Source organism: Triticum urartu, chromosome 2A (assembly GCF_056163025.1).
Source record: "Triticum urartu cultivar PI428250 chromosome 2A, HENAU_Tu73, whole genome shotgun sequence".
Lineage (NCBI taxonomy): Eukaryota > Viridiplantae > Streptophyta > Magnoliopsida > Poales > Poaceae > Triticum > Triticum urartu.
Window position 1 is genome coordinate 492,401,180 of NC_141874.1, and position 72,089 is coordinate 492,473,268.

At 45.2% G+C, this 72,089-nt stretch overlaps 2 protein-coding genes, 1 long non-coding RNA gene and 1 pseudogene across 4 annotated transcripts; 2 read left to right on the forward strand and 2 right to left on the reverse strand.

The window, feature by feature from the left end:
* The first annotated feature begins 32,243 nt into the window (after window positions 1-32,243).
* On the forward strand, window positions 32,244-34,305 carry LOC125538017 (protein LITTLE ZIPPER 3-like). The gene is made up of 2 exons (XM_048701325.2): window positions 32,244-32,857; window positions 33,529-34,305. The coding sequence occupies exon 2, from the start codon at window positions 33,541-33,543 to the stop codon at window positions 33,811-33,813; it is 273 nt and encodes a 90-aa protein (XP_048557282.1). The 5' UTR covers window positions 32,244-32,857; window positions 33,529-33,540; the 3' UTR covers window positions 33,814-34,305.
* LOC125538018 (uncharacterized) lies at window positions 33,081-37,168 on the reverse strand. The gene is made up of 3 exons (XR_007296156.2): window positions 37,025-37,168; window positions 34,312-34,396; window positions 33,081-33,378 (listed from the first exon to the last, which is right to left on the reverse strand). It is a non-coding gene; the product is annotated as an uncharacterized LOC125538018 (long non-coding RNA).
* A 1,450-nt stretch (window positions 37,169-38,618) lies between these two features.
* Window positions 38,619-47,890, forward strand: LOC125541688 (uncharacterized; annotated as a pseudogene). The gene is made up of 4 exons (XR_015616775.1): window positions 38,619-40,107; window positions 40,193-40,252; window positions 40,331-40,388; window positions 40,621-47,890. The product of XR_015616775.1 is annotated as an uncharacterized LOC125541688 (transcript).
* Window positions 47,891-52,178: 4,288 nt separating this feature from the next.
* On the reverse strand, window positions 52,179-53,595 carry LOC125538019 (CEN-like protein 2). Its single transcript, XM_048701326.2, has 4 exons — window positions 53,257-53,595; window positions 53,102-53,163; window positions 52,769-52,809; window positions 52,179-52,680 (listed from the first exon to the last, which is right to left on the reverse strand). Exons 1-4 carry the CDS (start codon window positions 53,455-53,457, stop codon window positions 52,463-52,465), a joined length of 522 nt encoding a protein of 173 aa, XP_048557283.1. The 5' UTR covers window positions 53,458-53,595; the 3' UTR covers window positions 52,179-52,462.
* Between the last annotated feature and the right edge of the window lie 18,494 nt (window positions 53,596-72,089).

The following is a 72,089-nucleotide window of genomic DNA, read 5'->3' on the forward strand; positions in this document are numbered from 1 at the left end:
CAGGCAAAGGAGGAAGAAGGCGTAGGTAGAAAGGTGGATCCTTATCCCCTTATATGGGCGGATGCGGTTGTGCGTCCCCACCAGCCTAGTAAAACTCGCTTGCCTCCCAAGCGCCGTGATAAATGGCGCGGTTAGGGTTACCCACGTCCGTATTGATGAGAATCCCATAAAGGGGGTACACGATCTCTGCTTTGACAAGACGTGCCAAAGAAACCGCCTCGCAAAACATGCTAAGGTGGAAAAGTAAAAACGATTCGAGTAAAGGACTTGGCTGTAGTGTGATGACACACTGCGGAATACGTCAGCAGATTTGATTTGTGTTAATATTATTCTCTCTATGACAGTATGTGGAAGCTTATTTTGCAGAGCCGGACACTACTCTTGGTGTTTACAATATTCTATGAAGGACTTGGAGGAGGAACCCACCTTGCAATGTCGAAGGCAATTTGCGCGCCGGACTCGCCGTCATTGAAGCCTGGTTCAGGGGCTACTGAGGGAGTCCTGGATTAGGGGGTGTTCGGGTAGCCGGGCTATACCTTCAGCCGGACTCCTGGACTTTGAAGACACAAGATTGAAGACTTCGTCCCGTGTTTGGATGGGACTTTCCTTGGCGTGGAAGGCAAGCTTGGCGATGCGGATATTCAAGATCTCCTACCATTGTAACCGACTCCATGTAACCCTAACCCTATTCGATGTCTATATAAACCGGAGGGTTGTATTCCGTAGGCAATCAACTCCATACACAACAATCATACCATAGGCTAGCTTCTAGGGTTTAGCCTCCTTGATCTCGTGGTAGATCTACTCTTGTACTACCCATATCATCAATATTAATCAAGCAGGAGTAGGGTTACCTCCATCGAGAGGGCCCGAACCTGGGTAAAACAAAGTGTTCCCTCCCTCCTGTTACCATCCAGCCTAGACGCACAGTTCGGGACCCCCTACCCGAGATCCGCCGGTTTTGACACCGACACCCCCCCTTCCCTCTCTCTCTCCTCTTTCCCCCTTCCCGAATCCTATTCCAACTAGGAAAGGGGGGGATCCTACTCCCGGTGGGAGTAGGACTCCTCCTGGCGCGCCCTCCTCCTGGCCGGCCGCACCCCCCCTTTGATCCTTTATATACGGGGGCAAGGGGCACCCCTAGAGACACAAGTTGATCCGTGTGATCATATTCTTAACCGTGTGTGGTGCCCCCTTCCACCATAGTCCTTAATAATATTGTAGCGGTGCTTAGGCGAAGCCCTGCGACGGTAGTACATCAAGATCGTCACCACGCCGTCGTGCTGACGGAACTCTTCCCTGACACTTTGCTGGATCGGAGTCCGGGGATCGTCATCGAGCTGAACGTGTGCTAGAACTCGGAGGTGCCGTAGTTTCGGTGCTTGATCGGTCGGGCCGTGAAGACGTATGACTACATCAACCGCGTTGTGCTAACGCTTCCGCTGTCGGTCTACAAGGGTACGTAGATCACACTCTCCCCTCTTGTTGCTATGCATCACCATGATCTTGCGTGTGCGTAGGAAATTTTTTGAAATTACCACGTTCCCCAACAGAACCTGCTGTTGATCTTGATAACCCATAATCAAACAATCAATGTTATGATAAGAGAGACTTCGTTGCTAGGAAGCACGGTAAACAAAGAGAACCATGGGTTCAGAAACCCATGCCTTTTCCTCCTAAACTATCCAAGAAAAAGGATGATGAGGATTTTGAGCGCTTTGCTGAAATTATTAGACCTATCTTTTTGCGTATGCGTTTCACTCATATGCTTAAAATGAATCCTTATCCTAAGTATATGAAAGATATTGTTATAAATAAAAGAAAGATACCGGAAGCTGAAATTTCCACCATGCTTGCCAATTATACTTTTAAAGGTGGAATACCAAATAAACTAGGAGATATAGGAGTACCAACTATACCATGCTCCATTAAAAGAAACTATGTTAAAATTGCTTTATGTGAACCTGGAGCCGGTGTTAGTGTTATGCCTCTCTCTTTATATCCTTGACTTGATTTGAATAAGTTGACACCTACTGAAATATCTTTGCAAATGGCTGATGAATTAACTGCTATACCTATCGGTATTTGTAAGGATGTGCCTGTTGTGGTTGCAAACGTTACTATTTTAACGGACTTTGTTATTCTTGATATTCCCGAGGACGATAATATGTCAATTATCCTTGGTAGACCCTTTTTGAATACTGCAGGGGCTGTTATTGATTGCAACAAAGGCAATGTCACTTTTCATGTTAATGGTAATGAGCATACGGTACACTTTCCGAGGAAACAACCTCAAGTCCACAATATCAATTCTATTGGAAAAAAATTCAACGATTACTATTGGAGATTTTGAATTCCCTCTTCCTACTGTCAAGAAGAAATATGATATTCTTATTGTTGGGGACATGCATATCCCCGTTGAGGTAACCTAGTGTTATTCGAAAATTCTCCGGTTTCATGTTATTCAGAAAGAGTTCGTTAACAAGACTTAATCAACCTTGTTAGTTGATTCCTTTTGATGAGCATGAGATGGATGAAGTTAGAAAGCACAACTCTCTATACCCTCCTTCTACTTTCTATTATTTAGATTAAATAAAGCAAAAATAGTATTTTCTGTCTGTTTTCTGAATTATCCTTGCAATAAAAATATCCTGAAAATAAAAGTTCTCCAAATGTCCTGAAAATGAAATATGATTTTTTGTAGAATATTTAAGAATTTCTGGCACTGAGAACACACCAGGGGGCCCACCATTTGTCCACGAGGGCATAGGGTGCACCCACCCCCCTGGGGCGCGCCCCCTGCCTAGTGGGCCCCACATGGACCCCCTCCACTTATTCCAGCACCCACTCACTTCGTCTTCCGCCAGAAAAAATCCTCCCATAGCTCAAACCCGTGTTCTAGCTGATCTTGCTGCATTTTCGATCTCCTTGCTCAAAGCTCCATTCACAAAACTGTTTTGGGGGATTGTTCTTCGGTATGTGACTCCTCCAAAGATCCAATTAGTTTTTGTTCTAGTGCTTTATTTATTGCAAATTTTTGCTGCCAAGGTGACCCTATTCTTGAACTTTCATGTCAAATTTATATGGTCCATAGTTTATGCATGATGTAGCCTCTAGGCACCTGTGGGAGTAGTTGCTATCAATCTTGTTGAGTTTGGTTCACTTTTATTTTGAGTCACTAAAATTTCAGAAATTTTCCGGAGAAAGAAAATGATGAAGAGATTGTTGAGGAGCTCTTCCAGCCGAAGCTCGAAGGATAAGCAGAATGAGGAGAATAAAAAGCCCAAATACAATCTTCCTTGCACTGCGGAGGTTCGGTCGTGCGAATGGCCTTGTGGTGCGTTCTTGAGAGCCGCCAGAATTTATGATGACTTTTATTACTTGGCTGAGAATGCAGGCCTCACCGACTTCCTCCACGACCAGCGCGAACAGTATCTCCTACTCACTAATATTTTCGTGCAAAATTTTTATTTCCAAGCTAAGAAATCACCACCTTCAGTGGAGTTTCACTTATATGATGAGGTTAAGGAGATGTCACTCCATGATTTTTGTCGGGTCTGCAAGATACCCTTTGTGGGCAGCTTCAAGGAACCACATCGTAGTGATGTGGATGGATTTATTGATAGAATTGTTGTAGGGGAAACGAGGAAAGTTTCTAATGAAAGAATTACTAGTATACACTTTCCTATTCTACGTTACTTTGCGATATTTGCTAGTAGATGCTTAATTGGTCGCGGGAACAGTGGAAATCTTAGTGCTCCTGATCGTGTCATTTTGCGCCATGCTTTGTTTCGTGATACAACTCTCAGCTTAGGCGCTATTGTTGCTAAACGATTAAGTCTGAACCGTACAAAGGGCCCCATCTTTGGAGGCATCTTTGCTTCACGCTTTGCTAAACACTTTGAGATACCTATTAGGCATTATGAGAAAGAGGAAAAGTTGTTGCCCCTATTTTTCTAGATTATAAGAGTATGGTAGCACATGAATTTATTGTTAAAATAAGAAGAAGGTGCTTAAGTATAATTTGATATTTTATAAAACACACTGTGAGACTATTACCTTGCCTGCACCCTCTTTGTTTAACATACTTTCAGGCATGTACCTCATCTTACCCGAGGCCATTTATGCATACTGGAGGCTAACACAAGTCCCAGAGCCTGAGCCTGAGCCACCACTTGACCCTTATCGATAGTCTGTTTATCAGTGGGATCCGGAGGAGATCGCCAACCAGTGGCACCCTGAGGACCCTCCTCAGTACACCAGAGATAGTAGCTTCGATCCGTGGGCATAGACCAACTTAGGCCAAAAGCCTAAGCTTGGGGGAGTACATATTTCTCACCGACATTACATTCATGTTCACACACTCATTCTAGTTGTCGGTGCTCATACTTTTTCATTGTACTATCCATGCTAGTTTATTTTCTTTTCTAATCCTTCTTCTTGTGTGTTTGAAAAACCTTAAGAAAAAAATAGTTGTAGCTTTTAGCTAGTTTACTTTCCATGCATGTAGTAGTAGTAACTAAAAGAAAACCCAAAAAGATTTCTCGTTCTTATTTTGCTTGTTGGGAGCTTTCCCATGTAAATAGTTTTATTTCTTTTCTTATTCTTTGGGGGTCGAGAGGAGAAGACCATGATGAAAATGTTGAGTGGCTCTCATATGCATTATTGTTGATTTAACCAAGAGCCCATATTACCTTGTCTTCTCTGTTGTATTAAATGCTTACAGATTCCATCTTAGTCCAATGCATGTGCACTATTATTATTATCCACACTGTTCGGTCATGCGAGTGAAAGGCAATAATGACGATATATGATGGACCGAGTGAGATGAGAAAAGCTGGTATGAACTCGACCTATCTTGTTTTTGTAAATATGATTAGTTCATCATTGCTGATTCAGCCTATTATGAATGAAACATGTTTGCAATGACAATTAGAGATTATAGTTGCTCATGCCATGCTTAATTAGCTAGGAGTTTATAATGGTTTACCTTGCGTGCCAACATGCTATTAAAATGGTTGTGATGTGGTATGATAGGGTGGTATCCTCCTTTGAACAATTTGAGTTGCTTGACTTGGCACATGTTCACGCATGTAGTTGAAACAAAATCAACATAGCCTCCACGATATTTATGTTCACGGTGATTTATATCCTACTCATGCTTTCACTCATTGTTGATTAATCTTAATGCATGTTCATGACTGTTGTTTCTCTCTAGTTGGTCGCTTCCCAATCTCTTTCTAGCCTTCACTTGTACTAAGCGGGAATACTGCTTGTGCATCCACTTCCATAAACCCCAAAGTTATTCCATATGAGTCCACCATGCCTTCCTATATGCGGTATTTACCTGTCGTTCCAAGTAAATTTTTATGTGCCAAACTCTAAACCTGCAAATGAATTTTTTTGTATGCTCAAATAGCTCATGTATCAACTAGGGCTGTCTATATCTTCCATGCTAGGTGGGTTATTCTCACGATGAGCGGACTCGGCTCATCACTCACGAGAAAATGGTCAGTAACCGGGATGCCCAGTCCCATGCTCAAATCAAATCAAAATAATTGCAAAAAAACTCCCCCAGAATTGTTGTTAGTTGGACGGCACCCGTTGTTTCGGACAAGCCATGTATTGATGTTTGTTGGTGGTGGGGAAGTATAAACTTTACCATTCTGTTTGGGAACCGCCTATAATGTGTGTAGCATGGAAGATATCGAGATCTCTTGGTTGTTATGTTGACAATGAAAGTATGCCACTCAAAATATTATTTATCTCTGTTTCAAAACTCGAGCTCTGGCACCTCTACAAATCCCTGCTTCCCTCTGCGAAGGGCCTATCTATTTACTTTTATGTTGAGTCATCATCCTCTTATTAAAAAGCACTAGCTGGAGAGAACAACTGTCATTTGCATTCATTACTGTTAGTTTACATTGAGTATGACTTGACTGGATCTCTTTTACCATGAATTACAATGTCTAGTCAGTCCTTGATCTTTAAAGGTGCTCCACATTTATGTTTTGCGGTCTAAGAAAGGGCTAGCAAGATACCATCTTGTTATATCATGTTATGATTGTTTTGAGAAAGTGTTGTCATCCGAGATTTATTATTATTGCTCGCTAGTTGATTATGCCATTGATATGAGTAAACATGAGACCTAAATGTTATTGTGAATATGGTTAGTTCATAATCTTTGCTGAAAACTTGAATGCTGGCTTTACATATTTGCAACAGCAAGATCAAACAGAGTTTGTAAAAGTTTTTCTTTATCACTTTCATTTTGTCAAATGAATTGCTTGAGAACAAGCAAAGGTTTAAGCTTGGGGCAGTTGATACGTCTCCAACGTATCTACTTTTCCAAACACTTTTACCCTTGTTTTGGACTCTAACTTGCATTATTTGAATGGAACTAACCCGGACTGACGATGTTTTAGCAGAACTGCCATGGTGTTATTTTTGTGCAGAAATAAAAGTTCTCGGAATGACCTGAAAATCCAAGGAGACACGTTTTGGAATTAATGAAAAATATTGGCGAAAGAATCAACATCAGGGGGGCCACACCCTATCCACGAGGGTGCAGGGCGCCCCCCTGGGACGCGCCCCCTGCCTCGTGGGCCCCCTGGGACTCCACCGACCTCAACCCCAACTCCATATATTCACTTTCGGGGATAAAAAATCAGAGAGAAGGATTCATCGTGTTTTACGATACGGAGCCACCGCCAAGACCTAATCTTCCTCGGGAAGGCTGATCTGGAGTCCGTTCAGGGCTCCGGAGAGGGGAATATGTCACCATCGTCATCATCAACCATCCTCCATCACCAATTTCAATATGCTCACCGCCATGCGTGAGTAATCTCATTGTAGGCTTGCTGGACGGTGATGAGTTGGATGAGATTTACCATGTAATCGAGTTAGTTTTGTTAGGGTTTGATCCCTAGTATCCATTATGTTCTAAGATTGATGTTGCTATGATTTTGCTATGCTTAATGCTTGTCACTAGGGCCCGAGTGCCATGATTTTAGATATGAACCTATTATGTTTTCATGAATATATGTGAGTTCTTGATCCTATCTTGCAAGTCAATAGTCACCTACTATGTGTTATGATCCGGCAACCCCGAAGTGACAATAATCGGGACCACTCCCGGTGATGACCGTAGTTTGAGGAGTTCATGTATTCACTACGTGCTAATGCTTTGGTCTGGTACTCTATTAAGGAAATATGCCCTAGAGGCAGTAATAAAGTTGCTATTTATATTTCCTTATATCATGATAAATGTTTATTATTCATGCTAGAATTGTATTAACCGGAAACTTAGTACATGTGTGAATACATATACAAAAATAGAGTGTCCCTAGTATGCCTCTACTTGACTAACTCGTTAATCAAACATGGTTAAGTTTCTTGACCATAGACATGTGTTGTCATTTGATGAACGGGATCACATCATTAGATAATGATGTGATGGACAAGACCCATTAGTTAGCTTAGCATAAATGATCGTTTAGTTTTATTGCTATTGCTTTCATCATGACTTATACATGTTCCTATGACTATGAGAGTATGCAACTTGAAAGATCGTGGATGTCGCCTAGAGGGGGGGTGAATAGGCGCTTTTAAAATAATTACAGTTTAGGCTTGAACAAATGCGGAATAAACCTAGCGGTTAATTTGTCAAGCACAAAACCTACAACAACTAGGCTCACCTATGTGCACCAACAACTTATGCTAAGCAAGATAAACTACTAGGTGATAGCAAGATATATGACAAGAACCAATATGGCTATCACAAGGTAAAGTGCATAAGTAAATAGCTCGGGTAAGAGATAACCGAGGCACGCGGAGACGACGATGTATCCCGAAGTTCACACCCTTGCGGATGCTAATCTCCGTTTGGAGCGGTGTGGAGGCACAATGCTCCCCAAGAAGCCACTAGGGCCACCGTAATCTCCTCACGCCCTCGCACAATGCAAGATGCCGTGATTCCACTAAGGGACCCTTGAGGACGGTCACCGAACCCGTACAAATGGCAACCCTTGGGGGCGGTCACCGAACCCGTACACTTTGGCAACCCTTGGGGGCGGTCACCGGTACCCGTCAAATTGCTCGGGGCGATCTCCACAACCTAATTGGAGACCCCGACGCTTTCCCGGAGCTTTACACCACAATGATTGAGCTCCGAACACCACCAACCGTCTAGGGCACCAAGGCACCCAAGAGGAACAAGCTCTAGGGTTCCCAAACACCCAAGAGTAATAAGCTTCTCAAACTTCACTTCCACGTATCACCGTGGAGAACTCAAACCGATGCACCAAATGCAATGGCAAGGGCACACGGAGTGCCCAAGTCCTTCTATCCCAAATCCCACCAAAGCAACTAATGCTAGGGAGGAAAATGAGAGGAAGAACGAAAGAAGAACACGAAGAACTCCAAGATCTAGATACAAGGGGTTCCCCTCACTTAGAGGAGAAAGTTATTGGTGGAAACGTGGATCTAGATCTCCTCTCTCTTTTCCCTCAAGAACTAGCAAGAATCATTGGAGGGATTGAGAGTTAGCAAGCTTGAAGAAGGTCAACAATGGGGGAAGAACATGAGCTAAAAATGATAAGGTTCAATGGGGAAGAAGACCCCCTTTTATAGGTGGGGAAAAATCCAACCGTTATCCTCACAGCCCGCACCGAGCGGTACTACCGCTCCAAGGAGCGGTACTACCGCTAGGGCGGTAGTAGCCCTATGAAACGCAACAGTGAGGAGGCAAAAAATCCAGAAGAACCGTTGGAGCGGTAGTACCGCTTGACATCACGGTACTACCGCTAGGGGTAGCAGTACTACTGCTAAGGGTAGCGGTACTACTACTTGCAAGCAGTACTAAAAAATTACATCCGTGCCTACCACCGCTGGACTTGTGACGAGTTTTTGGTCCCGAGCGGAAGTAGCCACGGAAGAAGCCGCGGTAGTACTGCTCCAAGCGGTAGTACCACTCCCAAGAGCGGTAGTACCACTCCCAAGAGCGATAGTAAAAAATTACATCCGCTCCTGTCCGCGGTAGTACCGCTGCATCCTTTTCAGAACACCAAAACTGACACAACTTCTGCAAACGGACTCCGAATTCGACGAAACCAAGTTTGTTGGAAAGCTAGCGACAAGGGCTAACACAATATTGATAGAAATACCAATAATAATCAAATGAGAAAAGGCCCAAAAGAAAATGGTGAGAACCCTTCCTTGGATAAGACCGGTAAAACCTCCAACACTGAAAACATCATAGAAGACGCATGCAAACTCCATTTTCGATGAAATCAAGCTTGTCATCAAGATGACCATAAGATCTAAGACTCACAAAGAGAACCAAACAAGAACCAAGAAACATGATGCAAGGATGCAATGGTTTGAGCTCTCGACGAACGATACGATCAAGCTACTCACTTGAGAGCCCCCCCTTGATAGTACGGCTATCGATCCTATAACCCGGTCTCCAAACTACCACCATGAGACCAATAAAATAGAAAACCTATCAAGGGAAAACCTTTGCCTTGCACATGATCCACTTGAGCTAGATGATGACGATCTTGTCCTCCTCAAGATAGACCACCTTTGTTGATTACGTTGGGTCGATGGAGACTAGATGATTGCTCCCCCATACTCCACTATGGGTGAGCCACTCTTCGGCACATCTTCACAAGTCCATTGACACCACAATGGATGGAAAGCTTCAAGCACTTGATCTCTTCGTGATGCTCCACTTGAACTTGCACATGGCAATCTTGATGACGATCACCACTGGATGTCATCCTTTCCATGGGTTGTATGATATCTTCCTCTTGACGCAAGCCCATGGACACGTACCTAACCCCACATAGACTCTCACATAGACCATGGGTTAGTACACAAAGTGCAATGGACAATACTTACCATACCATGGGATCACTTGATCCCTCTCGGTACATCTTCTACGCTTTGTGAGTTGATCAACTTGATTCACTCTTGACTTAGTCTTGATCAACCTTGAATCTTTCCAACTCTCTTTGTTTGGATGATGTCTTAAAGGTAAACATGAATGATCACACGATCTTCTTCTTCAAGACATGCTTGCAATAAGCTCAACACTCACATGACCAATCTTTTGATAATTCCTTAATAGCACCTTGGTCAACCCATAAACTCCTTGAAACCAACACATGGACTTCAAGAAATGCCTATGGAAAAATCCTTCAAATATAACTCAATGCAACCATTAGTCCATAGAGAATGTCATCAATTACCAAAACCACACATGGGGGCACCGCATGTCCTTTCACAACTCCCGAATACCGGAGGAACACCTTGTGTGCTATCAAACGTCACAACGTAACTGGGTGATTATAAAGATGCTCTATAGGTGTCTCCAAAGGTGTTTGTTGCGTTGACATAGATTGGGATTAGGATTTGTCACTCCGTGTATCGGAGAGGTATCTCTAGGCCCTCTCGGTAATGCGCATCACTATAAGCCTTGCAAGCAATGTGACTAATGAGTTAGTTGCGGGATGATGCATTACGGAACGAGTAAAGAGACTTGCTGGTAACGAGATTGAACTAGGTATGATGATACCGGCAATCGAATCTCGGGCAAGTAACATACCAATGACGAAGGGAATGACGTATGTTGTTATGCGGTTTGACCATTAAAGATCTTTGTAGAATATGTAGGAGCCAATATGAGCATCCAGGTTCCGCTATTGGTTATTGACCGGAGATGTGTCTCAGTCATGTCTACATAGTTCTCGAACCTGTAGGGTCCGCACGCTTAACGTTCGATGACGATTTGTATTATGAGTTATGTGATTTGATGACCGAAGTTTGTTCGGAGTCCCGGATGAGATCACGGACATGACGAGGAGTCTCAAAATGGTCGTGAGGTAAAGATTCATATATAGGACGGTGATATTTGGACACCGGAAGTGTTCCGGGAGATACCGGGTCACCGGAAGGGGTTCCGGGCAACCCCCGACAAAGATATGGGCTTAATGGGCCAAGTAAGGGAACACACTAGCCCACAAGGGGCTGGTGCGCCCCCTATAGGGCCAGCCACATGGGGAGAAAGGGAAAGGAGAGGAGGAAAAGGAAAGTATGAAGTAGGACTCCTACTTCCTTCCCCTCCCCCCTCCTTCCTTTCCCCCTTGTCCAAATATGGTAGGGGGCGAATTGGACTAGTGGCCCAAGTAGGATTCCTCCTACTTGGGTGCGCCCTAGGCTGCCTCCCTCCCTCTCCCTCCTTTATATACGTGGGGAGGGCACCCCTAGAACACACATCAATTGTTCCTAGCCGTGTGCGGCGCCCCCCTCCATAGTTAACACCTCGGTCATATCGTTGTACTACTTAGGCGAAGCCCTGCATCGGTAACTTCATCATCACCGTCGCTACGCCGTCGTGCTGACGAAACTCTCCCTCATCCTCAACTGGATCAAGAGATCGAGGGACGTCATCAAGCTGAATGTGTGCTGAACACGGAGGTGTCGTGCGTTCGGTACTTGGATCGGTTGGATCGTGAAGACGTTTGACTACATCAACTGCGTTGCTAAACGCTTCTGCTTTCTGTCTATGAGGGTATGTGGACACACTCTCCCGTCTCGTTGCTATGCTTCTTCTAGATAGATCTTGCATGATCATAGGAATTTTTTGATATACTACGTTCCCCGAAAGTGGCATCCGAGCCAGGTCTATGCGTAGATGTTATATGCATGAGTAGAACACAAAGGAGTTGTGGGCGTGGGTATATACATATTGCTTGCTGTCACTAGTTGTTTATTGATTCGGCGGTATTGTTGGATGAAGCGGCCCGGACCGACATTACATGACCGTGTTCATGAGACTGGTTCTACCGACGTGCTTTGCACACAGGTGGCTGGCGGGTGTCAGTTTGTCCAACTTTAGTTGAATCAGATTCAATGAATGGGGTTCTTTCTGAAGATCAAAAAGCAATCACTATACCGCGTTGTGGTTTCTGATGCGTAGGTAAGAACGGTTCTTGCTAAGCCCGTAGCAGCCACATAAAATTTGCAACAATAAAGTAGAGGACGTCTAACTTGTTTTTGTAGGGCATGTTGTGATGTGATATGATCAAGACGTGATTATATAAATTGTTGTATGAGATGATCATGTTTTGTAACACAGTTATCGGCAACTGGTAGGAGCCATATGGTTGTTGCTTTATTGTATGAAATGCAATCGCCATGTAATTGATTTACTTTATCACTAAGCGGTAGTAATGGTTGTAGAAGCAATAGTTGGCGAGACGACAACGATGCTACGATGGAGATCAAGGTGTCAAGCCAGTGACGATGGTGATCATGACGGTGCTTTGGACATGGAGATCAAAGGCACAAGATGATGATGGCCATATCATATCACTTATATTGATTGCATGTGATGTTTATCCTTTATGCATCTTATTTTGCTTATTACGGTGGAAGCATTATAAGATGATCCCTCACTAAATTTCAAGGTATAAGTGTTCTCCCTGAGTATGCACCATTGCTATAGTTCGTCGTGCCGAGACACCACATGATGATCGGGTGTGATAAGCTCTACGTTCACCTACATTGGGTGCAAGCCAGTTTTGCACACGCAGAATACTCGGGTTAAACTTGACGAGACTACCATATGTAGATATGGCCTCGGAACACTGAGACCAAAAGGTCGAGCGTGAATCATATAGTAGATATGATCAACATAGTGATGTTCACCATTGAAAGCTACTCCATCTCACATGATGATCGGACATGGTTTAGTTGATATGGATCACGTGATCACTTAGATGATTAGAGGGATGTCTATCTAAGTGGGAGTTCTTAAGTAATATGATTAATTGAACTTAAATTTATCATGAACTTAGTCCTAATAGTATTTGCATATCTATGTTGTAGATCAATTGCTCACGTATAGCTTCCCCGTTTTATTTATGATATGTTCCTAGAGAAAACTATGTTGAAAGATGTTAGTAGCAATGATACGTACTAGCTCCATGATATGAGAATTATCCTCATTGCTGCATAGAAGATTTATGTCCTTGATGCACCGCTAGGTGACAGAACTATTGCAGGAGAAAATCAGACGTTATGAACATTTGACAAGCTTGGTATGATAACTACTTGATAGTTTAGTGCACCATGCTTTACGACTTAGAACCGGGACTTCAAAAATATTTTGAAACGCGATGGAGCATATGAGATGTTCCAAGAGTTGAAATTGGTATTTCAGACTCATGCCCAAGTCGAGAGGTATGAGACCTCTGACAAGTATTTTTTTCCTACAAGATGGAGGAGAATAGCTCAACCAGTGAGCATGTGCTCAGAATGTCTGAGTACTATAATCGCTTGAATCAAGTGGGAGTTAATATTCTAGATAAGATAGTGATTGACAGAGTTCTCTAGTCACTATCACCAAGTTACTGGAACTTCGTGATGTACTATAATATGTAAAGAATGACGAAAACTATTCCCCGAGCTCTTCGCGATGCTAAAATCGGCGCAGGTAGAAATCAAGAAAAGCATCAAGTGTTGATGGTTGACAAGACCACTCGTTTCAAGTAAAAGGGCAAGGGAAAGAAAGGAAACTTCAAGAAGAATGACAACCAAGTTTCCACTCCCATGAAGAAGCCCAAATCTAGACCCAAACCTGAAACTGAGTGCTTCTACTACAAATAAAATGGTCACTGGAAGAGGAACTGTCCCAAATACTTGGCAGATAAGAAGGATGGCAAAGTGAACAAAAGTATATATGATATACATGTTAATGATGTGTACTTTACTAGTATTCATAGTAGCCCCTGGGTATTTGATACCGGTTCAGTTGCTATGATTAGTAACTTGAAATAGGAGTTATAAAAAGAACAGAGACTAGTTGAGGTCAAGGTGACAATGTGTGTTGGAAGTGATCCCAAGGTTGATAAGATCACCATCGCACACTCCCTTTACCTTCGGGGTTAGTGTTGAACCTAAAATAAACGTTATTTGGTGTTTGTGTTGAGAATAATATGATTGGATCATGTTTATTGCAATACAGTTATTCATTTAAGTCAAAGAATAATTGTTATTCTGTTTACATGAATAAAACCTTCTGTGGTCATACACCCAAGGTGAATGGTTTATTGAATCTCGATTGTAGTGATACACATATTCATAATATTGAAGCCAAAAGATGCAAGGTTAATAATGATAGTGCAACTTATTTGTGGCACTGGCGTTTAGGTCATATTGGTGTAAAGCGCATGAAGAAACTCCATGCTGGTGGGCTTTTGGAATCACTTGATGCTTGCGAACCATGTCTCATGGGCAAGATGACTAAGACTCCATTCTGCGGAACAATGGAGGGAGCCACTGACTTATTGGAAATAATACATACCGATGTATGCGGTCCGATGAGTGTTGAGGCTCATGGTGGGTATCGTTATTTTCTGACCTTCACAGATGATTTGAGCAGATATGGGTATATCTACTTAATGAAACATAAGTCTGAAACATTTGAAAAGTTCAAAGAATTTCAGAGTGAAGTTGAGAATCATCGTAACAAGAAAATAAAGTTTCTACGATCTGATCGCAGAGGCGGATATTTGAGTTACGAGTTTGGCCTTCATTTGAAACAATGTGGAATAGTTTCGCAACTCATGCCACCTGGAACACCATAGTGTAATGGTGTGTCCGAATGTCCTAACCGTACTTTATTAGATATGGTGCGATCTATGATGTCTCTTACTGATTTACCACTATCGTGTTGGGGTTATGCATTAGAGACAACTACATTCACGTTAAATAGGGCATCGTCTAAAAAATCCATTGAGACGACATTGTATGAACTGTGGTTTAGCAAGAAACCTAAGCTGTCGTTTCTTAAAGTTTGGGGTTGCGATGCTTATGTGAAAAGGTTTCAGCCTGATAAGCTCAAACCCAAATCAGAGAAGTGTGTCTTCATAGGATACCCAAAAGAAACTGTTGGGTACACCTTCTATCACAGATCCGAAGGCAAGATCTTTGTTGCTAAGAGTGGATCCTTTCTAGAGAAGGAGTTTCTCTCGAAATAAGTGAGTGGGAGGAAAGAAGAACTTGATGAGGTAGTTGTACCTTCTCTCGAATTGGAAAATGGTTCATCACAGAAATCAGTTCAAGTGATGCCTACACCAATTAGTGAGGAAGTTAATGATGATGATCATGAAATTTCAGATCAAGTTACTATCGAACCTCGTAGGTCAACTAGAGTACGATCTGCACCATAGTGGTATGGTAATCCTGTTCTGGAAGTCATGTTACTAGACCATGATAAACCTACGAACTATGAGGAAGCGATGATGAGCCCAGATTCCGACAGATGGCTTGAGGCCATGAAATCTGAGATAGAATCCATGTATGAGAACAAAGTGTGGACTTTGGTGGACTTGCCCGATGATCGGCAAGCCATTGAGAATAAATGGATCTTCAAGAGGAAGACTGATACGTCTCCAACGTATCTATAATTTTTTATTGTTCCATGCTATTATATTATCTGTTTTGGATGTTTAATGGGCTTTATTATACACTTTTATATTATTTTTGGGACTAACCTACTAACCCAAGGCCCAGTGCAAATTGCTTTTTTTTCCTATTTCAGTGTTTCACAGAAAAGGAATATCAAACGGAATCCAAACGGAATGAAACCTTCGGGAGAGTTATTTTTGGAACAAACGTGATCCAAGGGACTTGGAGTAGACGTCAAGAAAGGAGCGAGGAGGCCACGAGGCAGGGAGGCGCGCCCCCACCCTCATGGCCCCCTCGCAGCTCCACCGACCTACTTCTTCCTCCTATATATATCCATATACCCCCAAAACATCCAGGAGCACCACGAAACCCTATTTCCACCGCCGCAACCTTCTGTACCCAAGAGATCCCATCTTGGGGCCTTTTCCGGAGCTCCGTTGGAGGGGGAATCGATCACGGAGGGCTTCTACATCAACACCATAGCCTCTCCGATGATGTGTGAGTAGTTTACCGCAGACCTTCGGGTCCATAGTTATTAGCTAGATGGCTTCTTCTCTCTCTTTGGATCTCAATACAAAGTTCTCCTCGATCTTCTTGGAGATCTATTCGATGTAATCCTTTTTGCGGTGTGTTTGTCGAGATTCGATGAACTGTGGGTTTATGATCAAGTTTATCTATGAACAATATTTGATTCTCTCTGAAATCTTTTATGTATGATTTGTTATCTTTGCAATTCTCTTCGAATTATCAGTTTGGTTTGGCCTACTAGATTGATCTTTCTTGCAATGGGAGAAGTGCTTAGCTTTGGGTTCAATCTTGCGGTGTCCTTTCCCAGCGACAGCAGGGGAAGCAAGGCACGTATTGTATTGTTGCCATCGAGGATAAAAATATGGGGTTTATATCATATTGCTTGAGTTTATCCCTCTACATCATGTCATCTTGCCTAATGTGTTACTCTGTTCTTATGAACTTAATACTCTAGATGCATGCTGGATAGCGGTCGATGTGTGGAGTAATAGTAGTAGATGCAGAATCGTTTCGGTCTACTTGTCGTGGACGTGATGCCTATATACATGATCATGCCTAGATATTCTCATAATTATGCACTTTTCTATCAATTGCTCAATAGTAATTTGTTCACCCACCGTAATACTTATGCTATCTTGAGAGAAGCCACTAGTGAAACCTATGGCCCCCGGGTCTATCTTCTATCATATAAGTTTCCAATCTATTTTACTTTGCAATCTTTACTTTCAATCTATATCATAAAAATACCAAAAATATTTATCTTATTATCTCTATCAGATCTCACTCTTGTAAGCGACCGTGAAGGGATTGACAACCCCTTTATCGTGCTGGTTGCGAGGTCCTTATTTGTTTGTGCAGGTGCGAGGTGACTTGCGTGTAGTCTCCTACTGGATTGATACCTTGGTTCTCAAAAACTGAGGGAAATACTTACGCTACTTTGCTGCATCACCCTTTCCTCTTCAAGGAAAAACCAATGCAGTGCTCAAGAGGTAGCAAGAAGGATTTCTGGCGCCGTTGCCGGGGAGATCTACGCACAAGTCAAGACATACCAAGTACCCATCACAAACTCTTATCCCTCGCATTACATTATTTTCCATTTGCCTCTCGTTTTCCTCTCCCCCACTTCACCCTTACCGTTTTATTCGCCCTCTTTTTCCGTTCGCCTCTTTTTTGCTCGCTTCTTGTGTGCTTGTGTGTTGGATTGTTTGTCACGATGGCTCAAGATAATACTAAATTGTGTGATTTTTCCAATACCAACAATAATGATTTTATTAGCACTCCGATTGCTCCTCTTACCGATGCTGAATCGTGTGAGATTAATACTGCTTTGCTGAATCTTGTCATGAAAGATCTGTTTTCTTGCCTTCCTAGTGAAGATGCCACTACCCATCTAAACAGCTTTGTTGATTTGTGTGATATGCAAAATAAGAAAGATGTGGATAATGATATTGTTAAATTGAAGCTATTTCTGTTTTCGCTTAGAGATCGTGCTAAAACTTGGTTTTCGTCTTTGCCTAAAAATAGTATTGATTCTTGGAACAAGTGCAAAGATGCTTCTATCTCTAGGTATTTTCCTCCTGCTAAAATCATCTCTCTTAGAAACGATATTATGAACTTTAAGCAACTAGATCATGAGCATGTTGCACAATCTTGGGAGAGGATGAAATTAATTATTCGTAATTGCCCTACTCATGGTTTGAACTTACGGATGATCATACAAAAATTTTATGTTGGATTGAATTTTGCTTCTAGAAATCTTTTAGATTCGGCCGCGGGAGGCACTTTTATGGAAATCACTTTAGGAGAAGCTACCAAACTCCTAGATAATATTATGGTTAATTATTCTCAATGGCACACCGAAAGATCTACTAGTAAAAAGTTTCATGCTATAGAAGAAATTAATGTTTTGAGTGGAAAGATGGATGAACTTATGAAATTGTTTGCTAATAAGAGTGTTTCTTCTGATCCTAATGATATGCCTTTGTCTACTTTGATTGAGAATAATAATGAATCTATGGATGTAAATTTTGTTGGTAGGAACAATTTTGGTAATAGCGCGTATAGAGGAAACTTTAATCCTATGTCGTATACTAGTAATTCCTCTAATAATTATGGTAATTCCTACAACAATTCTTATGAAAATTATAATAAGATGCCCTCTGATTTTGAATCTAGTATTAAAGAAGTTATTAGTTCACAAAAGAGTTTCAATACTTTGATTGAAGAAAAATTGTCTAAGATTGATGAGTTGGCTAGGAACGTGGATAGAATTTCTCTTGATGTTGATTCTTTGAAACTTAGATCTATTCCACCTAAGCATGATATCAATGAGTCTCTCAAAGCCATGAGAATTTCCATTGATGAGTGCAAATAAAGAACCGCTAGGATGCGTGCAAAAAAGGATTGCTTTTATAAAAGCATGTTCTTCTAGTTTTGATGATAATAAGGACGAAGATCTAAAAGTGATTGATGTGTCTCCTATTAAATCTTTGTTTTGCAATATGAATCTTGATAATGATGGGACTGGAGATGAGTCAACTTTAGTTAAAAGGCGTCCCAATGATTCAGAGTTTCTAGATCTTGATGCAAAAATTGGTAAAAGTGGGATTGGAGAGGTCAAAACTTTACATAGCAATGAACCCACTATTTTGGATTCAAGGAATTTAATTGTGATTATTGCTCTTTGATAGATTGTATTTCCTTGTTGTAATCCGTGCTAAATTCTCCGCATACTTATAGTCAAAATAAAGCTTTTACCAAACATATCGTTGATGCTTTAATGCAATCTTATGAAGAAAAGCTTGAATTAGAAGTTTCTATCCCTAGAAAACTTCATGATGAGTGGGAACCTAATATTAAAATTAAAATTAAAGATCATGAATGCTATGCTTTATGTGATTTGGGTGCTAGCGTTTCCACGATTCCAAAAACTTTGTGTGATGTGTTAGGTTTCCGTGAATTTGATGATTATTCTTTAAATTTGCACCTCGCCGATTCCACTATTAAGAAACCTATGGGAAGGATTAATGATGTTCTTATTGTTGCAAATAGGAATTATGTGCCCGTAGATTTCATTGTTCTTCACATTGATTGCAATCCTACATGTCCCATTATTCTTGGTAGACCTTTCCTTAGAACGATTGGTGCAATTATTGATATGAAAGAAGGGAATATTAGATTCCAATTTCCGTTAAGGAAAGGCATGGAACACTTTCCTAGAAATAAAATTAAATTACCTTATGAATCTATTACGAGAGCCACTTATGGATTGCATACCAAATATGATAATACCTACATCTATTCTTGCTTTTATGCCTAGCTAGGGGCGTTAAATGATAGCGCTTGTTGGGAGGCAACCCAATTTTATTTTTGTTTCTTGATTTTTGGTTCTTTTTAGTAATAAATAATTCATCTAGCCTCTTATTATATGTGGTTTTATGCTTTTAATTAGTGTTTGTGCCAAGTAGAACCTTTGGGAAGATTTGGGGGAAGTTTTTGCGATCTTGCTGTAAAAAACAGAAACTTTAGTGCTCACGAGATTTGCTGCCATTTTTTACTGGAGAGTGCGATTAGGTTGATTCTTTTTGCAGATGATTAATATACAAATTCGTCACGTCCAAAAATTTATTTAATAATTTTTGGGGTTACATAAGTATTCGAAACCTACAGATTACCACAGACTGTTCTGTTTTTGACAGATTCTGTTTTTCGTGTGTTGTTTGCTTATTTTGATGAATCTATGGCTAGTATCGGAGGGTATGAACCATAAAGAAGTTGGAATACAGTAGGTTTAACACCAATATAAATAAATAATGAGTTCATTACAGTGCCTTAAGTGGTGGTTTGTTTTCTTATACTAACGAAGCTCATGAAATTTTCTGTTGAGTTTTGTGTTGTGAAGTTTTCAAGTTTTGGGTAAAGATTTGATGGATTATGGAATAAGGAGTGGCAATAGCCTAAGATTGGGGATGCCCAAGGCACCCCAAGTTAAAATTCAAGGACAACCAAAAGCCTATGCTTGGGGATGCCCCGGAAGGCATCCCCTCTTTCGTCTTCGTCCATCAGTAACTTTACTTGAGGCTATATTTTTATTCACCACATGATATGTGTTTTGCTTGGAGGTCTTGTATGATTTGAGTCTTTGCTTTTTAGTTTACCACAATCATCCTTTCTGTACACACCTTTTGAGAGAGACACGCATGAATCGGAATTTATTAGAATACTCTATATGCTTCACTTATATCCTTTGAGCTAGATAATTTTGCTCTAGTACTTCACTTATATCTTTTAGAGCATGGTGGTGGTTTTATTTTATAGAAACTATTAATCTCTCATGCTTCACTTATATTATTTTAAGAGTCCTTTAGAACATCATGGTAATTTTCTTTGGCTATAAAATTGGTCCTAATATGATAGGCATCCAAGATTGGTATAATAAAAACTTTCATAAAAAGGTGCATTGAATACTATGAGAAGTTTGATACTTGATAATTGTTTTGAGATATAAAGATGGTGATATTAGAGTTGTGCTAGTTGAGTAGTTGTGAATTTAAGAAATACTTGTGTTGAAGATTGCAAGTCCCATAGCATGCACGTATGGTAACCGTTGTGTAACAAATTTGAAACATGAGGTGTTCTTTGATTGTCTTCCTTATGAGTGGCGGTCGGGGACGAGCGATGGTCTTTTCCTACCAACCTATCCCCCTAGGAGCATGCGCATAATGCTTGGTTTTTGATGACTTGTAGATTTTTGCAATAAGTATGTGAGTTCTTTATGACTAATGTTGAGTCCATGGATTATACACACTCTCACCTTTCCATCATTGCTAGCCTCTACGGTACCGTGCATTGCCCTTTCTCACCTTGAGAGTTGGTGCAAACTTCGCCGGTGTCAAAGAAGGAGTTCTTGCCTGTGTTGCAAGGTATGAAGTTGAGTAAAGACTCAAAACCCGACCACGACAGAAAATAGAAAGAGAATGAAAAGTCATTCCCTATGCCTCAGTCATAGGTTCTATAAAGTATGCTATGTTGTGTACCAGACCTATTGTGTACCTCACCATGAGTTTTTCAAGAGGGTACAATAGTGATCCAGGAGTGGATCACTGAACAACGGTCAAAATTGTCCTTAGTGGAATAAGGAAATGTTTCTCGGTTATGGAGGTGACAAAGAGTTCGTCGTAAGGAGTTACGTCGATGCAAGCTTTGACACTGATCTGGAAGACTCTAAGTCTCGATCTAGATACATATTGAAAGTGGGAGCGATTAGCTAGAGTAGCTCCGTGCAGAGCATTGTAGACATAGAAAATTTGCAAAATACATACGGCTCTAAATGTGGCAGACCCGTTGACTAAACTTCTCTCACAAGCAAAACATGATCACTCTTTGGGTGTTAATCACATAGCGATGTGAACTAGATTATTGACTCTAGTAAACCCTTTGGGTATTAGTCACATGGAGATGTGAACTAATCACATAAAGATGTGAACTATGTAGGGTTTCGTAGTAATTTCAAAAAAATTCCTACGCACACGCAAGATCATGGTGATGCATAGCAACGAGAGGGGGAGAGTGTGATCTACGTACCCTTTTAGACCGACAATGGAAGCGTTAACTTAGTTGATGTAGTCGTACGTCTCCACGGCCCGACCGATCAAGCACCGAAACTACGGCACCTCTGAGTTTTAGCACACGTTCAGCTCGATGACGATCCCCAGACTCCGATCCAGCAAAGTGTCGGGGAAGAGTTCCGTCAGCACGACGGCGTGGTGACGATCTTGATGTACTATCGTCGCAGGGCTTCGCCTAAGCACCGCTACAATATTATCGAGGATTATGGTGGAAGGGGGCACCGCACACGGCTAAGAATATGATCACGTGGATCAACTTGTGTGTCTAGGGGTGCCCCCTGCCCCCGTATATAAAGGATCAAGGGGAGGAGGCCGGCCGGCCCCTATGGCGCGCCAAGGAGGAGTCCTCTCCTACTAGGAGGGGGAAAGAAGTCGGGAGGGAGAAGGAAAGGGGGGCGCCGCCCCCCCTCTCCTAGTCCAATTCGGACCAGGGGGGAGAGGCGCGCGGCCCACCTTTGGCTGCCCCTCTCTCTCTCCACTAAGGCCCATATGGCCCATTACTTCTCCTGGGGGGGGGGGGTTCCAGTAACCCTCCGACTCTCCGGTTTTCTCCGAAATCACCCGGAACACTTCCAGTGTCCGAATATAGCCGTCCAATATATCAATTTTTATGTCTCAACCATTTCGAGACTCCTCGTCATGTCCGTGATCACATCCGGGACTCTGAACTAACTTCGGTACATCAAAACTCATAAACTCATAATATAACTGTCATCGAAACCTTAAGCGTGCGGACCCTACGGGTTCGAGAACAATGTAGACATGATCGAGACACGTCTCCGGTCAATAACCAATAGCGGAACCTGGATGCTCATATTGGCTCCTACATATTCTACGAAGATCTTTATCGGTCAGACCGCATAACAACATACGTTGTTCCCTTTGTCATCGGTATGTTACTTGCCCGAGATTCGATCGTCGGTATCTCAATACCTAGTTCAATCTCGTTACCGGCAAGTCTCTTTACTCGTTTCGTAATACATCATCTCGCAACTAACTCATTAGTTGCAATGCTTGCAAGGCTTATGTGATGTGCATTACCGAGAGGGCCCAGAGATACCTCTCTGACAATCGGAGTGACAAATCCTAATCTTGAAATACGCCAACCCAACATGTACCTTTGGAGACACCTGTAGAGTACCTTTATAATCACCCATTTACGTTGTGACGTTTGGTAGCACACAAAGTGTTCCTCCGGCAAACGGGAGTTGCATAATCTCATAGTCATAGGAACATGTATAAGTTATGAAGAAAGCAATAGCAACATACTAAACAATCGGGTGCTAAGCTAATGGAATGGATCATGTCAATCAGATCATTCACCTAATGATGTGATCCCGTTAATCAAATAACAACTCTTTGTTCATGGTTAGGAAACATAACCATCTTTGATTAATGAGCTAGTCAAGTAGAGGCATACTAGTGACACTCCATTTGTCTATGTATTCACACATGTATTATGTTTCCGGTTAATACAATTCTAGCATGAATAATAAACATTTATCATGATATAAGGAAATAAATAATAACTTTATTATTGCCTCTAGGGCATATTTCCTTCAAACTATTGGTGTTAAATCACATGGAGATGTGAACTAGATTATTGACTCTAGTGCAAGTGGGAGACTGAAGGAAATATGCCCTAGAGCAATAATAAAGTTGTTATTTATATTTCCTTATATCATGATAAATGTTTATTATTCGTGCTAGAATTGTATTAACCAGAAACTTAGTACATGTGTGAATACATAGACAAAAACAGAGTGTCCCTAGTATGCCTCTACTTGACTAGCTCGTTAATCAAAGATGGTTAAGTTTCCTGACCACAGACATGTGTTGTCATTTGATGAACGGGATCACATCATCAGAGAATGATGTGATGGACAAGACCCATCCGTTAGCTTAGCATAAATGATCATTTAGTTTTATTGCTATTGCTTTCATCATGACTTATACATGTTCCTCTGACTATGAGATTATGCAACTCCCGAATACCGGAGGAACACCTTGTGTGCTATCAAACGTCACAACGTAACTGGGTGATTATAAATATGCTCTACAGGTGTCTCCGAAGGTGTTTGTTGGGTTGGCATAGATTGAGATTAGGATTTGTTACTCCGTGTATCGGAGAGGTATCTTTGGGCCCTCTCGGTAATGCACATCACTATAAGCCTTGCAAGCAATGTGACTAATGAGTTAGTTGAGGTATGATGCATTACGGAACGAGTAAAGAGACTTGCTGGTAATGAGATTGAACTAGGTATGATGATACTGACGATCGAATCTCGGGCAAGTAACATACCGATGACAAAGGGAATGACGTATGTTGTTATGCGGTTTGACCGATAAAGATCTCCGTAGAATATGTAGGGGCCAATATGAGCATCCAGGTTCCGCTATTGGTTATTGACCGGAGATGTGTCTCGATCATGTCTACATAGTTCTCGAACCCGTAGGGTCCGCATGCTTAACGTTCGATGACGATTTGTATTATGAGTTATGTTATTTGATGACCGAAGTTTGTTCGAAGTCCTGGATGAGATCAAGGACATGACGAGGAGTCTCAAAATGGTTGAGAGGTAAAGATTCATATTTAGGACGGTGGTATTTGGACACCGGAAGTGTTCCGGGTGATACCGGGTCACCGGAAGGGGTTCCGGGCAACCCCCGGCAAAGATATGGACTTAATGGGCCAAGTAAGGGAACACACCAGCCCACAAGGGGCTGGTGCACCCCCTATAGGGCCAGCCACGTGGGGAGAAAGGGAAGGAAGAGGAGGAAAAGGAAAGTATGAAGTAGGACTCCTACTTCCTCCCCCCTTCCTTTCTCCCTTGTTCAAATATGGTAGGGGGGCGAATTGGACTAGGGGCCCAAGTAGGATTCCTCCTACTTGGGCACGCCCTAGGCTGCCTCCCTCCCTCTCCCTCCTTTATATATGTGGGGAGGACACCCCTAGAACACACATCAATTGTTCCTATCCGTGTGTGGAGCCCCCTCCATAGTTAACACCTCGGTCATATCGTCGTAGTGCTTAGGCGAAGCCCTGCGCCGGTAACTTCATCATCACCGTCGCCACGCCGTCGTGCTGACGGAACTCTCCCTCGTCCTCAACTAGATCAAGAGATCGAGGGACGTCATCGAGCTGAACGTGTGCTGAACACGAAGGTGCCGTACGTTCGGTACTTGGATCGGTTGGATCGTGAAGATGTTCGATTACATCAACTGCGTTACTAAACGATTCCGCTTTCGGTCTACGAGGGTACGTGGACACACTCTCCCGTCTCATTGCTATGCTTCTTCTAGATAGATCTTGCGTGATCGTAGGATTTTTTTTGAAATACTATGTTCCCAACACTCTATTAAAAGGAGGCATTAATATCCCTTAGTTTCCAATAGGACCCCTATACCACGGGAGGGTAGGACAAAAGATGCCATGCAAGTTCATTTTCATAAGCACGTATGACTATATTTGGAATACATGCCTACATTACATTGATGAACTGGAGCTAGTTCTGTGTCACCCTATGTTATAACTGTTGCATGAGGAATCGCATCCGACATAATTATCCATCATTGATCCATTGCCTACGAGATTTTCACATATTGATCTTTGCTTAGTTAGTTTTCCGTTGCCACTGTTACGATTGCTACAAAAACCACTACTGTTACTTTTGCCACCGTTATCGTTACTTTCATACTACTTTGCTACTAAATATTTTGCTGCAGATATTAAGTCTTTCAGGTGTGGTTGAATCGACAACTCAACTGCTAATACTTGAGAATATTCTTTGGCTCCCCTTGTGTCGAATCAATAAATTTGGGTTGAATACTCTATTCTTGAAAACTGTTGCGATCCCCTATACTTGTGGGTTATCACAGGCCCACTCGACAGAGTAAATGGTCAAAGGCATTGACCTGACGGGAACGTCCCTTGTAACCTGTTCTGAGGGTTTCGGGTAAGGGAGTGAGGAGTTAGGAAAAGTGAGATAAAGTTAACAGAGTGGGGATGAATGTGTACAACTAACGAACCAGTGGCACAGAAATAAAAATCCCAATTCAACGATATTCAACCATCATACATTCATTTATTGATTTAACATTTATAAAAAATGAAATACGCATATGCATAATTCACCAAAATCCATCATATTCAAACATCGTACTATATGTATATGATTCATTCATTCAACAACATCCATCATATGTAGCCAACTAGTTACAATCCCTCCAACATCAATCATATGACCATTCATTCAAAAAAATTGAATCTCCACCTAATTTGGTGATGAACTAGGTTTCATATGGAAAACACATAGAATCTCTCCAATTAGTTACTAGAGTTCATATTCAACCCCATAAATCATATAGAATCAAGCTAAGCAAAACTAGAATCAACCAAAACTGAAATCTAGTAGGAAAATAGGGTTTATTTGCACCAAATAATGCAACAAATCGAAAGCGTTTTGACTAAAACTAATTGGAGGGATTGATAGAGCTTACTTTTCTCTTTTAGGAGCCATCTCGATCCACAAAAACGATGATAAAGGAAGAAGATCGGACGAGGGAGTGGAGGGGATGAGAGAGGTGCCTCCCTCTCTGTTCTTGCGGCGGCGCGAGGGAGGAGATAGGGCTGTTCGTGGGTGGGCCCCGCGCCTCCCCCCGGTTTAGAACTGTTGAGCATCTACCACTAGGGTCTCCGGTGGCATGGGCGGTGGCCTGGGGTGTGTGGCCCATCCCCTTCGTGCACTGTAACAAATAACGTAGATTGGAACGAAGGCGGCCTGGGGCCTGGCCTAATTCGCCTAGGGTGTGAGGCACTGAGGCCCATCTCCTTCATTCGCTTTGATTCGTTGTGTCCGTTGTGCTCGACTTGGACGAACGAACTGGCTGCCCGCCGCCCCTTCCCCGACTTGGATGGACGCTAGGCATGGCTGCGTGATATGCATTCTGGCGCCGCCCGCCGTCGCCTACCGTCGTGCGTGCCTACCCAGCCGCCCCCCTTTCGATCCCCTTATGAGGCATCAGGTTGCGGCACTGCGGGATGCTGCCCTGTCCGACGAGGCGACAGCTGCCTGGCGTCCGACAAGGCGGCCGTTGTTTGTTAAGAGTAGCACAAGGGCAACCCACCCCACCGACCTTTGTCCTCAGCCGAGCCGCAGCACAAAGCAGACAGTAGAGCAAAGGTAGCTCTTCACAAATTCTATGTTAGTCATTCTTCCAAGTTTATTTAGAGATGTAGTAGAAACGGGCCAATGGGTCATTACAAGCGATCCAGCTAAGCCGCTAGCTCCAAATCTTTGCGGTAGTGATCTAGATGCCACTGTTTGATGATAAGTTTTCTGCTAGATGCCCCTGTTGATATTGGATCAGACCATGGTAAGAGAGTACCAATTGAGGATTTGAATTTCAAAATTTATCATTGAAGGTTTATCTTCTTCTACTATTGAAGATGCAATCATGTGAGGCTCAGATCAACCAATTATTTCATTTTAATCAATCTTTTGTATCATCTATATATATGCTACATATTGCCCTTTGATTTGTCTTGCTTTATTAGTTGACCTGTCATGGAACAAATGTTGCCATTGAATTATTATGTTTAGTTTCTTATTAATTATGTAACATAGATTCATTTTTCTACGCCTTCAAACTAGAGTTTTTTAGGGGTAGTTTTAGCTCTTAAGTTTTTCGCTTGGGGCGTCAGCCAACCCTGGCTCCGCCACTCTCCGACGGTAGGGTTGCACAACCTACTGCCAGTGTCGTTGGCGGTAGGGTGGACGGCAAGAGACGGCTGCCGTTGACTCGGGCTGACATGGACGAGTGGGCTATGCCCAGGGTTCTGGCAGTAGCCTGTTGTACCCTACCGAGGGCACTAGCGGCGGGCAAAAGGGTCAAATCTTGAAATTTTTTCGAACCAGTGTTAGATCTGGAAAAAGAATCATAAAAGGTCAAAACATGAACATATGAGGGCACAACGACCGGGCATCCACGCCAAGAAGAAGAGCGCGCCGGCGCAGAGGTAGATTCGGTCGTCCGGCGGTATTCGCTCGCACCCGTGTCGATGCGTGCATGGCCGACCCGCAGGTAGCTACTCCACTCTGGATGGAGTAGCTTATGTCACACACCCGACACGCATGATTCCCTCCCGCTGCGCAGGCCACTGTTGCGATGGCACACACGGCCGGAGCCGTGTCAGGCCGCAAGAGGCGACCGACCGGCCGGCCACCAGCAGCCAGCAGAGCATGAGTTCAGCAGCCGAGCCAACATACATGCGCGCGTCAACAGTGGACGCGTATCCGATTGCCTCGCCCAGGCCTGCAACACAATCAATTGACGAGGCGCACGAGCAGCAAATGCAGAGCAGGAGCTCCTGCCGCGGCCCTCAAGCAAAAACCATCGATGGCGCGCGGGCGCCCTTTCATTACTGGCTCGACATCTATGGACCGAACCGAAGCCCCAGGGTATGACGTGCCGGGCCCACAGAAGGTCGGCGGGACCCAGCCGTCAGGGAGCATGCCCACGACCGTGCCGATCCTCCACGGCGCTCTGGATCCACCGGCTGCCTGCCATGATGAGGCGCGGCGATGGTTTGACTCGCAAGTCGCAACAGGTGGGGCATACATGCATGCATACGCTTGAATGCAACGCCATGGATTGCACCCTACTGCCGCTACTGGAGTATAGCATTGGCGAAACAGCAGCTGTAGTGCTGCCGCGCTCTGGCATGGTAGAGTACGTACCCTGGGTCTGGGCGCGAGTAGTGCTCCGTCCAATCTAGATTCTGCGAGCTAGTCGGGACAAACATCCAGACCTCCTCTCTATCGAGTGCTGCGGTACACTGGTCATGATGCCACGCTAGCTAAATACTACTACCGCAGCTAGCGCATCGAGCACCCTAGCACCCATAGCTCACTCATCGCTTTCACCGCGCCAGCATGTGTAATTAGGCCGGCCAGCTGCAGGAAGAACAAGCGAGGAGGATTCATGGGGCGAACTGATGCGCGACATTGACCGGCCCGGGCGCCCCTGCTGCCCTTTCTTCCTTTCCATCTTGTCAATGCGAGGCCCATTCGTCATGCTCATGCAATATCTACTAACTTTTTCTGTCCCGCCGCTGCTCATGAGGAGTACTTCATTGCGTCGATCTGCCTCCTTCCATCATGCCTTTCTAGAAACAATGCAGGGCAGGTTATGATTACTATTTGATCCATCTGGTCAAGCAACAGCCCCTTCATGGCACACCCTCTTTTACTACTAGTACTACTCGATCGAGAAGATGTATGTATGCATGCATGGACAGGAAGTAAACACAGGGAAGGGAAGCTTCATCGTGATTATGGTTCTGAAACAAATAAATTTATGCAATCGATGTGCATTGGGCTGGGTGGTCTGTCTTCCGGCGGATGGAGACATGGAGCTAAATATCGTCTGACACCAACATCATCACCGTCGACTCTGTACACAAAGCGCAGCTAGTAGGAGTAGCTAGTTCGGCAACGGCAGCAAACATCATACTCTGGCTACGTTTGTGTTTCTTTTTTTATTTAAATAAAAATATTAGGAAGCAGAAGAAGCAATGGCAACTTTATCCAATCCGTCCAGCTCTAGGGTTTAAGATCTGCTGGCCACCTAAACCCTATTTTTTTTTTCCTTTTGGACCTTGCTCTGCGTTGCTTAATTTATACTGGTAGTATTCTCTTAATTAAGAGTAGAAGAAGAGAATGAGAAACGCCTTTAGCCAAATCGAGTAAGGCTGCCTTTTCATTTTTCCCGATCAATGATCATGATCCGGTAGATGTGCGTGGGATGCTTTGGGCGGATGCGTCGACGAAGCTTTCGTGCGGCGAGATAAAAATGATGGCAGCTAGCATGAGCACAAGAAGGGGGAATCCATGGATGCACATGATGGCTTTGCTTTTAATCGGCGATCATGGTTTTGTACGCTCGTACTCTCCTAGAATCTTAATGGCCTGTCTCCATGTGCAGCACCAGCACCAGCTGCACGTAATACTGCAAGCGAGACGAGCCCATGCCCGTCCATTGATGAAAGTTTGAAACGGTTATGATCGGCACAGCTTGTGTGGTTACTACCACCGCATTGCCACAGGAAATCAATACGCCACCAGTGGCAATGCCGTCTAGGATTGGCATCGCTGCAGTGCTACCGGGTCAATACAATCACTGGCTGCTATACTATACGAGAGCGAACTTTCAACAGCTATGATCGATCACAGATATTATTTTGTCAGTAGTATAATCGGCCAAGGTGAGGAGACAGCAACAAAAGGTCTCCCACTCACCGATCCGCTTCCCCCACCACCCCCACCCCCCTCGCGCCGCCTCCCCCCAGGCGGCGCCAGGGCCCCCCGATCCTGCTCCGCCAACCCCTCCTCACTCCTCTATCCCCAGCCGCCGTTGCCGCCACCGCCGGCAAGGGCCACGGTGGCGACGGGCCATGCATCGCAGATCTAGGGTGGATGGTCGCCGCGACAGATCCTGTGAGGCGGAGGCGGCGTCTCACATGGGGATGCCGGGGCGGCAGTCAGGGCGGCACTCTTATTGTGCGGCGGCGATGGGGACCTACAAGGCTGGTGGTGTGGCGGCCGCGAGCGCATGGGTGGCGCCGATGGCTGCGGATCTGGCGTCCTGTTCAGATCCGTCTCGATACGACGTTCGCCGACCGATGGCGCGAGAAGGACCAGTGAGGGGCAGCTGGAAGTTCCTGCCGTGCGTGCCGACGGCGGCCCTCGTCTCCACGACGAGGCTCCGTTCGGTTCCAGCCAGCTGCGAGGTTGGAGGGGGGGGGGCGCCACTTCCGGTGAAAATCGCGCCGACTTCAGTCGTGGCAGACGATGGCGGGTGTATAATGTCGTTCCCTTATCGGGGCATCGTTGTTGCAGGTCATGATGCTCCGGGAGAAACCGTAGATCTGGATCTACCAGATCGGGCGGTAATGGTACCTTTGATGTCGTTGTCCCTCCTGAGGGCATCGTTTTTGGAACAAGTGCTAGTTGGACGGGGCAAGCGGAAGAGCGAGCGGTGTCTCATCCACCGCAAGGCCAACGGCGGATCGTGGTGGCATGGTGCTGCGGAGGTTCGACGACGGGCGCGTGTGGACGGATACGTGCAGGATGGTGGAGTTGTCTAGCGTTGTGGTGGCGTCGACGGCAGGCCAGGCAAGGTTGATGGGTTAGTTTCTACTCTGAAGATGGACCGGTGAAAAATGACGGCGGCAGCATCTGAGAGTGCGTTGGTCCGGTATGGGACCCAGTCCCGGTGTGTGGCTGGGTTGAGGCACCCGGCTTTACATGTTAGGGTTTGGTGCGATGTCCGTTTGGTATTAGGCTCAAATATTCGGCATACCTTCGTCAATGGGATAGGAGTAGTAACAGGTGTTGCCTAGATGGTGGCTTCAGACTAACTAATGTATTACTTTATATGACCTCTGTGATTAATTAATAAGATGGCCGCATGCATCGTTCAGATGCAAAGGCCGAGGGTCTATTCTCCTTTTTAAAAAATAAAAATATATAAAAAATCGGCCAAGGCCAAGCGTGCAGGGTGTTTTGTTTAATCATTAGGATAGGGGTGTCTTAGCTCCACAAAATTTGGTCTCGTATCATCATGTAGGAAGGAGTACATACACAGCCTAGAGAGTGAATCCAGGCTGGCCAGCAGTGATGATTACCTCCTTTTACCTTTCGTGCCTCCACTTTTCCGGCCCTAGATCATCTCATCTCTGCTAACATGTGCATTTTCCTTCCGAGATTCTGTTGCTTGCAACAATCACATTCAGCAAAAGGCTCGCGAAAAGCTAGAGGCGAGATGGGCCACAAAGAAAAAGATGCACGGTGTAGTACAAAAGAAAAGGAGCGAGGAGGAGGTGTGTGTGTGGCACAATTGTGATGCATTCAATTGAGGGAAGAGGGGATCATCATCACCCCGCCCGAGGCTGGTATTCAAGGAAGGGAAGAGGGTGCAGTAACAATAAAAGAAGAAGAAAAAAAAAAGAGGGGAGATGGAAGGAAACAAAAGGGCGAGGAATATAGGAACAGGGATGGAGCGTGATGATGAGCGAGGACCCGGAGACGAGCCATCATTACGAATCTTGGGCCGGCCGAGGCCCATCATCATCATCATTTGAAGCCCCCTCCCATCGTCGTATCCTCTCTTGCTCTTGCACACTTGCGCTCGCTCGCTGACCATATTTGGTTTGGGTTGGCCACCTAAACCACTGTCACAAAATTACAGTGCCCCTCTCTCTCTGCCTCGTGTAGTATAAATATAATAGTAGTAGAACAAAGTGTGCAAGGGAACAGTTTACAGTGCACAAGAAGCCATGCCCATGCACATTGGTCGTTGGTTAGAAGATGCACGCTTTGTGTTAATCGTGCTTTAGATTACTCATCACAGTACAATGGTTCTCTCACTCACACAGGCCATGGCAATGCGCGGATTAGTCATCCATCCGTCCATAAACAAATCTGGCGCGGGAACGGCTGCACCGGCGCGTACACAAGGAAGGGAAGAAGAAGAAGGGAGTACCTAGAACTCATCTAAATGAGATATAATTTGGTGTCATTCACCTGGAAATCAAGAACAAAAACAACCCACGTCAACACACACATCTTATAGCATCACATCCAATGGCTATGAAAGGTGAATGAGACCAAATTATATTTTATCTGAATGAGTTCTAGCAAAACTGGAAGAAGAAAGAAGAAAATGCGGCACGTGAGGGAGGCCAAGGCCAACCTCATGATTAGGCGGCATTTAAGCCTCTGCCGCATCGTCATCGATTGGATCGTCTCCTTACGAGCATGCACGAGACACCCCTCTGCCGCTCCCGTTCAAAGGCCTCATGAGAGCCTCCCATTCGTACGTACGTGCGAACGCTAGCACGTGGACCACGGCCCATGCCGGCGGGCCCGCCTGTCAGCCACACCGCTCGAGGTTTTTGATCGATCCTGGAGGGAAAAAGGGAAGGAAGGAAGGATGAGCTAGCCTAGCTGCACTCCACCTACGATGAACTGGTATGAAACGAGATCGTGAGCCTATAAATACCGTCCCACCACCCCATAGAAGGAGCACATCACACATACAGCAGAGGAGATCGACTTGATCCTCTCCATCCCTTCTGCCTCCCTTCCTGCCCAGGCCGCCCATCGCACTCCGACTCTGCCTTTGCTTGCCGAGTTCCTCTGCTCTCTAGCACCTCCAACAAGGTAATCCCCTCAGCCTCGCCTCTGCCCGATGTGCTTTTGCATGCATGCATGCATGCACAATCATGTGTGCCAATTGCAGCTCCCCTTTCCTAGTGGTGTTGTAACATTGAGTTGGGTGCTTGCTTCCCTTTTTGTTCGTTTATACTCGTACTCCCTAGTTGCATGCAATCTGCTGCATCCCCTCCCATGCCTTTGATTTGTTTATGTCTTGAGTCTCGACATCTTTGCAAGTTGCTAGTACTACTAATATATTCTGTTAGCAGTTGCAATGGCGTTAACATGTGTTTACATCCATCATAATTTGTTTAGAACGAGTGACCCTCCCATTTCTTTATCTTGTTTACAGAAGGAACCTTCAGGGTCTCCATGCTACACTCTGCTGCTAGTGTTCCATTCTTCTTCTTCTTCTTCTTACCTCTAAGGATGTTGCCACAGCAGGGACATCCCCTGAGTATCCTGGCATTTTTGCTGGCACACGACCACAACACACTTCACTGTTTCTGCTTCCATTTCTTCTTTTCCTGCACTCATAGTAGGACACATACAAGTTAATACGAGTCGCGTGAAGCAGAGCAGGATAAAAAACGAGTATTGTAACCAAGTTCTGAAACAGGGCCCCCCACATATGGCTGCCGATTTCCTTACCCTGTTGCTTTTTTTTTTGGTGGCAGGCGCCAGGCGGGATGGACAGGCTCAACGCCAAGCTGTACATGCAGAACTGCTACATCCTCAAGGAGAACGAACGGCTGCGCAAGAAGGCCCAGCTGCTGAACCAGGAGAACCAGGCCCTGCTCACCGAGCTCAAGCACCGCCTCGCCAAGACCGCGGCCGGCAAGCCCATCGGCAACGCCGCTGCTGGCGCTCGTGCGCCCCTCCCTGACCTCAACGCGGCTCCACCGGCACACGCCGTCCACGACAAGGCGACGCCCAAGTCCAAGAAGACTGTCGCAAACTGAAGCAGCTTGCTTGCTCGGGTGCTGGAGAACATATCCAGTGCTTGCTTTCACCCATTAGATAGTACGTACTGGTACTGGATATGTTCTCCTTGGTACTTTACTACCATGCCATGCCATCATGTAGGATTTGCATTTGTAACCGCTAGAGGGTCTAGCTCTGAATGTTGGGAATGTTTGCTTCGTTTTAGCTATGGAACTGCATGCCTAGTACTGTCATGTAGCAGAGTCCTCCTCCTTCTGAATGGATAGATAGATCAGATCAACTAGGAGTATATAAAGATGGTTGGGTCAATGTGCGCGCTACATGGCTGTGGCATTGGACCAGCTTCTTCCTTTCCAGTCCTGGGTAATGTCATTTACAGCTCGTTTCATGGCAATGTATCAGCTCTAGTGCACGATGCTACCTTGAATTCTGGCTTCGATTGCTAAGTTGACTAATGGAGGTGACTCAAATTTCAAAATTCAAGTAAAGCAACCACAAGCATCGAATGTACTGACCTCCAGCATAACAGATTACTCTGCCTTCACATCGAGCATCCGCAAGGGAATCAGTCGCCACACTTCAGTCATCATGCATATTAATCTGCCAATGAGTAAAAGAGAGATATAATCTCGAGTGACTGGCCAATGAGCAAAAGAGAACATATAATCTCCACTGAAAAGTGCAATGATTTCAAGTGTTTCTGACCATCAACATATAATAACCCGCAAAAAAAAACATATAATAGGCTGACCATCTGAGGACCATTATTAAGCAATTTGGCAACATTGAAAAGGAAACATGATTGGTTCTAGTAGAAAAGGGCCAAGCTATTACTTTAGTGATATGATACATATACCGTTCAGCAATATCAGTAAGTATTACATACTAACATTCAGGATAGCATAACAATAAGGAGAAAATATGATACTTTCTGCGATGCAAGAACATAATATAATTCTGCCATTATGCTAGAGTTAGCAGAATTTATATACGAGAACATTAGACTGTCAAATTTCCCCACTAGCCACCAAATTCTGATACAACTTAAATGAGAGATAAAAAACAGAGTATGAGGTGTACACAGTAGCTTGGCCAACATCCTTGCGCTGCACATGCAAGAAGTATCACGCATTGCTCACCTATCTATCATGACCTTGTTTTGTCGCACATATCCAAGAATCCAGGAGCTATTTGACAGAACATATACATATCGACTCTTCCTCGATCACATCAACACACCATCCTGCGGAGTTGTTTCCTTGTACAGTTGTACCACCAAACATACACCTGACGACCTGAGCCCTCCTACAAACCGTCACTGTGACACTAGCACAGGGAAGACTCTGGACTTGCAAGAGCTTGTTATGTGTTAAGCGAGTCATATATTCCAGTATATATACAGAAAGAAAAATCTATGTCCTCAATGACGTTTACACAGGTTGGTTGCTGGTGTCAGTCTGAGTTTGCTTGGTATTTTTCACACTTCGGTCCAGAAAACATGGATTTGGTTTTTCCGAGCAGAGTGAAAAAACACTTCTTTGCTTTGACATAAGATGACACACATGTGAGTATTATTACGTGTTTGTGGGACCTCCTGCTTTCACGGGCCATGGTTTTAGCCTACATACAATCCCAAGAAAATACCACATGAGCATATTTAAGAGTTCAGTCAGGGACCATCTGATCCGAGCAGCCCAAGAAGAAGCCACACAAAAATCTGTACCTGACACCTGCCCATTCTATAAAAGACTTGCTCATCACTACGAATGATTGTTTTGGACGTCAAGTTGTCAATAGATGCACCGCATGAACAAAGGACAAGTAGAAATGAGTACACAAGATCATTGCAAAACAACCGTCAGTTATGAATCATGTATCCCTTGCATCATATGCATCCCAAGCTCCCAACACATAACATGTCGATAGTAAACTTGCATTTATGTTGCAGTAAATTAGTTTGACATCATCATGCACAATAAGAGGGCAAGTTGGCAAAAGTTGGGAGCATTTAGTCTTGTAGATCGCCTTGTCTGCAACATGACCAGATGCCATCTTTGCTGCAAGATTATATCTGAACCTCGTTTTTTTTTTTGCCTTGCGATATGAACATTGCTTTGATTGGGCACACTATATTCTACATCCTGTAGATGATAGTCATATAAACAGGCAGAACACTGATATAAACCAGGTTTTAGCTAGGATACAACATATGGTAATTCTTTTAATAATACTACCATGTTGTCAACAAGATTCATAGCACGAGGAAAATTACAACAGCTACTAGCTGCGCAATCATTTATGATTAGACTATCTCCAGGCTCCAGCTAATTGGTCATCATTGTTCACATGTAACAATCTCAACATGAGGTTGTCAATCATGTACTACCTCTGTAACAATCAAGTATTTTGAACTGCCAGAATGTCCTACATTTGGGAACAGAGGGTGTAACAATCAAGTATTTTGTGCGCTTCTAGCAAGGGGAATGCAATAATAACGCTGAATTAGCTAGCATCCCGTTTAAAAACTAACTAAAAAAGCGCACGCAATACCTGCACCATGGAAAGAAGAAAGACCAGGCACAACTAACCGTGTTGAACTGTACAGGGATCAAGGGTGGTCACTTATTAGCAGGTCCAAAGACACATCTCTCCTGCTGTTTACATTGGCTTGGACATAGCACGTTAAGCAAACAAGCATCATACTATCATCAATGTTGTACAGAACAATCACTTGCTTGACGCGAACCCTGATGGACAAATCAAATCTCATTTCATGATGATCACAAAGCCCTAGCATCCACCATGTGACCAATCTCTAACCCGAAGCGAGCCGACCGATTGCGAAGCCCGCACATGTGAGGCTCGCTCAACTCACACAGGGACCAGCAGCCTGGGACACACAACACAAGCGACCTACTGTATTAGGCAGGGAGATCTGTGTTGATGGCAACGGTACGAGAGCACCTGATCGAATTGCCCGAGCAATCGCCGGTTGCTGCTCCCCCCTCCACACCAAAAACACAATGATCGCCCTGATACAGGCAGGACGCGCAACAGAGAAATTTACTCAAAAATTGCTCTACAGAGTCATTCGGCACGGCGGCATCAGGGGAATCTCACTGGCAATTTCTACTACTGCCTATAGCACTGATCGCGGGAGGTAACTCCACAAAAAGGGCGGGCTACGCGAGATTCATTAGCACGAGAGGTTCGTCTCTGGGAGCTTACCAGGTCGGCTGGCGTGGTTCGCCGGCGGCCGGCAGGGGGCGGCTGACGAGAAGGGGCCGTCGGTTGGTCGTCGCCGTTTTTTCTTTTTGAGACTTTTTTTATTTTTTAGATGAGGTCGTCGCAGCCTCCTGCGCGGAAATCTCCAGCCCTGCTGACCAGACTTGCAGATAGGCCTTTAACATGGTGGGCTTGCTAAGGATGGGCTGGACTCGACAACGTTTTGCGTAGTAGTTTTGCGGCCCTATCCGGCTTTATGGCCGAGCTAAGAGCATCTCCAACCCGCGCGGCAAAAGGCGTGCCCGTGCAGTAAATTTTGGTTTTAACGCGCGCCGGCTGGTTCTACGCGCTTCAGCGGTGGCAGAAACTTACCGCGCGCGGGAAGCGTTTGCGCGCACGTGAGAGAAAGCGACACGCGGCGCAGTAGATTTGGCGCGCCGCTTCGCGCGCGTCTATAAAATTCCGCGCTCGCCACGCGCACAGAACACAACCACGCGCCCTTCCCTCGCAACCTCGCCGCTTCGCAACCCCGCCGCTTCGCCGCTTTCCGCGCCATCACCGCGCCACCATGCCGCCGCGCCGCCGGGGTTCCTCGGGCTACGCGGCGTCCGCAAGCGCCCCAACGGCTGGTACTTCGCCGAGATCCGGTCCGGCTCGGCCTCGGGTCGTTCCGGAGCGCGCACGAGGCGGCGTGGCGCTTGGACAGGCCCCGGTCGCAGATGAACTTCCGGGACGTCTTCACGCGCGAGCAGGCGCAGCGCGTCGCCCTTCCGCCGCGTCTCATCATCGACATGGACCGTATCGACCACGCTCAGCGGCATCGCCGCCTCCTCATCGCCGAGGAGGACGAGCGAGCCATGGCAGAGTGGCGCCGTCGCCACCCGGAGGACGTCGCCGACGAGCGTGCCTACTGGGCGGAGATGACGGCAAGGCGCCGTGCGAAGCGGGCGGACCGGCGTCGACGGAAGGCATTGGCGAATGCGCAGTCCGATATCGTTGCAGCAGGTGGGAGGTCGATCTTCACGTCAGACGATGGACGTTGATTGGACATATGGCTCGATACCTCGGACGACACCGACAAAGATGATGATGATGATGATGGTAGCGACTTGGAGTAGTTTCTCTATATGTGTGCCGTAGTAGTTTCTATCTAGTTGCATCGTAGTTTTATCTATCTATGCTTTCGAACTATCTATCTAGTTGCACCGATGTAAAATACCTTTGTATCGTTTTTTATCTATGCAATCTATCATTTTTATCCATGTAAAAATGTTGTTGTAGAATGAGCGCGTGCTGCATTTTTTGCGCACTGCTGGAGCAGTGCACACGCTGCATTTTAGCGCGGCTGCTGAAGCCAGCGCTACGCACCGCGCCAAACTAGGCGATGGGCGAGCCGCAAAGCAGTTTTTAGCGCGCGCCGCGTTCGGCGCCTGTTGGAGATGCTTATGGTGTGTTTGGTTCGGGAACGAAGTGTAATGAAATGTCATGGTTCCATTCCAATGTAATGGGTCCGTTCCATTCTCGTGTTTGGTGCGAATAATTCGAAGGAATGAAATGGTTACATATTGATGTTTGGTTTGATGGATGGAGTGGAATGGATTTATAAGTGGACATCTATCCATGGAGATAAACATTTTTACATTTTAAATCGGTGCCAAAGTTTCACGTAAAACAAAGTCATTGTAAATTTAAACCTTTACTTTTCTGGATAAGCAGTTCCTGCAACTGAAGTTTGCCTCGCAGAACTGAACCGGGACAACAAAACTGCAGTCTGCCTGCAACTGAAGTTTGCCTCGCAGAACTGAACCGGGACAACAAAACTGCAGTCTGCCTCGCTGAACAGGGGTGTGAGAATCACCGAAACAGACTCAAGCAATTTTTGTTTGAGCATCAACGAATAGAATTCATCCATCCACGCAACAAACAGGGGTGTGAGATACAAGAATCGAATTCAACCATAAGATAAACAGCAGCTATAAGAGAAGAAAAACAACAGCCGAGCGTGGCAACCGGCTGGATAAGCGGCTTGGCCTTGGCGTCCCCACGCGCGACCACGGACGGCTTCTCCGTCGAGCACAGCGGCGCGGCGCTTTCCGACGTGTGGCGCCGCTGTTGCCCTGCTGCAAGATCGACACAAACCCGCTCGCCCGCCGCGCGTGGTTCGGAGGAGAGGGAGACTGTGCTTCGGAGGAGGATGAGACGAGGGAGCCGGCGTTGTAGATCGAAGGAAGATGGCCAGCGGCGCAGACCGGAGAAGGAGGGCCGTCGGCGCAACTCGCGGGAGAGGAGAGACGGGGAGAGGAGCCGTACGAGAGAGATAGGGCTACACGAGCGCGAGGAGAAGAGCGGTTCCGCGTGGTCCGCTCGATTTGGAGGTTTCACCCTGTTCCGGATCTGGCCCGAATATTAGGTTCGTGGGAACAAGGGGATGATCGTTCCACCTGATAACCGAACGCGAGAACGAGACCTTAAAATGGGTTGGACCCATGACATTCCGGCCCATGACTGTAACCAAAAACACCCTTAAACTCTCGTCCGCGACCCGGATTGGGAATTTCCCACCGTTTTGGGGGTCCACCCCGCCGCAGCGCCGCGCGGCGGCGATGGCCGTCGCAATGGATGGCTCCTGCCAACCGGCCGCCGGACCATGGCTCCTCAGTCCTCGTCCACCACCGCTACCCTACCGCCTCTGCGCGCCGTCATCCACTGGTTAACCGCCGCGCGGAAACTCGAAACCGGCGACGTTTCGAATCCCCCGCTGCACCCAATCCGCACCGCCCCAAACTTTCCAGTTCCCAACGAGCTATTGCTCCGAAGCCGTATGCTAGTAGATGCGCTGAGTCACCGTGGCTTCTCCTTTCTCTGCCGCGGGAAGCCGCTCTCTGCCGGTTGGTGATCGATTGGCCCCCTACCGGGTCTCTGGTTTCTGTTCGATTGAGGTGCTAGGGAATGCTGGAGAAGGGAATCCGCCATTTTTTGTCTAGTGGTTTCTGTGGTTTATTTTTGTATTTCATCTGAATAACATGGAGCAGAGGCTTGCGATGGTATTTGATCATTGGATGAATCACATGCTTGCAACTATCGTGGTAACACGCCATTTTAGTTTATCCCCAAAAGGTACTCAAAGCTGGGAATACATTGATGCATGCCCATTGTAATTTCGATCTGTAGGTTAAGTTATTAATGGCATCCAGGGGTTCAGGACTCGAAACTGTGTTCATCATTTGTTATGTATGTTTCCGTATACTCACTAGGATGTTGCGCCCAAGGAAAAATTGCCATTATTCTGATGTTGCTTTGTTTGTGCAGCGTGGAGGTGAAATCTGGATTGCTGGCCATTCCTTTTGTTATTCCACTCGTTAACCAGGTATTTTTCAGCTACAGCTCCGCCCTTTCTTTCATCTGGACCTGTTTCTGGTTCATATGTCAGTGGATCAGTTCGATATGTTTACAGTAAATTGATGGCACTTACTGTGAATAATCCATCTAAAAATTGCGATATACTGCATATCATTTTGAAATATGTTATTTTTTATGTTTCAAATTGTAACAGTTTGTTGGAAAAGATGTATAACAATTTGTATTTGGTTACCCTGCAGTGTGTTGTCTGCAGCTATTTGGTACAATTATTTGTAAGGAAGATCATGATGGTATTTCCATGTCGTTGAATAAGCGGTAATCCTTTTTAATAACTTAACTTGTGTAGCTACCAAAGCAATGTATAGAAAATGTATGTATCTTGAAATGAGTTTGAAAAAAAGCAATGTTACTGGAGTCATTTAGTCTAGCAAGTGGATATGAACAAAACATTGCTTTACTCATCTGCACTTCAACAAGTTTTCTCTGTTAGGAAATATGCAACTTGTATTTCCTAGGGGCCAAGGGCCAGCATATATACACACCTACATGTGATAAATACGCAGGAAACCCCTCATACTACAGGGAAAATATACAGGGTATATATGGAACATAAGATAACTCTTAACACCCCCGTTAAACTCAGGTTGGATCCACAACACCGAGTTTGGACAGATAAAATCCATTCTGCGCTCTAGTCTGGTTCTTCGTAAAGAAATCCATCAAGGTAACTAGGAAGACGCATACTGAAGAGCAATAACTTGATCCTACACACCAACGCGCACAAAAGAAGCATCAACGCCAATATGCTTGGTGAGCTCATGGTTCACAGGGCCGCGCGCAAAACTGATAGCACCTGTACTAACAGATGAGAGTGTAGTAGGTGTAGTAATAGACACACCAAACTCCTAAGTAATCACCGAAGCCACTTCTGCTGTTAGAAGAGCCATAGCTTGCAAAGCCTCCGCACTCGATCGGGAAACTGCAGTCTGTTTCTTCCTCTTAGCAACGAGAGAACCACCAAGAAAAACACAGTAAGCAGAAAGTGAACGACAATTCGAGGGATCACTAGCCCACGTTGTTATGACCGACATATTAGGGGCTTAGCCCAGTGGGCTGTGGCCCAAGTTATCTTATCGTTATTAGGGGCTTAGCTCAATTATCTTATCGTTATTAGGATCGTTTTCTTAGGAGTCAAGTAAACCTCTCTATATAAGGAGAGGAGATGTATCAATCTAATCAAGCAAGAAGCAATCAGTATTTGCTCGGCTTCCCTTAGGGATCCGGGAGACCTAACCCTAGCCGCCTCTTCTCCACCACACAAGGACGGCGCCTAGCCGCTACGCCCTCGACCTCGTCTTTCTCCATCTTTCCCCTACAATATCCGCCCTAGAACCGGCAGAACCCTAGCTCCTAACATCTTGGTATCAGGTAGCTCAGTTCCAATCATGTCTTCGCCGCCGCCTATCCCGTCGCTTCCGCTGCCGACCGTCACCACCGCGCCGCTGGCCTTCTCCACCGCGCCGCTGCCCTCCTCTTCTGCATCGCTGGTCGCATCCTCCGGCGCCTCCACCACCCAGATGACGGCGCCCTCCACCGCACCACCGGCCGCCGTCTACTCCCCGGAGGAGATCATCGGGGTCCTCAACGATCTCGTCACCGCCGTCCAGGGGATACGGCTATACCTAGCCGGCCCCTATGGGCCGCCGGCCGCCGCGACCGGGCCAGCCGCCCTGCCGTGGTATTCGGCACCCGCGGCACCGACCGGGCCTCTACACCACCACTGGCCGCTTCAGCCGCCACCCGTCGCCACGCCCCAATGGTCGCAGTGGCCGGCGCTGGCCCTCGCCGCGCCACCCACGCCACCCGGGTCCTCGTCGCCACCGCCCTGGCAGCCCTCGCTACAGCCAGCCCCCGCCACCGCCCCGATCTGGCCACAATGGCCAGCCACGGCCATCGCCGCGCCCGCCGCCTCTGCCGTTTCCAGGCAGCAGCAGCTGCCGCTGCCAGCGCCTCCGCCACCCAGCACCGGGCTGACTACAAGCGCGCCGGCGGGCGTGCCGATTCAGCAAGTGCGGTTCCCGCCCTCACTGTCCCAGCTTCCGGCCTGGTTGGCTGGGACGTCACCGCCGCCAGTCTACACCATGGCCGCGGACCAGCCGGCGCCCTCCCTGCAGTATGACGGGCCCTCCAGCTCCGCGGGTTTTCACGCTGGCTTCGACGAGCCACCGCTTTCCTGCGGACCACCTGTGCACACTGGACCAACGCCATCCTCTTCGCTGCTCCGTACCGCCGAGCCGTACACTCACGGCGGTCATGCTCAGACACCGCCGCGCTTCGCCAAGCTCGCCTTCGCCACCTACGTCGGCGTCGAGGACCCCCTGAACTGGCTCAAGCAGTGCGAGCAGTTCTTCCGGGGGCAACGGACGCTCGCGTCGGACCGCACCTGGCTCGCCTCTTATCACCTCCACGGCGCCGCACAGACGTGGTACTATGCCCTCGAGCAGGACGAGGGCGACATGCCCCCATGGGAGCGTTTTCGCGAGTTCTACCTCCTTCGATTCGGACTACCGATACGTGGGAGCCGGCTGGCGGAGTTGGGCTGCCTTCCCTTCACCTCTACAGTGCAGGACTACACCGACCGCTTTCAGGCTCTGGCGTGCCACGCGTCCGGCATGACGCCTTACCAGCGGGCCGAACTCTTCGTCGGCGGTCTGCCAGATCATATCCGCGTGGATGTGGAGCTGCAGGGACCCCAGGACCTCCAGACGGCCATGTACTACGCCCGCGCGTTCGAGCGCCGTGCGGTGGCCATCCAGCAGGCATCACCGTCCCGGGCCGCTGGGCCGCCACCCTAGCCGGATGTTCCCGCGTAGGGTCGGCCTGCTCAGGCTTCCGCGGCACCCCTTGCCGTGACCGCGGCGCGCCCGTTCCGCCGGCTCACCTCGGCCGAGCTACTCGAGCATCGCCGCCAAGGGTTGTGCTTCAACTGCGACGAGACCTACATGCCCGGCCACGTCTGCCCCCAACTCTTCTACCTGGAGGCTGCAGACTACATTGAGGAGGACGCTGTCGCCGCCGGGCTCGGCGACCTGGCCGTCCCAACTGTCGCAGAGGTGTTTGACGCTGGTTGATCACCTCGAGGAGTTCAGCAAGCGCTTCCCCACCTTACAGCTCGAGGACGAGTTGTTTGTACAGGCGGGGAGAAGTGTTATGACCGACATATTAGGGGCTTAGCCCAGTGGGCTGTGGCCCAAGTTATCTTATCGTTATTAGGGGCTTAGCCCAATTATCTTATCGTTATTAGGATCGTTTGCTTAGGAGTCAAGTAAACCTCTCTATATAAGGAGAGGAGATGTATCAATCTAATCAAGCAAGAAGCACTCAGTATTTTCTCGGCTTCCCTTAGGGAGCCGGGAGACCTAACCCTAGCCGCCTCTTGCGCCGCCGCCGCCTCTTCTACACCACGCAAGGACGGCGCCCAGCCGCCGGCCGCCGCGCCCTCGACCTCGTCTTCCTCCATCTTTCCCCTACAATCTTCGCCCTAGAACCGGCAGAACCCTAGCTCCTAACACATGTAATATCTGAATAGGCTTGAAGCTGTAACGAAGTAGCATCTGAATAGACCTGAAGCTGTAACGAGCTGGAGCAGGATAAGAAAAGACGGTGAAAGATCATGCCACGAAGATATCGAACAACGCGAAGAAGGTGACTATAGTGAAGAATATAGGTAGAATAGGAGATATGCGGACGAGTGACAACTAGATAGACAAGACTCCCCACAAGATGGCGATGACGGGTCAGATCGCATAGGGGGTCACCATCAGAAGCACAAATGTGAACATTGAGCTCCATGGGAGTCTCAATAGTGAGCTCCATGGGAGTCTAAATAGTGTGCTCAACAGTAAGAGCAACACGAGCAAGAAGATCCTGGATATACTTCTCTTGGGAAATAAAGAAGCCATCAAAGGTATAAGAAACTTCAGTCATGAGAAAGTAGCGAAGAGGGCCAAGATCAGACATAAAAAACTGCTCACTAAGATGTGCCTTTACAAAGGCAATGTAGTCAGGGTCGTTACTAGTGATGATCATGTCATCGACATATATAAGAAGACGAGTCCGACCACGAGCGGAAAGATGGACAAACATTGCAGTATCATGAGAACTCGTTGTCGGTACCGTAAATAGCTAGTTCCGGGAACAACTACGCACGGGCCACGGGTGGTCCCTCCTGGTCCGGAAGCAAGGAGCTTTGACATTGAGCTCCCTGATGGCATGCAAATCTTCGTCAAGACCAGTTTCAAGACTTGTCGGCGATAAACCGCGGGCTTGAGAAGGCATGTGGGAACAGGGCTGCCCGGCAACGACCATTCAGGGGGCTCAGGCCACCGCACTTCATGCATGGCACACATGTTCTGCTTGTATAGACCTTGCCCGCCACGTTGCGAGCAGGCAGCATGGGCGATGGAATAACGGCAGTGTAGCGGGCGAGTCATTCGTCCCTCCACCGCATGGAGGACACTTGCCCCAACGCATGGCACAACAAGGCCAAGTCACCACCTTGAGTGGCAGTGAAAAGACGGGCGTTCGTTCCCGGGAGCCAGAGGATGTCGACACTTCACCAGCGCATTTAATGCGCATACCTACCTGGTCAGACCCAAGTAACTTCCTTAGTAGCGAAGCCATTGTGGTACCCCTTGAGCTATAAAAGGAGGACCGGGCTACTGAGAAAGGGGTTGGACACTTGGTAGAACACCATTAGGAGTACACTACACTTTCCGTTCCCAGAAAGAACTTGTAACTTACTGTCTGCCAAAAGGAAACACACACACACACACAAAGCAGGAATAGGGTATTACGCAACCATGTCGCTCGAACCGGGGTAAATCGTCGTGTCATCTCATGCGTTTCTTGTTGTGATAGATCCTCACCTTGCGCCCCGTTCACGGATCGGCAAGGAACGTTCGCAGTCATTGGTGTCTCGCGTGTGTTCTGCACATGTGCGATGACATTTGGTGCGCCAGGTAGGGGGGCGCTCCTGCAGATCTATATCAACAAAGCCGCTGACCCCTTCTGCGGCATCTTCACCTTCGCCGTTACCATCGACTTCTTCATCAACGAGCGGTCAAGATGGCGCTTGCGAAAACCCGCAGCGCTGTGAAGGGCAAGGGCTCCAAGGCTCGAGCTCCGTCCCATCCCCAAGCCGAAGAAGACCCTGCAGCCCACGGTTCCCGGAACCTTGGGTCCCAGGGTCAACAAGCGGCAGGGAGCAAGAGCGCGACAGCCACGAGTCACCCCTCTCATATCAGCGCTGCAGGAAATCGCCCCGCTGCTTGTGCCGACGGGCAAACCTCATGGCCCCTAGGGGCTGCGGGGGATGCTGCGCAAGACACACAAGCCCCGGGCCCAGATGGGCCCGCAACTTGCACCTCCGAGCATCCATCCATAGTGGCGGATGAGAACCAATGCCGTCTCCCTTGGCGGGACAACACCGCGTCTTAGCGTGGCGACGCGCCGCTCCGTCAGGCAACCGTACCGGGGGCGCCAGACTGTCTCAGGCCTATGACGGGGTTAACTCCCCTGCCGAAGCGTTGGCTCGCGCCCGTCTGTTGCTTGGCTTTCTCCCTCAAGCCGACCGATGGAAGTTTGGAGGGCCACCATCCAGAGTCTGGCCGAATACGCTGGCCAAAGCAAGCGCGGTGGCGTGTCTACATGTCACCACCATACTGCTCCGGTCGACGATGATATTCGGCGGGATCAGCGACATGCAACATCGGTAGTCTCCACGGCGCCAGGGTCAGACAAGGCCGTGTGGTGATCGTGAACACCCGGCGTCAATGGTGTTGTCTCTTCCCCGGCGCGAGCAAGACCATCGTTAGATGCTCAAGGATCGCCAGCGCTAGGATGCGCGTACTCGCATCGAGAGGTGCCGAGAAACTCGTCAGCAGTCCGATGCGCGTGCGGATCTCGAAGATGCAGAGTGCTTTGATGAGGACATGGACAATTTGCCTTACGGGGCAGGTTGTGCCGTGTTCACCCCGGAGTTCCGCCGCGTCAAGTGGCCGAGGCGATTCTGCCCTGATCTTTCCGTCCAGTATGATGGAAATACCAACCAGCTGAGTTCCTCAGTGTCTACACAAGAGCCATCGTGGCTGCGGGCGACAGGAAGCGAGCACTTGCTAACTGGTTCCCCATGGCGCTCAAGCCCAACATCCGCTCATGGCTCATGAATCTTCTAGAGAATTCCATTTCATCATGGGATGATCTGTGCAAGCAATTCGTGGGCGTCTTTCATGGAGGGATCAAGCGGCCAGGGATGCCCAGCCATCTGCACCTTCTTGTGCAGAAACCAGGGGAGCCGCTACGCAAGTACATTCAACGCTTCAGCCAAGTGCAACACAACATTCCTGATATTGATCCGGTGATGATCATCACCACGTTCCACTCGAACATCCGTTAGCCCAAGATCAGGGAGAAGCTCAACACTCGCAAGGTGCGCACTGTCGCCGAGCTCTTTGAGCTTGCAGATAAGTGCGCGTGGAGTGGCGGCGGGATCCGGTGTGTGGTTGTGAGCGGCGGCTAGGGATTGATTAGCTAGAGGCCGGTGGTGGGCGCTATAGGCCCGTATGGGCAGGCACAGGAGGGTAGGTGACTGGAGGCGTGGGAGACACGGTCGATGGAAGGCGTAGACGCTGCAATCGGGTGGCGGGTGCTAGAGATGCGGATGGGCGGGCACGAGATGACAGGTGACTTGAGGCATGGGAGTCAAAGGTGGTGGGAGGCGTGGGCTCGGCAATCGGGCGGCAGGAGGCGTAGTGACGGGCGATGGGAGCGGCTGGCCTGCGGGGAAGAGGAAGACATCAACGACCGGCTAGAATGCAACGGTGGCGCCAGATTGGATCAGGAAGAGCATGAGTTGTGCGTGTGAAAAAAATACCTAGGGCTCTAATATCATGCTATGAAATATGCAGCTTACATTTCCTGGGGGCCAAGGGCCATATATACATACACATACAGGTGGTAAATATGCAGGAAACCCCTCATACTATGGGAAAATATACAGGGTATACATGGAACATAATATAACTCTAACATGCTCAGAAACTGATTCTTATAAGCACACATATTCTCATATAAATATTTATGTGATTTTTTTGCGAAATGTTTATATGATTACTGATGGTTATTACTTCATTAAACCTGTGTGTATACTATTTCACCTTTTAGGAGAGTACGTGGTGAAGATGTATTCTGTTCTTATCTGGAATGCAGTATTTATTTGATTACCTTCAGACACTCTAAAAGTGTGGGCATTATTGCTTGACCCCCTGTAGTCTTTTCTCGTAATTGCTAGTGAATGTGCCGTATGGTTGCTTTATTTATAAAGCGGGGCGAAAGCCTTTTTCGGCAATGTGCCGTATCAATGTATAAGGAGTCTTTTGCGTATTATAAGATGTACCAACTCATGTTAGTGAGTTACAGTGTAGGACAATATCCTTATCCTTATGTGCTTTCTTTGCCAGAACAAGTTTGAGAGGCCACAAAATATATATGCATATACCAGATATAATCTCATGAAGGCTGTACTCTTGAGATTGCAGGACCCAAAAGTTCTATGTCATGGTCCAGCAAAGCAGGTCTCACCTACTCCCTCCGTTCCTAAATATAAGTCTTTCTAGAGATTCCATTACGGACTACATATGGAACAAAATGAGTGAATCTACACTCTAAAGTACGTCTATATACATTAGTCCACATTGAAATCTCTAAAAAAGACTTATATTTAGGAACGGAGGGAGTATATTTTATCCTTCAGTTCCTCCTTCTCAAAGGAAAATCCCCAAAACTGAACTTCCAATAATGATCACCTGTGGGCACAGTCAATTTTGCTGGTGAATCAGCCAGAGGACTTCCACTTGTAGGTGTACGGTGTACCCAGTACCCACAGGCCACAGCCCACTTGTAGGTCTTCAGCATGAAAGAAGCAATAGTCTTTCTTTAGTAAAAGCTGGAAGGGGAACTTGGCCCATACTTGACAAAGTTACACGGGTCACAAGGTACATGCAGTCACTGGGCACATGGTACAAGATCTGTCAATACAAGAGTTGTGAGTAATGATGCACATGCTCGGTTCAATGGACTGATCCGTGCGGCGGGCTTGAGAATGACAGCTTTTGCTAGTAGGAAAAAATATCTATACGATTGAATAATGCTCGCTGCTCATGGTTACAGTGAAGGGCATTTCTGATACAGTTATTCAGAGTCTGATAATCTTCAGCTTGTAGCTTCTCTGGTGAACGCCCAGTTCTTGTAGACTTAGGTCATGTATGATTGTGAGCATGGCTACTGCTTCTTGCATGCAATCATGTCATGTGGTGGCGAGGCATATGAAAGGACTCCGACGGGCTCTGGGTGAGCATGGCTGTTGTTTCTACGGGCTCTGCGAGAGTGGGGGTTAAATTCTCAAGGGCGAGATGGCTTCCAGTGTCGACACGTCGGCGATGCTACATTGGAGACTGAGTAATATCCTGCTTGTTGCCAAGACTTATCAGTACTGTGAGTGCCCTTATCTCCCATCTTTTTCCCTGTCAAATCTGTCTATTGTCCTTCATGTTTGTTAATGTTAGTTTATTGGAGTACTACCGGTTCTGTTTGCATGTTCTGAATCCTGTGACGATTGTACTTCTGCGAACATGGTTGGGAACGATAATGGTAGCAACCTGATAGGGAAGTACGAAAACAACTTGGCTCAACTGTAGCTGAACTGAAGCAACTGGTATTAGCTCTCTAATTTTTGGATTAATATTGAACTTCATTTCTGCAAAACTGGAGTATGGTCACACCCACAGTGTGTCATCTGCACGAATTTCGCATGAAATTGGTGGCAGAAACATAGGCACTGACTGCATAGATTTGGTTGTAATCTGGATAACTAAACCAAGTGTTGCTGATCTGAATTAAAAAAAGGCAAGAACTCAGTGTTAAATAGCAAGTCAGTTAAAAATCTACCTTTCTTGATTGAGGCCTTGTCTTTTTTTTGTTTGTTGACAAAATATTTAAAGTTTGTACCACATGATGTTTCTGTACTTGTGGGAATTCCTATGATATTTTTTTTATAGCAAATCACCTGTCCAGTTAGTTTCGTATGAGCAGGGTCTTTGTAGATAGTTGCATAGAAGTTCTGGCGGCCATGCATGCATGGCTCGTAATACGCTTGTCAAGCATGTGCTCTGGACAAATTTTCTGTAAGAACCAGTTCATTTGGGAACTGAGTTGAGAGTTGAGACGTCATGTTGAAAGTCATAATGAAGAGGTTGAATGCATTACAATTGAAAACCACCTAGCAAAAGCCACTATAAGATGAGAGGGTGACAGTAATAAATTCATAATTAGTGTAGGGCACGCACCTGATTGGTTCTTAGTTCAACCAGTTCTCTTCTGTATGATTCATTTGGATGTGATTCTGAGCTGAAAACATTCCTGTAATCCATTGCTTGAGATAGTTGCAGGATGCAGTCGCTGATGGTGAAATCTTTGAAAATTATGTTAACCTTTTCAACTAGCTGTGTTATGATTGTTTTAGTCTAGTATATGCCAGCAACTCCTGAGTTGTACAGTGGTCATCCTACGCTTAAACTGCACCCCATGTCCCTGCTCATCTACAATAAGGTGATGTCAAGAATATTCCTTGATACAGTATGTGATAATGTGGCTTTCTGGAACATGATTAATCTCAGGTAAAGATGACCAAAGGGCATGAAAGGGCAAAAGGTATGGGAGACATTTTCTTCCATTTTCTTGTTTTTTCTTTGTGTACTTGTTTATACTTTATACTATGACTGATAATGACGTGAAGTGAGGATATATTGCCTTGTAACCAATGGAGAACGATGTTGGTTGATCTTGCATTGAAGTTCATAATAACCCGAGCAACTAATTTTGGCGCCTTTTCATGCCTATAGATAGCACCTGTTTCTTTAGTAGTTTGAATTGATTGCACGGTTGCACCCATTGCCACTCCCAAAATTAGTTACCTCGTTTATGTTCTCAGAAGGTATTCTAGCTTGGGATGCAAGTGGAGTCAGCCAACCCATTTTCTTCCTAGTTCATTTGCTTGACAAAAACTCATGTACAGAAATGACTGTCGATTGAGCTGGAAATGAACATCCTATTGAGTGAGGTGGCCCAATCGGTCGATCCATTTGCATCCCTACTTTTCTAGCCTTTAGGCGAACATGAGCCTTCCTTATTATGCATGACCGGTTGGTTGGGTCAGATAGGCTTCATAATGTCGATGACCGAACGAATCAGGTACCAACTTATCATCTTTATAAGTGCAATCTATTTACCTGATGCATATACACCTAGATTAAATTACACTTGATGTCCATAAACGCGATCTATGTAGCTGATGCATGTACGCCTAGATTATATTACCCCAAGTTTGATGATTATTCTGTAGGTGGAGGCGCACTAGCTGCTAGTCGCTGCGAGCAGACAGAGCTCCGCCCTTGTGAATGACCATTTTACCCTGTGAGTACATTTAAACTTTTGGTAATGATATGTTGGATATATGTAAACCACTCCAATCTCCATTGCGTAATTGATTCATCCGTTGGAACTACTTGTACGTTCCGTGCTACCACTTTTGTCCATCTTTGTTGATTGTCGTAACCATTATGGTATGCTTGTACATATGAACCAGCCGGGTGTCATATTTCGTGTTGTACATGTTTAGATATTATGGCCAATAAAATTAAAATTACCTTTTCATGTATAAACTAGCTAGGCATATCCAGAAAGTACGAGAAACTTAATTAAGGCTTAGGCGCATATGCTAATGATCTAATATTGCCAAATCGACCAAAAGGGACACCCAAATGATGGGGAAAGGGGGGCCAAGAACTGATGCCTCTTCTCATCAGCAGCCATATTAACATTATAAAAACACCCACACAATATAGATACGGCAAAAGGCCGATTTTGGTGTTTTGACCCTTTTGCAAAAGTTTAGCGAGATCTGACCCTGGTTTGAAAGTTTTTTGAGATCTGACCCTTTTCTACCGCCAGGGTGGATGGTGGTAGGGTATAACAACCTACCACCGGAGCCCTTGGCGGTAGGGTGCACATCCTACCGTAAATAATTTCTAAGTATCAAATACAATGCGTGTACTCACCTACCGCCGGGCACCTCGGCGGTAGGGGTACACAGGCTACCGCCAGACTGTTTGGCGGTAGAGCAGCAGTAAGCTGACGTGGGTAAGTTGCCTACTGCTTGTTTGGCCGGTGTACGCTACCATCATCGACCTTGACGGTAGGAAAAGGGTCAGATCCCGATTTTTTTTTGAACCAGGGTCAGATCTCGCTAAACTTTCGCAAAAGGGTCATAACACAAAATTTGGCCACGGCAAAACCTAACATATTACACACAATCGAGGCATATACATAGCAATGCATGTCTTGTCATACAGAAAAGTTTGGAGCAGATGGAGAGATAATGGTTACAACCTAGCTACATAGCTGGTTTAAAGGATCGGGTACAAGGTGGTACACTGCAAGCTATAAGCTGCAGTGAGCTAGCAGCGACACATGCATGCACGCACATGACAAAATAGTATGTTACTGGGAGTACTAGTGGCTGGGCCATGGCCATTGTCTTCTCCTCCTTCCACTACCAGACATGTCGACGGTCTTCAGCTATCAATCTGCTTCCAAAGTCCCAGTCAACACTAGTATGCATCGGGCCTCTCAGCCCCCAACTGTGTTGCCACTTGCCAGCACACTGCATCGTGGACGCATATAACCTTCGTCTCCACAAATAGGAGCTGAATCAAATTCACACTAGTGGTAGATGTAGATTGCACGTACACTGGTTCACAGATCAACTAGTAACTAAATTGACCGAAGAAAAAACTGAACAGTAGAAAGACTACTGGAAACAGCACACACAAGACGCTCACAAGCAAACTCTTATTTGAGTGGAGATATATGTAGATGGTAGCTAATAGTAGCTATAGGTTGATCCATAGGCTTGTTGCATGCGCCATGCATGCAAGAGAAGAAGGGTTGGGCTGATTGTTTCCGTCAGCGGCGGCGTGCCGCTGTCTCCCGCTGCGCGTTGAAGTAGACGGCAGCCACCGGGAGGCCAAGGTCGTTCTCGTTGGCGAAGCGGCGCGTGTTGAAGTAGTCCCTGGTGGAGGGAGGGTTCATGGCCTGCCGCTTCTTCTGTTGGAACAGCACGAAGGTGAACCTGTGAATGCCAATGTTGGGCTTGGGGCTCTCGTAGCTCACCACCTCCCTTCCTGCATGCATTCATGTGTTTATTCAGAGAAATTAAGGATGGGACCAATCAGCAAAAGATAAAGCAAGTCATGCATGAAAAGGACTTACCAAAAGAAGCATCTGTGGTGCCAGGAATATCACTGACGATCCTGCATACACAAGTCACAATCTGATCAAGCATGTTTTTATGCATAGCTGATCATATAAATCTGACCATTTATATTCACTAAACAAAAACTGATAAGTTTTATGTCCATAGGAAAGAACCTAATTGATCACCAGCTAAATTAATTTGGTCTTAAACATGTAGCTCACTTGGACTGATATGTATGTCTTTCACGTTATAGAGATTTTTCCATGTTGTGCTGAGCTTATTGGTCTTTATAGTCGTTAGGCTTTCGATTGCTCGAGTACTGTAAACTAGTTTGGGCTAGTAATTACCAGTGGAGATGCTCCCTAAGGTATGGATCACTAGGCCCTGGCACATCTGGGTCCGTCATGACCTGAAGAGTGACAACACTCAGTTATCAGCTGGATGTTACACTAGCTAGCTTTGTGTACAGATGAGATAGCCGGAGAGGAGAGGAAGCGCAAACCAGAGTGAAGAAGGATCTCATGTCGCCGCCCTGGACCTCAATGCGTGGCTTGGACACGACTGCCGACGGGAAGAACTCGTGGCCGTTGAACACCTGCTTGTTGGAGCTGTAGGTCACCGTCATCTTCACTGTGGGGTTGAAGTTGTCGATGACCTCCCCGATGACCTTTCCAACGACGAGAGGCTCCAGCACCCTAGCCATGGCTAGCTACCTAGCTTGAACTGAAAAGTTGGTGATGATAGATGACAGATATCTACAGCTTGCAGGTAGCTAGTAGAAGCACGAGAGGAATGAGGTAGTATAACCTGATGGTTGGTGTTGAGGTTGGGTGGCGTAGAGGCTCTATTTATAGCTGTGGAGAGCCGCGGGGTGAGTGAGCTGTGTGCGAGGAGGGTGAAGTTTTAAAGCTAGATTATCACTAGGTGATGTTTGATTATTCCGTCCTTGCGCACTATAAAACTGGAGCATACATCTTAAAAAGGTTTCAAACCTGAAAACTAGCATAAGTCTGTATATTCGTGACAGGTGGGTTTTGGAAAAAGTTTGTTCATAATGCACAGAATCCACACATTTGGTAAAAGAAGAAAGCCCGATTGCCATGTATGCGCCTACAAAGTCCCAAGCTGAGGTAGATCAATTGTACCATAGTACAAGTTCCTGAAACAGTTCATCGATCCTTCCGGAGGACATTATTAGAAGCCACACTGTTTGAGCGCATTGACAATTGCTTAAAGGCCTTTTTCAAAATTGTCTTAGTGATGATTGAGTATGGCCTATACCATTAAGTCTAATACGTACTATGTATTTATATTTCTGTCGAAATGCTTCTTTTTTCTTTTTTCTTCTCTCTTGAAAATGCATGCATGCATATAGTTTAATTCTATCCAGTCAAAAGAATATGTATTTGGAAAATTATTTGTTGATCTGTACTGGTATTGCAATTATATTATGAGAAAGCGCAGTAGTGAGTGCAGAGCAGGGAGATATGGTGCTCCAACTCTGCGCTCAAACGTGATTGCGGCAGGGAGAACACCAAAGCCCAAAGGGGTGCAAAAACAGAGCGCGTGCGCTCCACTGGCGTCCCTCTCTACTTGTCTCTAGTTTGCTCCTATTCGCTCTTGTTGGGCTTGGTGTTTGTAACTGTTATTTGGATAATTTCTGATCGTATGTACTCGCTCCGTTCACAAATATAAGATGTTGTATTACCTCTGTACACTAATATAAAATGTTTTTGCAGTTCAAAACATCTTACATTAGTTTACTGAGGGAGTAACTTTTTTGTGATCAGATGTATATAGCTACGTTTTAGTGTGTTTGTTCACTCATTTCAGTCTGTATGCAGTCCATATTGCAATATAGAAAGCATCTTATATTTGTGAACATTTGTGAACGGAGGGAGCAGTTTTTTGAAATTATTATCTGATTGTCAATTTCCATGCATTTTGCGGTAAGTACTTTTATGTATGTCTGGATACTGCGCACTGGACCAGCTTTGTACGTTTACTGCCAATTGTTGTCGCACACGGTACACAGACCAAATAGTGGTGTGATTGATGCGGAGGGTCTAGCTAAACGAAAACAGTTCATTCCCATGTGCATCTCATTTCGCGTGGGTAAAATCGTAAGACAGGTCAAAGATGGCTGCCCGTCCGCCAGCTTAATTATGCTAATTGTCATTGCTCTTTCCGTCCATTCTTTTTCAGTTATTTAAGCATTATTCTGCGTGAATTCTCTGCGCCGTACCATTTTCACTTTTGGATTCCACTAAGCTTAAACAAAGCGTGCCAACCTAGGAAGGATAAGGCAGCATTCTGATTTGATGGCTGCCGAGCTGGGCAACTCAGCAGGGGATCAAATGATGGGTTACCCTTTTTGACGACGCTTTTAAAAAAATAGTTTCCTTCCGATTTTATTTTAGCTGACCAGTTATGTTTTTTCTTGCTTGAAAATGTATCTCCTGCGGAGCAACCTTAGTTGCCCCTCTGGCTGTTGTAGACTTTGTTAGCCATGTTCATAGATGTCCATCTCAAGCGTATATTGAGATGTATGAAGACCCGGTTTTTTCCTCTTCACCGCGGTTCTTGTTGTGTTGATTTAGACGCATGTGCCTTGGACGCGGATTTTGCTTAACAGTTCACAGATGGACACGGTCTCTATGATTTTGTAAGTGGCATATCATCTCCTTTCTTTTTGTGGGTAGGCATATCATCTCCTTTATCCACATTTGTGGTTGCGATGTGGAATTCCTTGGTTCCCTTTTGTCAACTGAACAGAATTCCGGCCGGATTATATTGAATAAGCAAAATACTGGGCTATTTACTAAAGGCTGTCTACAAAAATTCTCCACACGATTCCGTTGCTAGAAAAGAATAAAAAAAAATCTCCACACGGTTATCACAGTTTCAGTTAAGCACGTAGCACCTCTATTCCTACCTCTTTTTGTCGTGTCCATGCGCTTCGGTTTGGTACATAGTGTTGCAAAGAACATCTATAAACAGCATTGCATCAAGATAGACTTGCCACTATTGATGATTTAATTATTCTCGTGAAAGTTGTGAGGTTGTCGCAGGGGGCAGTTGGCGAGCATAAAACTGTGTGCTGGGTCTCTTTTTCGACTACATAACAGGGTGGCCTCTCCGTCAGCCCAACTTGAAGGATCCTCTATTTCGTAGCTTTAATTTGCACTAGGCTTGTATTTTAATTTGTTATAGTGGCTTTGCAATAGACTAAGTTAGGTTCTCTTTTGTTTCCAGAAATGGAGTGTTCAGGTTGGGTCGAGCACATGATCTTTGCCATGCTAAGGCCTCCGATCTGGTTCTTTTGTACTCCAGTTGGCTCGCTTGGATGGAACCTGCTACCTGGGCGACGGTGGCCAATATAGCCGCTCGTAGTTGCAGTCTTATCTAAACAACTCCAAGAGCTGGCTTGTGCTTTTCTAAAAACGTGTTCGATGTTCGTGCTTTGCTATAAATATAAAATCCCCCGTGTCCTCGGCTTTGTTATGCGCTCAAGTTGAGCTTTGCTGTGAGTTGTCACTCATCTCATGGTTTGTGCGATGCTATTTATTTGTTATATTTTTTCTAAGGAACCAGCAGGAGCTCTGCTTTTGCATTAAGAAGAAAATAATTGGCAAGTTTACAAGGAAAACTGATCGAAAACCGATACGATGAAACACACCAGCCCTTAGTCTGCATACCAAACGAGCTGATAACCCTGTCGCCCAAACGGCCAGGGTTGTCACCCTATCCCACGACCCGGAGCCGCCACTCCAGCTTACAAACCTTAGCAATGCACACACGTCAGCCTCGAGGCTGCATTCCACATGAGCTGACGACTTTGTGGCCAACGCGACCAAATCTAACACTCCACAACATAGAGGTGCTCTCCAGAGCTGTCACTTCGACTTCCCACCGGCCCCAAGGCCGCTGTTTGTTATAATTTATTGCATATATTTTCTTCGTATAGTATTGATGGGCAAATAGAAGCGACGTCGACATCTACCGTCGACATCTACAATAGAAAAGCCATTGCTTCGCTCATCATGCTTATGTCGTGGATCATTTGGAATTAATAAGGTGAACACCCCGATGTTCCGTCACAAGAGCGCCTCACCACCAATATTGCTCAACATCATCATGCGCTAGGCGAAGCTTTGGGTCATCGCCAAGGCAAAGAAACTAGGATCAAAGCATTCATGTCATATTTGTGGTTCACTTGTAACAAACTCTATCCTGTTGAGTAGTAATGAAAAAAAAGACTATTGTAAGACAACATTAGTTGATGTTGTTTTGTTAATTTTTCTTTTTGAGATGGTTTGTTTGATTTTTTTATGTGAGCAGTGCTGGAGCTTAGTTAAGGCCAATATGGCCATGGCCTCCCAATAAAGAAATTATTTAGATTAACTCTTTATATATAACACTATTTGGCCAAAACCGACATAATGCATTAATATTCTTTTCTGGACAATCTAATGCATTAGTACTCTTGATTAGCGAACCAATCCGTGGTTGGATGGTTAAGGCTGGTCACAATGGGGAGGAACTTAGGAGTAACATCACACACTCCAATACAACTTTGCTTATGTGGCACATATTTAATGAAGAGAGAAGTGCTTGTGGTAACTAGCTAAGTTACCGGAACATCACACACTCCAAGAAACAATGAGTCTATAACCTAATAAATACATCGTTGCATGACACTACATAGATGTTCCTACTCACTATGGAGGTAGTAACATAGTCTAGGGAAGTGTGTAAGTTACTAGCTTATGTTCTTGCCCATTGTGACCAGCCTAAGAGGCAGTGGTATCCCACCAGGTTCAAATCCTGGTGCACGCATTTATCCCAAATTTATTTTAAGATTTTCAGCGATACACGTTTAGTGGAAGGAGACGTCCTCGTCAACTACGAGGCGCCTACGGTGACTTCGTAAAATCTCAAGATGACACGTCGACTTAGTCTTTCTGAGGTGCTCATAGGGATAGAATGTGCGTATATATGTTCATAAAGATGAATGTATGCGTGTATATATAAGCACTTGCGTTTGTAATGTGTTAAAAAATACTCTTGATTTGCCCCATCGATTATGTTCAAGGCTTATCTAGCCCTCTCTTAAATGTTGTTGAAGCCCCGCCACCACATGTAACAGAAGAAAACTATGTTATTCTACTAAGGAAATTAAAGTCTGATTTAAGTAAACAGCAATGCGTTAGGGAGCTCCCAGAATATATTGTCTTGGTGTTCCAGGAAAAAAAAAGGAATATATTGTCTTGGTGACACGCTTAACACGGCTACGTCGCGCATCTAACTGGAGGCTGTGCTTCCTGTCCGTGCTTTATCGTTTTTCAGAGCATACGCTAACTTCAGCAATGTTCCCCTGTTCCCAGAATGGAAAAAGCCTAGACGGAATTACGGGAAAATTAAGAATAATTCCTCCAATGCGATGCCCCAAACAAGTCAAATAGATTATTCTAGTCGGCAAATATGGAGCTAAAAGTGAGTTGTGAATGCGTCTGCTCGCATTTTTGGCAAAATATCTGCACAAGTGTCTCTACCCTTAGAAAAAAATGAGACAAGAAATTTGCATCATTCATTAATTAAACATAAAAGAACTGTTCAGTTAATTAATTAAAAACAATAAGCTCCCAATATGATACAACAAAAAATCACAGACGCATTAATCATGACATCACAGGCTCCCTTGGCGAAAACAACACCTCGACCAAGACATCACACAACACCAGATTGACGATGCATCCATCAAGGGGCTGCAAACGCCTTTCTTATAGTGTCTCTTCTTGCTTTTGATCATCGGCGACTTTTCCTTTACGATGTCAGATCGAGGGTAAGCACCCACCTTTTCGCATTTGCCCATGGTTTCCTTCTCCATTAGGAGGTAACCAATCATCTTGCCAGATCCAGGGCTAGCAGTCCCCAAGTTGGCAATAAAAGTTTTTCTTTTTGCAAAGAGAACCTAGGGAATCGGCGCCAACACATCAGAGGCAACGACCCCATCACCTTCAAAACCCACCCGGCCGGTGAACTCATGTGAGTGAAAGATAAGTGGCATAGTTTTGACACCAATTTATATTATTTTTCTGGACTAACTTATTAATTCAGTGCCCAGTGTCAGCTGTTGTTTTCTGCTGTTTTTGGAGTTTTCAGGAAAATCAATTTTATCGGACCCCAAAAAATATAAGCGTGAAAATGAAGTCTAGAAGCATCCAGTAACCGACATAGGCTTGGGGGCTGCCTGTGCCCCCACGCGCCGGGGTCCCCATGGTGCTCTGATTTACCGCATCTCGGTCCCTGTTCCTTTATATACATCTGAAAACCCCTAGGATTTTACCATTGGAATTTTTCCGCCGTCGCACAGCTTTGTTTCTTCACGATCCAATCTGAAAGTCTTTTCCGGTACTCTACCGGAGGGGAAATTCTTCATGGTGGCCATCTCCATCTACTTTAAGGCCATCATGATTGCATGCGAGCAATTTCCTTTGGACTATGGGTCTATAGTAGTAGCTGTTGGAAATATGCCCTAAAGGCAATAATAAAGTTGTTATTATCATATTTCCTTGTTCTCGGTAAGTGTTTATTCTCCATGCTATAATTGTATTAACCGGGAATGCAAATACATGTGTGGATACAGAAACAAACAACATGTCCCTAGTGAGCCTCTACTAGACTAGCTCGTTGATTAAAGATGGTTAATGTTTCCTAACCATAGACATGACTTGTCATTTAATAACAGATCACATCATTAGGAGAATGATGTGATGGACAGACCCAATTGTAAGCTTAGCATATGATCATGTCACTAATTCAAATTGTTATTGATTTCTTAATGTCAAGTATCTATTCCTTAGACCATGAGATCATGCCACTCCCTAATACCGAAAGAATGCTTTGTGGGTATCAACCATCACTTCATCACTTGGTGATCATAAAGGTGCTCTTTAGGTATCTCAGAAGGTACTAGTTGGGTTGCATGGATTAAAACTAGGATTTGTCGCTCCATATGACGGGGAGATATGTTTGGGCCCTCTCGGTAATACAACATCCAAAGTAGCGTGCAAGCATGTGACTAATGGGTTTAGTCACGGGGATATTGCATTACGAAACGAGTAAAGAGGACTTGCCGGTAACAAGATTGAACTAGGTATGGTGATCCCGATGATCGAATCTCGGGCAAGTAAAATATCACGAGACAAAGGAATGGAACACGAGATTGTTTCAATCCTTAACATTGTGGTTCAAACCTATAAAGGTCGTCATTGAATATGTGGGAGTCATTATGGGTATCCGGGTTCCGCTATTGATTATTGATCGGAGAGGTGTCCTGATCATGTTTGCATGCTCTCGAACCCTTAGGGTCACACACTTAACGTCCGGTAATGCTAGGGTAGTAATGGGATATTCATAATGGTGAGACCGAAGATAGTTCAGAGTCTCGGATGGGATCCGAGATATCACGAGGAGCTCCGGAATGGTCTGAAGATAAAGCTCCATATAAGGAAAGTGGTTTTCAGGGTTTCAAAAATGTTTGGATTTTTCAGTATTGTACCGGGAAGGTTCTATAAGGTTCCAGAGTGGGGCCCACCTGCATGGAGGGTGTTGGACACCGTAGTGGAAAACAAAAAAATTGCGCTTATGCACAACCAAGATCAATATGAAGATGCATAACGGGTTGGGATCACGATCGTTACTGTCACCGAGTTGCAGCGGAAGAAGAACGTGTTGGTGTAGATCATACTTGGAGTTTGTCGAACTGTCCATGAACGATCCCGCGAACCTCCCATGATCATTCCCTCGAACTGAAGACCGAAAGCGCGACCTCTCTACTTGGTTGCAAGCGTGCAACCTTCATGATCCGGAAGCGCTTCGTCGTCCGGAGCTAATCGTCACGAGAGAATTAGAGGGAGGATATTAGAACCACATGAGGCTTCTAATTATGAGTATTAGAGGATTATTCTAACTCTAATTAGTCAACTAGGACCAACTAGAACTAGAACTACAAGAACTAGAGGAGGCTCCAAAACTTGTATATTAAAAGAGCACAAATCCTCATGCACATATAGGTTGGAGGGGAGAGGGAGGGCTGCCACCAAGGGGGACCCTAGATTCCCCCTTGGTGTTCTAGCCTAAGGAGGGGAGGAGGAATCCCCCCTCTCCAATTCAGCCTCAGGAAGGGGGCGCCTCCCCCACTTGGGCCTTTGTGGCCCAAGTTGCCTTCCACCTCTTGGCCTTTTAATGCCCGTTCATATTAAATTAAATATAAAATAGTTTTAAATATTTTTAGATCATTTTATATAGAAGTTAACATCCCTGGAAACACTTTCCACCTGTATATATTTATCGTTAATACCCGATATTACCCGATACTCTCTGAAACCCTTCTGGTAACCCCGAAATGCTTCCGGATCCTCTCAGAACTATTTCGAATATTAATGAAGCAATTCCCCAAATATATTCTCATCACTCCCATAATACTAACACTTAGTAGATCATGATTTCCTTAAGCTTGTGACCCCGTAGGTTCGGTAACTCATAGGCATGAACGATACCCCTTTGTTCAATGACCGAGCGGAACCGTGGACGTCCATATCGATCCCTATGAGCACACGAATGATACTTGAGTGAACCTTTGGTTATCATGTGATGTTCCCTATGCTTCACGATACTTTACAAAAGTCGTGATGCATCGGTATATTCTTGAGTCAACACATGCTCACTATACCAAAATCCTCATTACCGGTTTTGTTCCTTTTTTTTCTCGTTGTTGTGTTCCGGCATCCCCGTGACGTAGTCACTTGTGTCTGGCCAGACGATGATGGATGCCGTCACACCGAGAGGGCCCTAAGAATATCTCTCCATCATTGGAGGAGCAAATCCCACTCTCGAGTTATCTAGTCCCTTGTCAAACTTTCTGATGAACCTGTAAATTGTTGTTATGATCACCGTGTTACAGGTGATGTTTGAGCAACCCCAAATCTCACCGTATGGTAAGAAGTGACTACTATGCTCTCATGGCCTAAGGAGCAAAATCACAAGTTAACACTCTGTGTTATTACAATTGATTATAGACGACATTACTCAATTCATAACATGCAAGTTTGGGTCGATTCAATATGATCGTTCTTGTAACATCATAATTTCAATGTTGTTTTAGGACTATCGTCTAACACTTTAAATGATATCCTAAGATCCGGAAAACGTGATCACCAACAACTCTTGAGATAGGCCTAGAGGCAAGACTAGGAATCTTTTATTTAACTGTTTATCATTCCACACGTGCATATGAATCGCGTATTCCAGGATCATAACAGTTATATCATAGAGTATAAACTCTTTAATTATGAGCAGGGAAATATAATAATACAAATATTATTGCCTCTAGGGCATATTTCCAACAGTCTCCCACTTGCACTAGAGTCAATAATCTAGTTCCATGCTTTTCTAACACCCATGACTATCTTTTGTTACTCATGCTTTACTAGTGGTAGAGTCTTCGTCACTAGATTTGATACTCTTCAAATCTTCATGTTAATTGTGTCGATAATATATGGTTTTACCCTATGTAATTCTTATGTTACATTAATGCTAACACTATATCTCTATATGGTCCATTTTATAGTAACACTATATCTCTAGATAGCACATTTCACTATATCTCCATATAGTCAATATCATTTGGAACTACACCGTAGTTTATCAATAAACTTTTATTGATCCAGATTATTTTCTATTGAGGACTTCTCAAGCCTCAATCTCTATCATTTATAAGATCCACAATTATGTGTTTCCTGAAACCATTTCAAAATTATAGCTCAATAGTTTATATCAATCATAAGTTGTCTTGTGTAATTTTTACCACAAACAATTTTGTGTAACTATTTACAAGAATCTCTTCATCTCCTTTATGAAGAAGTAAAATCTTTGTTCAACTAAGGTGCTTAATCTTTAAGCAATCACCCTAGTGAACCTCTATAGGATCACTTTGGTATTTTACAACTAACGATTAGTTTATGTGAAACATATGACTTTGTACATTTGATGGCACATATGATGAATTCAATCTCCAAATCAAATTAATCCACACACACACTCATCAACTATTGATTTGTGCATAGTATCAAGCTATGTGATCTTTTAAGAAAATATTTTCTCCTTTTTTGTACTTCTTTAAAACTTTGTCACAGTACTTGTCTTAGTATAATCAGATGTTTCAATCTATCTATACAAACTTCCATCCAATAATTCTAAGTCCTTTTTAGAAACATGATTTTTAATTTTTGTTCACTTTTTATTTATGGCCTAAATTTTTTAGAAATATTTCAAAGAATAATAAAAAATGTTGAGGAGGTTGCTAAGGGGTTCTTCGAGCCGAGGTTCCGAAGGAACTTCGAGGGGATCACCTGGGCTCAATCGTCCTTGCAATGCCGAGGTATGGCCGTGCGAATGGCCATGCGTGACCTTCATGAGTGAAGCCGGTTTCCGACACGAGTTTGAATAATTCATGGCAAACACTGGTTTTACCAACTTCATAGTAAATAGGTGCGATCAGTATCAACTCCTCAACAATACTTTCATGCAAAATTTCCGATTCATGCCTACACTGGTACAACGAGGCAATATACAAACGATAGGGGGGTCCTTCCCACACGATGCAGAAACTGTCGGGGATAGGCCCTCCTGGCACACACGCTCGGCAAAATGAGGTCGTGTGCGACGGGCGAGCGATCAAATATAGTTATACGTATACTTGTGGTAAAAAAATACAATTACACAGGCCAAATCATTTCCGGTCGTAAGTACATCCTACACAGTTAGTCCCAGCTAAACGTTTTCGTTCGTATGTACATTCCACACAGTCAATCCAAGGAATACATTTCCGTTAGTATGTACATCCCACACAGTCAATCCAAGAAGCACGTTTCCGTTCGTATATACATCCCACACAGTCACTCCAAGGAAAATGTTTCCGTTCGCATGTGCATCACACACAATTTTCCCTATTAAATTGTTTGTGATAGTGTTGCCTTTGCAGATGATATTAACAATTTTACAGTTTGCGTCATTGAATGCATCACACACGGTGCGTAGAAGAAACTGTGTGGCATAGTCTATCCATCACACACACTTTTTATGTGGTAAACATTTGCGCAAGGTGGCATAACGTAAACAGTTTTCAAGAGAAAGTCGTGTGTGATTATTCATTGATCCAACACAATTTATTCCTAAAAACTATGTGCGTTGTCTGAGGTCATTGCCCACGGTGTTTTCTCAAAAACCGTTTGCAATAGAAAAACCCAATTAGCAGGCTAATTGGTAATTAACAAGCTAAATGTCCTATTATTAATAATCCATTTATTAATCTAATTGACATTTCATATTAAGCACACAATATATTTCATTTTCATATTAAGGAAGCAGGATTTCATAATTGAAATACATCATAGTATAACATCATATAGTTTCAGCACTCAGCTACCCCATTACACAAATGCACCAGCACCAAGTTTTACATGCAACATCTATAACCTTTCGAAATTAGCATCATAGACGGTACATAGACAGATGAATCTCATCTGGAAAACTGCTGAAGCGGAAGGTGAATATTGAGCCTTCATTGATGTTGAAGGTCTTTGCAACTCTAGGCCAGTGCCTGTGGATGATTGACTGTCCATCCTTCGTCCTCTTCAGGAACACTTCAATATTGAACAGTGGGTGTTGTATGAATACCTTCCTCGCCTCCTGACCATAAAGGTGGTTTGAGAGGTAATAATCAGTGAACTGCTTTGGAAAGGCCTAAAAATAAGGATGCACATAAATATATTCTCTATATTGGAAATGGGGCAAAGGAATAAAAAAGGCAAGGTATGATAGTTAGTACCATTCTGTAGTGAACTGATGTCTTCTTTATTGTGCAGACAAAGATCTTGTTGTTTTTGTCACTAATTTCTTTATCCTAACAATCTTTCTGAGTTTCTTGACTTGACTGATATTCATGGACAACTCATTTCTCATATGCAAAAAGGGTCGAACAGTGGGTCAAAACCTCTGTCAGCAGGATCTACATGTGCAAGACCAAATTGTTAAAAACCTAAATATTAGAATGGTTCCTACAGTTGCACAATAATGTGCTATTAGAAAAGGACCATGCATGTGCAAACCTCGATTATAAACCTCAGTGCTTCCCATTGTTTCCCTGCAACACATATAAGGTAGTTAGTGATCATGTTAAGTGAGGGTTCACATGCTATCAGTAAAATATGTTGATGAAAAATAAGCACATTACAGATTCATCAGATTAATTCAAGGTACATGAAAAACCCATTTATCCAAACCAAGCATGATTAAGAACTAGGAAATATAACAATTGTATATGTTTCTCATGTATTAAGTGCAACCAAATTCGATTTATTCCTCACATGCACAACAATACAAAATTCTATGCACGACAATTGGACATCGCATTGCAGAATTGAACCAAGCAGTTAGCTAAACACCACAACAAATGAACCAAACATTAACTGAGCACCACATTGCATAATATAACATACTCCTAATAGAAGATCAGACAGTTAACCAAACCAAGCATGCTTAACAACTTGGAAATATAGCAATTGTATTTGTTTCTCATGTATTTAGTATAGCCAAATTCGATTTATTTCTCACATGGTATACAGTAACAGAATGCACCCACAACAATTGAACATCGCATTGCAGAATTGAACCAAACAGTTAACTAAACACCACAACAAATGAACCAAACGTTAACTGAGCACCACATTGCACAATGTATAACATACTAGAAGATCAGACAATTAACCAAACCAAGCATGCTTGATAACTTGGAAATATAGCAATTGTATTTGTTTCTCATGTATTTTGTAAAGATACATTTGATTTATTTCTCACATGGAAGACAATGCAAAATTGCACACTGAAGAATTGAACATCACATTTGCATAATTGAACCAAACAGTTAACTGAAGACGATGACTAATTAACCAAAAAGTTAATAAGTGAGCACCACATTGCACGACATATAGACCATATACACTAGAGAAACTGATTGCATGGTAAAAGTAGTTAGGACAATTCACTAGAATTTGTTAAGGAAAGGCAGGAGCAACACATGCAATGGGTAAAGCGAGCATGGTTAACCGGTGTAGCTAGCAAACTAACATAGGCCCTTATAGTGACCTAATAAGACAAGCTACTCCTCATTGTCGGAGATATCGATGATGATTGGCTCCTTGGACATGGAAGAGGGCGAGGCCTCCACATCGTGGGTGCCCTCGTTGTAGTGGTGAGTTGCCTGAGCCGCTCCGAGCACCAACCTGCTGGCTCTCGAGTTGAGGTAAGCACGGGCACGCTGAGAAAACACCTCGTAGTCTTCGTTGAAGGCACCGATGGTGGCCTTGAGAAAATGTCATGAACTGTTGTTTAAAGTAGCCAACCGCGTCGCGGCGTCGGCGTGCGAGGCGTCGATAGTGGCCTCGACGACAAGGTGCTCCTCCATGATCTGGGGGTCGGCACGAGTGGCAGCCATCGCGACCTCATCCGCGCATACGGCTGCGATTTGCTTCTCCACTGCCAAATGCTCCTTGAGCTCCTGGCTATACTGCATGCACCATGGCTTAGGGTGACGCTCATTTGGGAGAGGGGTCGGTGATTTGGGTGGAAGGTGTTGCGTCAGCGATAGGGGCATGTGGGATGTGGAAGGAGGAGGATGGGGGTCGGGTGTGGATTACCTGCTTGGATCGACGAGGTCGAGCAGCATGAAGGAGGGTCGCCGGCGAGGAGGCGGCACCGCAAGAAAGGAGTGAAGGTTTCAACTTGGAAAGGAAGGCGAAAACAGGGGAAATATGGCTTTTGGTAAGGGCCGAAATTTTTGGATCGGTGCAGTGAAAAAACTGGCGCGCAAAGTGTCATCACACACGGTCCCTTATTCAACACTGTGTATGATATGTGAACATCACAAACGATTCATATAGCTTAACCCGTGTGTGATGAGTTTGAACGTCAAAATTTTTGGTTCGAATTTCCCTGGTTACAGTGGTCATCCACGTCATTCCATAATTTGGGTACACAAAGGAGACTACAACACACCCACACTTCTTAATCTAGCAAGTTCAGCAATTAAACAGAGCTAGCTAACCTAAACATTACTCTAACAAATTAAAGACCAACGCTCTTAATTAAACAAAACAAAGAGTACTACTACGTCTGGTGCTCGTCGATCTCTGACGCCTCCTCCATGTCCAGCTCGCGCCCGACGATCTCCTGGGGAAGGGGCTCCATGGCATCCATCGCACCATACTCGGCAAGCATCTCGCCATCCCTGTCCGCCATCTCTTTGGAAAAGGCCGCCATGAGCTGGGCTTGGACGGGCTCCGTCATGGCAAGGTATGCCATGGAGGAACGGACGGCTGCTCGAACGCTCGCCCTGGTTGCCAACTCTTCGGCGGTGGGTTGCTAACCGTTGTCAGAGAAGCTTTGTTCAATTTGTGCGGTGACCGCCATGAGCTAGGCGTGGGCGGCCTCGACATGGTGGTGGGCGACCTCCATCAGGGCTAAGGCCGCCACTGCGGAACAGACAGCTGCTGTGCCACTCTCGCCAGTTGCTATCCCTGAGGCAGATGTTGCTGCCACCACCAGAGAAGCAACAACAGCCATTTGGGCTGCCTTGGCCGCCCGATCGCAGATTGCGGCCGCGCTCATGTAGCTTGTTAGCTGATACGTCCATTCTGCATCATGCTTTTATATTGATATTTATTGCATTATGGGATGTTATTACACCTTATGGCACAATACTTATGCCTTTTTTTTCTTATTTTATAAGGTTTACATGAAGAGGGAGAATGCCGGCAGTTGGAATTCTAGACTACAAAAGGAGCAAATCTGAGAGACCTATTCTGCACAACTCCAAAAGTCCTGAAAATTTACAGAGAATTATTTTGGAATATATGAAAAATATTGGGCAAAGAAAATACCAGAGGGGACCCACCAGGAGGCCACAAGCCCGGGCGGCGCGCCCTGCGGCTTGTGGGCCACCTAGCAGGCCTCCGGTTCCCATCTTTTGCTATATGGAGGGTTTGACCTAGAAAAAAACAGAAGGAAGCTTTCGGGACGAAGTGCCGCTGTCTCGAGGCGGAACTTGGGCAGAACCAATCTAGGGCTCCGGCAGAGCTGTTCTGCCGGGGAAACTTCCCTCTCAGAGGGGGAAATCGAAGCCATCATCATCACCAACGATGCTCTCAACGAGAGGGGGCCAATCTCCATCAACATCTTCACCAGCACCATCTCCTCTCAAACCCTAGTTCATCTCTTGTATCCGATCTTTGTCTCAAAACCTCGGATTGGTACCTGTGGGTTGCTAGTAGTGTTGATTACTCCTTGTAGTTGATGTTAGTTGGTTTATTCGGTGGAAGATCATATGTTCAGATCCTTAATGCTATTCAATACCCCTCTGATTATGAACGTGAATATGCTTTGTGAGTAGTTCTGTGAAGGAAATATGCCCTAGAGGCAATAATAAAGTTATTATTTATTTCCTTATTTCATGATAAATGTTTATTATTCATGCTAGAATTGTATTAACCGGAAACATAATACATGTGTGAATACATAGACAAACAGAGTGTCACTAGTATGCCTCTACTTGACTAGCTCGTTAATCAAAGATGGTTATGTTTCCTAACCATGGACAAAGAGTTGTTATTTGATTAACGGGATCACATCATTAGGTGAATGATCTGATTGACATGACCCATTCCATTAGCTTAGCACCCGATCGTTTAGTATGTTGCTATTGCTTTCTTCATGACTTATACATGTTCCTATGACTATGAGATTATGCAACTCCCGTTTGCCGGAGGAACACTTTGTGTGCTACCAAACGTCACAACGTAACTGGGTGATCATAAAGGAGCTCTACAGGTGTCTCCAAGGGTAGATGTTGGGTTGGCGTATTTCGAGATTAGGATTTGTCACTCCGATTGTCGGAGAGGTATCTCTGGGCCCTCTCGGTAATGCACATCACATAAGCCTTGGAAGCATTGCAACTAATGAGTTAGTTGCGAGATGATGTATTACGGAACGAGTAAAGAGACTTGCCGTAACGAGATTGAACTAGGTATTGGATACCGACGATCGAATCTCCGGCAAGTGACATACCGATGACAAAGGGAACAACGTATGTTGTTATGCGGTCTGACCGATAAAGATCTTCGTTGAATATGTAGGAGCCAATATGGGCATCCAGGTCCCGTTATTGGTTATTGACCGGAGATGTGTCTCAGTCATGTCTACATTATTCTCGAACCGTAGGGTCCGCATGCTTAACGTTACGATGATAGTTATTATGAGTTTATGCATTTTGATGTACCGAAGTTAGTTCAGAGTCCCGGATGTGATCACGGACATGACGAGGAGTCTCGAAATGGTCGAGAAATAAAGATTGATATATTGGAAGCCTATATTTGGACATCGGAAGTGTTTCGGGTGAAATCGGGATTTTACCAGAGTACTGGGAGGTTACCGGAACCCCCCGGGAGCCATATGGGCCTTAATGGGCTTTAGTGGAAAGGAGAAAGGGGCAGCCCAAGGTGGCCGCGCGCCTCCCCCCTCCCCTAGTCCTATTAGGACTAGGAGAGGTGGCCGGCCCCCCTCTCTCTCTTTCCCCCTCGGGGAATCCTAGTCCAACTAGAATTGGGGGGGGGGAGTCCTACTCCCGGTAGGAGTAGGACTCCTCCTGCGCCCTCCTCCTGGCCGGCGGCCCCCTCCCCCTTGGCTCCTTTATATACGGAGGCAGGGGGCACCTCTAGACACACAAGTTGATCATCGAGATCGTTCCTTAGCCGTGTGCGGTGCCCCCTGCCACCATATTCCACCTCGATTATATTGTAGCAGTGCTTAGGCGAAGCCCTGCGACGGTAGAACATCAAGATCGTCACCACGCCGTCGTGCTGACGGAACTCCTCCCCGACGCTTTGCTGGATCGGAGCCCAGGGATCGTCATTGAGCTGTACGTGTGCTAAGAACTCGGAGGTACCGGAGTAACGGTGCTTGGATCGGTCGGATCGGGAAGACGTATGACTACTTCCTCTATGTTGCATCAACGCTTCCGCAGTCGGTCTACGAGGGTACGTAGACAACACTCTCCTCTCTCGTTGCTATGCATCACCATGATCTTGCGTGTGCGTAGGAAATTTTTTGAAATTACTGCGTTACCCAACAGTGGCATCCGAGCAAGGTTTTATGGTTTGATGCTATTTGCACGAGTAGAACACAAGTGAGTTGTGGGCGATATAAGTCATACTGCCTACCAGCATGTCATACTTTGGTTCGGCGGTATTGTTGGACGAGACGACCCAGATCAACATTACGCGTACGCTTATGCGAGACCGGTTCCCCCGACGTGCTTTGCACATAGGTGGCTTGCGGGCGACTGTCTCTCCAACTTTAGTTGAACCGAGTGTGGCTACGCCCGGTCCTTGCGAAGGTTAAAACGGAGTCTATTTGACAAACTATCGTTGTGGTTTTGATGCGTACGTGAGATTGGTTCTTGCTTAAGCCCGTAGCAGCCACGTAAAACTTGCAACAACAAAGTAGAGGACGTCTAACTTGTTTTTGCAGGGCATGTTGTGATGTGATATGGCCAAGACATGATGCTAAATTTTATTGTATGAGATGATCATGTTTTGTAACCGAGTTATCGGCAACTGGCAGGAGCCATATGGTTGTCGCTTTATTGTATGCAATGCAATCGCGATGTAATGCTTTACTTTATTACTAAACGGTAGTGATAGTCGTAGAAGCATAAGATTGGCGAGACGACAACGATGCTACGATGGAGATCAAGGTGTCGCGCCGGTGACGATGGTGATCATGACAGTGCTTCGGAGATGGAGATCACAGGCACAAGATGATGATGGCCATATCATATCACTTATATTGATTGCATGTGATGTTTATCTTTTTATGCATCTTATCTTGCTTTGATTGACGGTAGCATTATAATATGATCTCTCACTAAATTATCAAGAAGTGTTCTCCCTGAGTATGCACCGTTGCCAAAGTTCGTCGTGCCCAGACACCACGTGATGATCGGGTGTGATAAGCTCTACGTCCATCTACAACGGGTGCAAGCCAGTTTTTGCACACGCGGAATACTCAGGTTAAACTTGACGAGCCTAGCATATGCAGATATGGCCTCGGAACACGGAGACCGAAAGGTCGAGCGTGAATCATATAGTAGATATGATCAACATAGTGATGTTCACCATTGAAAACTACTCCATCTCACGTGATGATCGGTTATGGTTTAGTTGATATGGATCACGTAATCACTTAGAAGATTAGAGGGATGTCTATCTAAGTGGGAGTTCTTAAGTAATATGATTAATTGAACTTAAATTAATCATGAACTTAGTCCTGGTAGTATTTTGCAAATTATGTTGTAGATCAATAGCTTGCGTTGTTGCTTTCATATGTTTATTTTGATATGTTCCTAGAGAAAAATTGTGTTGAAAGATGTTAGTAGCAATGATGCGGATTGGATCCATGATCTGAGGTTTATCCTCATTGCTGCACAGAAGAATTATGTCCTTGATGCACTGCTAGGTGACAGACCTATTGCAGGAGCAGATGCAGACGTTATGAATGTTTGGCTAGCTCAATATGATGACTACTTGATAGTTTAGTGCACCATGCTTAACGGCTTAAGAATCGGGACTTCAAAGACGTTTTGAACATCATGGACCATATGAGATGTTCCAGGAATTGAAGTTAATATTTCAAGCAAATACCTGAGTTGAGAGATATGAACTCTCCAACAAGTTCTATAGCTAAAAGATGGAGGAGAATCGCTCAACTAGTGAGCATGTGCTCAGATTGTCTGGGTACTACAATCGCTTGAATCAAGTGGGAGTTAATCTTCCAGATAAGATAGTGATTGACAGAATTCTCTAGTCACCATCACCAAGTTAGTAGAACTTCGTGATGAACTATGATATGCAAGGGATAACGGAAACGATTCCCAAGCTCTTCGTAATGCGGAAATTGACGAAGGTAGAAATCAAGAAAAACATCAAGTGTTGATGGTAGACAAGACCACTAGTTTCAAGAAAAGGGCAGAGGGAAGAAGGGGAACTTCAAGAAGAACAGCAAGCAAGTTGCTGCTCAAGTGAAGAAGCCCAAGTCTGGTCCTAAGCCTGAGACTAAGTGTTTCTACTGCAAAGGGACTGGTCACTGGAAGCGGAACTACCCCAAGTGATTGGCAGATAAGAAGGATGGCAAAGTGAACATGAGTATATTTGATATACA

Coding starts and splice junctions, on each gene's coding strand:
- LOC125538019 (XM_048701326.2), bottom strand. CDS start 53,457: ATGGCTAGGGTGCTGGAGCCTCTCGTCGTTGGAAAGGTCATCGGGGAG. Junction 53,164..53,256: donor TGAGATCCTTCTTCACTCTG/GTTTGCGCTTCC, acceptor GTCACTCTTCAG/GTCATGACGGACCCAGATGT. Junction 52,681..52,768: donor CACCACAGATGCTTCTTTTG/GTAAGTCCTTTT, acceptor GAATGCATGCAG/GAAGGGAGGTGGTGAGCTAC.
- LOC125538017 (XM_048701325.2), top strand. CDS start 33,541: ATGGACAGGCTCAACGCCAAGCTGTACATGCAGAACTGCTACATCCTC.